Here is a 72,089-nt window from a genome sequence, read left to right on the forward strand (position 1 = left end):
CAAGGCTGACAATGGCAATCAGCGAAGAACTTAGATTTGGGAAATATTTCTTTCATGAACCAGAAAGAGTGGCCCACTGTGTCTCAATTGGCTGTATAAGCAATGTGGTATATGTTGCCAAAACTTATCATTTGGGATTCTAAATTTTAGATAACTGCCAGACAAAGAACACATATATGATTGATTCCAAAGAACTCATGGAATTGAAATGCAGTTGTCTTATGCTATCTCATTTTATGCCTTGCCCTTTGGAATTTTATGAGAAATATCACCTCATTATTCACATTTCAATTAACGGCCATAAAGATGAGAACTGTCAAAAATAATTTTATTTACTAAAGGTCTCTGTTTTTTAATATGTATGTATATAATTTTAGTTTGCATATGACTAAGGTAAAAAGCACTGCCAACTACGAAGCAGGGCACATTGGAATATGCTTTTACTTCTCTCACTCAGCAGGCTAAGGCACAAAGATTGTGCATAATCAGACAAACCTTGGCTACAAATCAGAAACAGCTAATTGGTAAAGTTGAAAAACAAAATAGAAATACAATGATGAAGGAGATAAAAAAAATTAAAAAGAAAATGAACAAGTGACATGACCAGTATGATGAAATATGTGATCTATGACTACATCCTCCCAAAACATCTATCTGTGGGTTGAAAGAATCTGGGAGACATTAGGAATGAAGAATCTGTAGCTGCCTCCTACAGCATTTCTCCACCATGCCATCCCTTTGTCCTGGCCTCCAATTCTAGGAGGCACATACTGACAACAAAGGCCAGGAAATCAAGTATTCAATCTCCCCTTTCCCTCCAGTTCTCCAATTCTAATACTTCAGTCTTATCCTAAACTCTGTAAAGACTACCTACTGCCACTCCGTCCCTATCTTCAGGCTTTGGCACAGATCCTTGTAGCACACCAGCTTGCCTCCTTCTTGTGGAGCCTCTCAAAACTCACCCTCTCTAAACCATCATGATTCCTTAGTGTCAGCTGCCAATAACTAGGAACACTTTTACTCGAGAGACCCAGTGACCACTCCTGGCAGGATCTCAAAAGTCAGTCCCTACCAGACAACCCAGCCACCATGTTTTCTGACTACCTAGAGAAGGCAGCAGAAACCAAGGCACAGACCATCTATGCAATGAAAATGAGATAAGATATTAACATCTAAAATTACAATCATCCCAAATCTACATGTCTGGATGCCATTATCAAAACATAATCAATAATAGCTAGGACAATATGTCTTTACTAGAGGCCAGCAACCCTGTTACAGTGAGGCCTAAGAAATTCAGTGTAGGTTAAGCATAAGATGAAGACTTTAAAATAACTATTATTAATATGCTGAAAGACTTTAAAGAGGATATGAATAATCAATTAAAGAACTCTATGATAACCTAAACAAACAGTAGAATTAAACAACAACAAAAAGGTTTCAGATATAAAAGTGGAAATGAAATTACCAAAAAATCCCAAAGTGAGGTAAATGTGAAAATGAAAATTTCAGAAACTCAAACAGGAACACAGAAAACATATTCAACAGAATCATAGAATAAATATTCTTAACCTAAAGAAGGAGTTACCTATCAAGATAAAAGAGTACCTAACACTAAATAAACTTGCCTAGAAAAGAAATTTCCACAACACACAATATATCAAAATCCTAAATTTCCAAAATGAAGAAATAATATTAAAATCTCCAAAGGAGAAAGGAAAACAAACAAACAAACAAACAAAAAAACGAACAAAAGAACCCAGAAAAACAGAGCTATTAGAATGATATCTGACTTTTCAGTGGCATCTCTGAAAGCCAGAAAAGTCCCAATGGATATTCTTCAAAATCTAAAAGATCACATATAATATTCCAGAAAACTGTATCCAGAAAATTTATCAATCATAATAAATGGAGAAAGAATGACAATCCATGATTAAACATAATTTAACCACTATCTATCAATAAATCTAGCTCTTCAGATGGTTTTAGAAGAAAAACTTCAATCTCAAGAAAACACAGGAGCAAATAATTCAGAACAGAAAATCAAAAGAGAAGTACATTTAAAATGAACAAAGATAAAGCAATTAAACAAACAGCAACAACAACAACAACAAAATACCACCACCACAACAATAAAATAATGGGAATGGATGAACATTGCTCTTGACAGCTGTTAACCTCAAGGTTCTGAATTCTCTAATAAAAAGTTGCAGATTAACACACTGGATTTGAAAACAGGATCCATTCTTCTATTTTATCCAAGAAATATACCTGAACATCAAGGATAGATATTACCTCAGGATAAAATGTTGGAAAAGTTATTCTGAGAAAATGGACACAAAGAACATGCCAGTGTGGCCTTTTTACTATTTGACAAAACTAATTTCAAGAGATAGGAAAGATCACTTCAGACTCATCAAAGGAGAAATCCAACAATATTGCATTTCAATTTTTCATATATATGCCACAAACAAAAGGGATCACAACTTTATTTTTAAAAACACCACTACTACTTCTATCACATATTGGTGTTCACACAGTTATAGGTAATCCCAAGCTCTCAGAAATAGGCAGGTCATCTAGAAAAACTCAACAGAGAAATGCTGCAGTTAACTAACCTTATAAGTCAAATGAAGTTAATAGATAGCTACAGAACATTTCAAACAGACTCACACAAAGACAAAAGAATACATCTTTTTAGCAACTCACAGGACTTTCTCCAAAATTAATGGCATACTTTGTAAATAAAGGACATTTTAACAGATACAAGAAAATTGAAATAACTCTCTAGCTGGCCACCATGGATTAAAGTTGGATATCAGCAACAAGAGAAACTCAGAAACTTTGCATCTTACAAATTAATGCAAACTGAACAATTCACTACTGAATAAGAAAAACATCAAGACAGACGTTTAAAAGGAAATTAAAAGACTTTAGAATTGAATGAAAATAAAAAACAGCATACACGGATATATAAACATGAAAAAAGCTGTTCGAAGTGGTAAGTTCAGAGCACTAATTCCTCAAACACATAAAAACAATTAAAGAGATCCCATACTCCTAACTAAAGAGAACTCCAGAAAACTCCAAATTAAAAAGAAGAAATAAAGCCCAAAAGAGTAGACAGCAAAAATAATTCCTCAGGGCTGAAATCAATAAAGTAGAAAAAAGATGAACAAAAACAAAATCAAGAGAAAGAATACATGAAACCAAGTATTGGGAATTTGATAATTAGCCAAATTATTTAAAATGTTGAGAGATAGATCCAGCCTAATAAAATGCAGACAGAAGGAAATGGGGCATACCAACTCAGACACTGAGGAAATCAAGAGAATAAAAAAACATACTTTAAAACCTGTATTCTACCAATTTGGAAGGTCTAAATCATATGATATATAATTTTTTGATATTTACACAATCTATTAAAGTTATATCAAGATTAAATAGCAATTCAAAAAGCCAATTCTCACTCCTCAAATGATTCTACAAAACAGAAATAGAGGGAATATTTCCAACTGTTTTTTTTAGAGGCTACAGTTACTGGATATATAAACCACAAAAGATTCAACAAATACAGAGATTGAAGACCAATTTCTCTCATGGACATAGATGAACAAATTCTTTATAAAACTTTTGCAAACTGAAAACAATAATACATCAAAGAGATCACCCATCACGACCAAATAGACTTCATCGTAGAGAGGCAGGGATGGTTCAACATATGTAATTTGATAATTATAATTGTTTTTGTCAGACTTCTATTGCTCCGAAGAGTGTGACAAAGGCATCTCTATTAAGAAAAGTATTTAACTGGGCTCACTTACGAGCCCAGAGAGTAGCACTGAAGCCTGAAGACAGAAATAGTACTAGAGAAGGAGTTGAAAGTTCTACATCCTCATTGGCAGGTGTCAGGATGAAAGAGAGACACTGGGCCTGGATTGAACTTTTGAGACCCCAGAACCCTCTCCCAGTGACATACTTTCTCCATCAGAGCCACACCTATTCTAACAGGGCTGCACCTCCTAATTCTTTCCAAGTAGTACTACTCCCTAATGATCATTTATTTAAATTATGAGCCTATAGGATCCATTTCTATTCAAATGACCACATTCTGTTTCCTAGTCTCCAACAATATATAGACATATCATGAGGCAAAAATGCATTTAAGCCAATTTAAAAGTCCCCATAGTCTATAAGAGTCTCAACACTATTTTTTAAATTCAAAATTCAGTCTCTTCTGACACACAAAGCAATCTCTTAACTGTAACCCACTGTAAAAACAGAAATTAAAAGGCAGATCATGTACCTCCAATATACAATGGCACAGGACATACATTACTATTCCAAAAGGGAGGAAAGAAAACAGTGAGGAAATACTAGACAAAAGCAACACGTAAAACCAGCATGATTAACTCCAATCTTTGCATCTTTATGTCCGATATCAAGGGGCTCTTCAACTTTCCAACTCCTTTCAGCTTCGTTCACTGCAACACACTTCTCTCTCTAGACTGGCTCTGGTTGAGTTCAGCAATCACCCTACAAACCACTTAAACACCAATCTCAGTCTATCAGGGATAGTTTACTGAACACATATCCTCCGTGACTGATCATTCAGGGATGCCGGTCAGATTGGAGAGCTGAGACTGCAACCCTGATGGTTTCCTAGCAGCAGCTTCTGAAGGCAAAACCTACTAATGCTTATAGCAACCATAAAAGCTCACACACAGGGGCAGGACATGCTGCCAGGCAGATGTGGTGGTTGATTTGGGTCAAAGTTTACTGTAGCTAACTATACGAAGGAGTTCTAACTGACCTTTATTGTGATTGGATGTAAAGGAGTGTAAGGGTCTGTGAAAATTCCAAGAACACCAAAGCATAGAACTTAACAGGATGTGGTTAATAGTTAACTTGGACATGAGAGTGGTTTCCTGTAACAGTGTAAGATGGCTGGCTACAGGCATAAAAAAAATGACTACAGTAATATCAGAAAAGCAGGGCTATCTAGGTCTTAACAGTTCCACACCTGGTGGCAAAAATGAGAGGAAGCCTGAGACAAACCCAGTCTGGTTCCACACTAGCCCAATTGGCAGACAATACCCTAGATGACCCATGTTCAATACAACACAGCAAAAGCCAGGCCATAGCACTCTGGAGAAGACCCCAGATAACCAGTGGCCCTGGGCACCACTATGATGACCAAATATGTGGTAGAGAAATGGAAGAGAAAAAAGAAGCAGAAGGATGTGTGCACAATGAAGAGGAATAACTGGAGAGTCAAGGAAAGTGAAGAACCAGCGATGTCCCTTAAGGCCATGGTGAGGTCTATGGTGCCACTGAGGGCCACATCTGGGTCTGTGGCCCTGCAGCAGCTGGGGTCTGTTACCACCAAAGGCCAGGCATCTTTGCTCTGGGCTGCTCTGGGGCTCTGTTATCTGAGGGCTGTTAATCTGGCTGCACTCTTCACCTCAGGATTGTGGAAGAGCTGGCCAGGAAGTCCTGAGAGCAGGTTGGAGGCCCTGCACCTCCTCCTAGAAGCACAGTACGGCTTGCCCTGGTTATAGGGGTTGGCTCCAAGGGCATGAGCTTCGTAGAGCTGGCCTTGTCACTTGCCTGCCTCTTAGTGGCAAGGACAGGGGAAAGATGTATATAATCTGCAGCCACTACATGAGACGTAGAGGAAAACATGAGAGTAGCTACACAGAAGTATAAGAACATAACTTTATTTTGTCTACAACATGTTAGTGAACAGGCTGGCAACAGCAAATGACCTCTGGGACTCTCAGAGCTCCTAGGTGAGGATGAGTAGCCTAAGTTGTCATCTTTCCTTGCCTAAAGAACCTAAATCAACATATCTCTTATCTACCTACGGCTGAGAGGGTCATAGAAGTTACATACAAATGCATTTGTAAGCAGAGAAATAGAAGTGTCATAATGGGGTTTCATGAAAATTGATGTCATGCTATTGCTCTTCAGTGTACGTTCTCAGGACATTTTAGTCATTTTTTGTCTACTAAATAAAATAATGCTTATTTCTAATACAAGAGTTGGTGTAAACTACAGTTAATATGAACACCCAATAGGATAGTATGCAAAGGGATAAATATTTTTAAAAATTTGTGAATACTTTGGATAAGTGTAGTAAGGCTTTGGATAATTCTATGCTTAACTGCTACCATAAATATCAGCAGACATTACATATAAATCCCTACTGACTATAAATTCCTAAATAGAGCCTCAGCATCTCCTAACAAGGTATACATCAAAAGCTTTGAAGTTTATTGAATCTGGGCAAAGTATATTCCAGACTTGTTGGCACAGTGTACAACTTATATTCACATTATACTTTTTGGGATCTGTAATTTAAGCCTGATTGATTTTTTAAGCTGGTCTAGATCATACATTGCTCAATGAGTAGTCGTATTTGTAGATGAGTCTGCATTAGATAGATTATTTTCTTGGCCTTTGAACAAACACAGATCAATATTAAGACATAAACCTATTGAAAGTGTGTTCACTGTTGTTCAGTCATCATGGGGAATGGTAATTTCATGCCTGCTTATCTCTACATTTTTGCTCAGAAGAGACAGATGTTTGAAGCAATTGTTGGAATTATTATTTTTTGACAATATGATATAACATTATCACATTCCATTTCCACTTTTCAAACCTTTCCACACACTTCCTCCTGCTCTTTTTCATAATACCTTTTAAAAATTTTTCTCTTACACACAGATACACACATACACACACACACACACACACACACACACACTCCAAAATATGTAAGTATAATCTGTTCAGTTTGTATAATGTCATTGCATACATGTTTTCTATTTCTGTGTAACCCAGACTGACCTTGAACTCAATAACATAGCCCAGGCTGTTCTCAAAATTGTACTATATTAGACTACTAAGAACTCTAATTTCAAGCAAGGACTCCAATGCCCAGTGCAACTTCTTTTTTTTTTCCCTGTATTCTAAACTGAGAAAATTTTTTTATGAAGATGGGGATATATGACAGAGTCACTTCATATGCATGCCTATTTAAAATTGATAGACCATAGAAATATCCATTTAAAAGAATTTATTCTTTAAGTATTTGAAATTCATAATGAGATGATAACTTATAGTTTAACTACTGAATTCTAGATAACTCTACAGTTCATTTAGCTCTGGAAACTCAGATACACTAGGAATAACTTTCAAGAGAAAAGCACTTCAGTAGAGAAACAATTGCATAAACTAACTGAATGCCAAGAAATAATCTCAGGTTATTTACAAAGAAGCCAAATCAACTTTAGTTGCTTCAGTTTTTTTCTGCTTTATTGAGTCTTAGATTAATTTTGGTTTAAATATTGCTAATATCTTTTGGTGATTGAAAAAAACCAATTATTTTGTTAGATTTCTACAGTAATATTTTTGAGAATATAGGTAAAATTTATCATGGATGAATTTCTCAAAGAAAGATGTCAATAAAGAAATTTATATATAGGATGTTTATTGTGATATGCCTTTTGGAACATAATGGAAGCTGGATTGAAGAAATGAAAGGGTTGAAATTCAGCTGTGTTATAAGAAATACTCCAGCTGATTCTATATAGTATGTGAAGACATATTTCTCCATGATGTGTAACTCTCTAGATGCATTTTAATTCAGAGAAGCTTAGTTTCCAAAACACAAAACCAGTTGAAATATTTCCAGGAGGTATATGGTTGACAAAACCCAGGATCCATTATATTATGAAAATTATGTATAAGTTGCCTAACTACACTGCACAGATTTTTAATCCAGATCACCATCTCAATATATTGCCTATGTAGTACCAGGCATAGTGGGCATTTCTTACATATATCCATTTTCACTCTTTCTTGCTTTCCTGTTTTTTCAATCTGTTCCTTTGATTTTACAGTTGTCACTAGATAATCTTTTCCCCAATGAATCAAATCCTTCAGAAATGTCATACTGTTTGCTGTCTTGACATCTTACCCTGACAATCCTATTTGCTTCTTGTCCTGATTAATATGCCCTAAAAGAATATTATAATATTAGATTCTCACTGTTCAAATATATTGTGTGAACAACTATCCTATTGCTGAACTTATTATGAGGAGGTCTATATAAATAACTACCTTTACATCTGTGATAAGGCTAAGTTAATAAGATCACAGATCATACAACATGGTGCTTTTGCATATAAGGATTGGCCTCAAAGAATGACTCTAGGCAAGGTAAACAATATTTTGCTTGGCAGGGGTCAACTTAAACAAGAAATTTTGTTTAGTCTATTAATACCTTTTCAAACAGGGACTCTTTTGAAATTCTTTTGATTTCCATAAATATTTGACACTTCAGGAGTTCTCAATTTCATTATGCATCAAAATATCCTATAAACATAACTTCAAACATGGATTTCTTGCCAGCAATAACAACAAAACCATTCTAGTTAGTTTCATGTGTGTGTTTGTGTGTGTGTGTGTGTTTACATATGTTTGTCTATGTCTGTGTGTTTATTTGAGTGGGGGTATCTCTGTGTTTGCTTGTATTTAAAAAAGACAATTGGATGTTTTTAAAATGTTAGAGTTTGCAGAGTTGATTCCAAGTATAACTTTTAAGAACAGTTCCTGAATGATGCCATGAAAATGGATCATTGAAGGGGATCGTTGCCTTTTATTACTGAGAGTTAGAGACATTGTCTTTGATAAAGCATAAGACAATTATTAAAAGGCACACAAAATTTACATCTAATATTATAAATCTTGAGTCTCTGTTCTATCTAGATAAATTAATTAGAAAATCATTAAAATTGTTCAATCATCAGGTTATTTTTCTTCTGGTGTTAAACTATTATCTTAAAAGCCAAACTAATTAAAAAATTTCAAACTGAAATTTTCATTACATTAATTTCTATATTTATTTAAGTTTTCAGTTAATTATTTCTTCAAGGAAACAAACCTTAAAGTTTATTTCAACATTTTGCACATAAGAATATTAGGTTATGTGAAATCTCTATATTTATGTATTCCTTTCAGGCTTTTTTTGATAAGTTGGCTTCCAGCATTGAGAATCAATTTTTCTACCAGTACCATAGCTCGCTTACACACCAAACTACATAAAACATTGTGCTTATCTCTCTGGAACGTGTGTAGTAACTAATTTGTTCTACTGAATTCTGAGTAGCATGCATCATTTAAAAAAACAAGGCGAGATTCTACTGTGTCCAGCAGGGAAAGTAACTTGGTGACACACTGATTGTTCCATTGTTAATTTTTACTTGAAATATCTACCAGTACTTTTATAGTTTCGCTGTACAAACAACCACACACATAACAGTAATATTGCTAATTGCCCAAGCATCTTAAATTCTGTACATAATAGAAATAAATATTTTCAGATGTCCTGAATTACATTGGTTTTATCTCTCCATAGCACAGATGCTACTGATCACAGTCAAAATGTTAGAAAAAGAAATCTGTAGAGTTAGATCCTATGGGACGATTAGCATAAGGGAAATCTACCGTTGTGAACACACACAAAACCTAGCTTTACAGAGGACAATGAGTGTGATTGGCATAACTATTTGACCCCTGGTTTGGCAGGGGCTATTCTAGTGGTTTCATTCTTCCTCTGGAATCATAGTGTGAAATGAATGCAAAAATGCTCCCTTTCTAACTTCTTCCCTCCTTTATTTCTCAGCTTAAGGCGCTTTCACAGTTAGTTCTATGACCAGGGTGCTGAGATAAAGGAGCAAATGTTGTCATTGGAAACTTCAGCTGGCCTCTTTTACTTTCTACAAAGTCCCCTGAAAAAAACAAAAGAGAAACATACATTGTAAGTGCTTTTAAAAGATTAACAGAATGTTGAAAACTAATTTCATGAACAGAATTTGTAGATTAAACATCCAATCTTTTCATACTTGGTATAAAAGGTATCTAAAATGCAAGTAGTGTGTTTCCTACTTGCAGAATGTAAAATCAACTGAGAGTAAATTTACTTGTACATAGGCTATGCTGTATTTTGTCTTAGGTAGAGTAATAACTCTGACTCAGTATCAAATGACAATCATCACAACTTATACTTTGCAACAAATAATTTACAAAAATGACTGCAATAAATATTCAGAATCTATTCAATAGTTACTATACACCAGTTCTTGCTCTAAATGCTTATAATTATTTCCTTTAGTCTATTCTATTTCATATAGGTGTACATTCATTGTAAGTAGTCTCAACTTTCACGAAGACAAATCCTTCCAAATGTGTCATGTTCATTGACCATAATTTCTTCCTCCATACTTTATGCTCTCCTCCTCTCTCTCTACTCACTGGTTTGCTTCTATTCTCCATTCTTGCTTCGCTTTCATATGCATATGTGTTTGTCCATCAGATGAATAGTTGGATGAATGGATGGATAGATGAGCAGACTGATATGGTTTATATGTGTTCATCAATTCTAGAATCTACAAATAAGAGGGGGAAACACACAACAATCTGCTTTTGTACTCCCCACTGGAAGAAAGGGAGGAGAAGTTTCTGAGATCTCACAAGCAATCTAAGTTGGGTTTAAAGCCAAGCAGTCTGACTTCAAAGTCCATTATTATAGCTACTGCCTTTGTAAGATATGTCAATGCAAGCTATCTCATTTAAAGGATAATTGAATACTTCAAAATTGGATTTGAACTCAGTTTACACAGTCAAGTGTGTATTCTTAAACAAACTGAGATCTTTCTACTAGGTCTCATTTCTCTATGGTTAGGTTAAAGGCATCATTTTGAATATTTATAACTTAAATGATTGTTTTTCAGATTTTTTTTCCTAAAATCATTTTTACTCTTTCCATTTATCTACACTGTAGATAAATGTAGACCAACTTGCAATATAAAAAGCACTATAACTAATACCCTCTGAACAAAACAATTCCCTATTTTTCTACTTCTATTTTTAAAGGGAAAAATGAAGTTTTCTTTCCATTCTGAATTAACTTTATTTCTCTTACATGTTATTTTATAAAGTCTTCATTTACAGATTTAGTATTTATAGATATTGGTGATTTTTTGAAATCAGTGTTTCAAGTAGAAAACCATCATGCAAGACACACTAAACATTCCCCAAACTCCCAAAGACTATTTTCCAAATCATAAATAAAAAATAAATTTGACTACTTCATTCAAAAAAAAAACAGATGATGAAAATGATTAGAAAGGTAATAGTAATATCCAAAGAAAATTACCTTAGAAAATAAAATTACCCAGAAATAAAAAGTAAATCGTGATTATTTTGTTAAAGCATTAGCATTTCAGGTTATAGTAAATTTTATGGATATGCACTGTCAAAAATAAGAGGACAAAGATAATGTAATTTTAAAGCCCTTTGCTCTTCACTCATTTGAGGATAAGAACTATATGTGGGTACTTTTAACTCCACGTGACTAGTATCAATTCTCTGTCCCCATAGGATAAACACATAATTTAAAATAAACAGAATAAAATATATTTTGTGTTTTGATAGAGTCTGACTTTTTTCAAAACAATTTACTTCATTGAAGTATATATCGAATGGGCGGTAGTATGCATTTGCCACTGCACACATTTGATTTTCAGAAGGCAATGTGTAGAAATTGGTCTCTCCTCCTACCATGTCATCCATGGTATCTAGTTTCTATAGGGCTGGATGTTTCCATGAAGGCCAACAAGAAGTAAATGTTTCAATGATTATGCTTAGCCATAAACTCTATAAAGAGTAATACCAACCTGCCGGACAAAATGTACCCAGTAGGGCAATAACAGTGTAACTGATGGTGTAGTAACAAACTTCTCACTGATTTAGATATGAAACCCACTGCACAAGAGCAAATCTATGCCAAGCAATATAAATCCAGTAAAATGAATGAACAAACGAAACAAACATAACTGTGACTAAGGATGTGTTAGACTCCAAGTGGTAACTTAGAAGTGCTGCTTAACTAAATTGACATAATATGAAAACCCTAATATATTTATACCCACAGACAAAGGATACTATTCACTTTAAACAGGAGAACCTCTCTTTGCAATTAGCAGAGGCAAATGTACTGATTTATAATTGTATAGATATGGAAAATGGGTGGTGGTTGAGGGACTTGTCCTCAATATACCATCCTCATAAGTTCAGGGGTTAAAGAGGATACAAGAAGAATATGAGATGCTGAAGATAAGGAAATGGGCTGGGAAATGTCATCTTCTAGGCACAAGGTAGGCAATGCTATCATATTCTCACAGCAACTCTACTTACTAGCTCTGAGTCTACACAAGATTAGCTGACCAACATTCAGCTACTGATAGGACAGGGGCTCATGGATCCCTTCTATTTCCTGCTGAAACTGACAACTAGCAGACTTAGGACACTGGATAGGCATAGTAGCTAGTTGTGGACCCACTGGTAACCCCACCAGGTCACAATGTACATTTTTCAAACTATGCTCACACAAATGATTCTAATTAAACTGAACATATAAACAACAAAGATCATAAATATGGAAAAGAGATTTGTTGGGAAGGAGATTGGCAGAGGTGAGATAAAAACAAGATGGGAGGAGACTAATCAGGATGCATTATACACATGTATGAAATTGTCAATGAAAGTTCATTAATATACAGAGAATTTAAAAACCATAAGAAACTAGTGTAATTTTAATAATTCCTCAATAGTGAGGTAACAGGACAAGGTCAAATGACTCTGAACTTCTTACCTCCCTTCCTCTAAAATAGAAGTACTGGATTACATGCATGTAATCACTTCCTGTTTTCTGTGTTACAAGGGATACAATCCCCAGGTGTTCTACATGCTAGATAAACAAGCACTCTAAAACCCGATTCATATTCTCAGATTACATCGTTGATATTTTGATTATTATAATTTATGTTTGAAAAGACTTGCAGCCATGCAATTTACAAGATAGAGAAAACTTTTGTTGTAAAAAAATTGAAATCCAAGTAAATGACAAAACAGTGTAAAAATTATTGTTCAGGTAGCATAAAGAGCAAAGTCTCTAACATTATAGTCTATATCTTCAAAGATATAAGAGAAAAACATTCAACCATAGAAATGTGACACTACAAAATATAAATACTCCAAAGTCAGAAAAAATTTAGAAATTAAAATGAAAAAGTTAAAAAGATTTAAAATTTATAAATTAAAAGCAAAAGCAGGTGTTAATATTTTAGGGAAGAAAATTAATAGATCTATGGGAAATTAAGACCAAAAAAAAAAAAAAGAAATAGAAAAATTGAAGGGAAATGCAAATAGAATTATTTTCTACATCAGAAGCTAAGATATAAAAACAATTTAAGAAATATAATAGAAAAATTCAGAGCAGGAAATTACAATTAAAAATTATGCAAATTTAGAAAAATAGTTATGTTGAGCATTTGGAACAACAGGAAGCAGGGCAAAATTAAATAATTCATAGTAAGATATATAGTCTTCAGTTCTCATAAGATCAGTGTACAGAATGTTTCAAAGAAGTCAGGAGGTTAGGCATGCATAAATAGAGATATGTGCATAGAGATAAAGTGTTCATCATTATTATTCATGAATTTCAAATTTACAAATCTGTTCAGCCTCTAAAATTCACCTACAATACTAATGAAATACTTGGCTGCATTTTAGTTTTATTTATTTAAAAAAAAATAGAGGAGAGATTTGTAAAATGTGAGTTGCTTAATCTATATTCACAACTACACTTAGCAAGGTAATCGTTACTGCCTGCTGCAGCTCTCTCTATCCTTTACTGTCTTGATTTGCTTCCATGGATAAGAAAAAAAGTCAGAGGAAAAAACATTATTCTTGGATTTAAGAATGCTCATACTCTGTAGTCATTTTCTCTCAGAGCTGGAACAGAATGGTTCCCTGTTAGCCAATACAGGGATACTATTCTCAATGGGGGGCCTAAGGAAGCATCCCCCAAACCTCTATTTTTGGAATGGCCATTTTTCCCACATAGTCCTAGTTACATACATCGCCCATTGACATCTAAGACACTACTAGATTAAGCTATGAGTTGGTCTTTTTTATTAGAATTATGTACCGCACTTGGCATTCAAGGCTTGGCTTATAGATACATCTGATATCTTACATCTGCAAGCATCCTAAAAATGACCCAGCACTGAAGAGTGCTCAGGCTTGAGTAAGTTACCCACTTGGGGATCAAGCTTACCTCCTCTTTAGGAAACCTTTCATAGCCAACTTTGGTCATCTCCAATTCTTTGAAATGTAGTATCATAATAGACCTTTGAAAGTAGTCGCTTGCTAACAGCTTTCTGGCCATTTCCTGACAACCACAAATGCTTTATTTCGTATACTGCATTTCATCAGATGAAGTTTACCATGTAGAATACAATTTTTATGTTTTTCTGTAAACTAGGGACAGCAAACAAGCACAAGTGAAACAACAGAAAACTGTATGCTTGCCCTGACTGACTTTACATCAGTTCAAAGTAACTTTCTTTCTAATCCTTTTCTTAAAATCCTTTTGTAAATGACTGAAGAGATAGATTTACAGAAATCAGAAGACATGTGGCCTCCTCGAGCTGCCTTCAGGCAAATAGGAGCATTGGTGCCAAGGGACATTTTAAAAAGACCTTTCTTCTTGAATGTGTGCTTCCAAGGGAAGTTTTCCTACTTAAAATTTGTGTTTTGCACTCACTTTTATGAGATTGTCTATCTCCTTTGAATTTTTCTTTTATTTCCAATGATTGTGTTCTGTGATCTCTATGAATGGTTATTAGAAAGTCCCTTCTGGAGGCCTTCCACTTAAATTTCTATTTTGACTTCTAAACTGTACCAAGTGGATGCTAAGGCAGCTGTGGTAGCATGTCTGTAACCTCAGCACTCTGAAGCTGGGCCAAGGAGAAGTGTGAGTTCCAAACACACATGAGCTGTAGAATAAGTAAAATTTCTGTTACTCATGTCTAATGTGTTGACGTGCTCTGGGTTAGGACAATGCTACTTTTATTTAAACTTTAATATTTACACTCCAAAGTGTCTGAGTGAACTAAAGTACATAATTCATCGTCCTGTAGAACAAACAAAACGCCCTTCAAGTTTTGGGGTTTTTTTGTTTTGTTTTGTTTTTGGAACAACATGGCAAATATACCCCATCTTTATATATTCGAACCAGGCCAAGGTATCACCGTGGACCTTTCTACCTTTTAATTCCTTGTATTTATTTTTCTGAGATGGAACAAATAATTTGTGTATACTTAAAGATATTGTACAAAGAATAATAACAGTAAATGCTACTTAGTAGAAAGAGCTATGAAAGCAATATAATTTTTAATTTCATGTTTATTTTTTATTAAATGTATTAAATAACTGTAAAGACATTTCTGGTTTTCTGGAATGTATAAGCCAACATAGACTATTCCAGTTAAACTAGTAAATTAATGCTACACATGTCATAGACAAATAATAGCAACAGCAATAAATGCCAAATGATGGAAATATAGACTACAATGCAAACTCAAGTGTGTGGATTTCATATTTTGCCCCAACATTGGAATGCTGGGATCAAAAGCACTAGACTGCACTTACCCTGTGCCACGGCTGTCAGGGTGCTGGGCGCTCTCTGGTGAAGCACCAATGCATTGCTCAGGGTTTGAGAAAATGCAGCCTAGGATCTTGGAAATTGAAACTGCAGCTCCCAAGATTCCTGGCATCCAGTCACCTTTGGAAACGACATGGAGTCAGGAACAAAGAGTCGGGAGTCCACAAGCCTGTGATGAAGAGCCGGGTACTGGGGGCTCCAAAACTCCTGGACAACCCAGGGCCACATGGGAAGTTGGGAATGTATTTGGGGGCCCAAAGGCTGAGGAAGACTTCCAGCTTGGGTCCAGGGGAATGAGGAACTCCGTCTTAGCTTTGCAGTTGTTGTCTGGGACTGCAGAGGGGCCTTCTTAGAGAGACTTAGGCTGTGGCTCTGTAAGCAAAGGCCTTTTCCATGCTCCCAATGGCAGTTATCGATGGAAGAGACAGCCCTTGCTTCCAAACTGTTTATTGTTCATCATGAAAAATGGGAGCATATCACCTTCTCAGGGTAGACCAGAGATTAAATACCTTCTGCAGGGAAGAAAATCTAGGAAGCTAAGTTTATTGGCTAAACCCTCAGGACCTCTAGATGCCTCATTATTATGGAGAACTCTATTTTGAGCTACATGACCATAGGCCATGTTTCCTATACAGGAAGCGTAGTATGTGCTCCAGGCCAGGAATCTGGTAGGGAACAGGAAGTAGCCCAATGTTTCAGGTGCTGGAGAATCTGAACCCACTCAACCTTTCCAAGTTTCCTGGAATGGTTCATTCATTGTCCCACAAAAGTAGGCGTCGAGAACTATTATTACCATTACGCAGCTGAAGGTCTTTGAAAAAGGACATGCAATGAATTATCATAGATAGAAAGCATGAGGTCAATGTTAAATAAGTCTGTACTGTCTTGAAATATGGTTATGGACATGTTGCGGGACCTTACCTTTCCTTTGATGATGGAGAAACTCATATTTGGTCAATCCTGAGAATAAGTGATTGGTGAATACCCAGTCTGAGGTTAGATATTCCAAGAAATGTAATGGACCAAAGCAACTAGATTGTAAGTGTTAGAAAAAAGGAGTGGTGTAAAATTTTATTTTCTGGGCATGACATCATCACTGGAACCATGAGCACAAGACTAGGCTCTTCCCACATTCCATCATGCATGAGAGAGGTACCCATGAGGCCCTTGTTCTTCACTCATTAACTTTCACTAGTTATGGTATACCAAGGAGTCATTTCCTTCTCTAGCACAGCAACTTGGAGGTGGTATTGATTTAGTGAATAATCTTGTATTAATGCTAGTACAAACAATCCTCATTAAATACAGTGAGTCACACACACAAATAGAAGGAGAGATGGAGACTAGTTGAAAGAAAAAAGTCAGCATTGGAGATATTACAGGCAATGGGGATTAAGTACCATAATGCATTTTATACATTTATGAAATTACAAAAAAATGAAATTACACTTTCCTTCATGACTTTATAGTAACACATATTTTTTTAAATATACCCCAATGAATAAAATGTGCTTTTCTAAATCGATGCCTCTGTAAGTTTCTCTGTCATCACTTCAAAACCTCACTCATTGACTCTTCTTATCAAACACTTTCTAATAATATTCTTTTTTACCTTTATAGTTGATTTTACATTCTTCTTGTATTTTAACTCTGGATAATTTTCTGGCCTAGACTGGTAAGAAATTCCACCCATGATGCTTAGTGATGACTTCCTCAAATGAATAGGTGATGATATGCTTTGAAAATGCAAAATGATCTGTGGTGAGGCAAGGAGCCTAAGTGGATCAGCATTTTGTACATAATCCACGATTTTCAATTATCCATGCCACTGGTTTGGCACTTTAGCATGACTAATAAAAAGTTATTATTATTGTTGTTTCTTATTTTTTTCTCTATTGAATTACAACTATGAACAATTCACAAGGAAAAATGAACGATCCACACCATCTCTAATTACAACTGTCATTGATTTATTTGAAGCTGGTAACACACAATTGCCACACTTTGGTTAATGATTTAGCCGTGCAATTAAATATGCACAGGGCTTGAAAAAAACCTTTTATACACTTGAGCTTTTTTTCACTCTAGTGAAAGTATTTTCTTTGGATAATTACCTAAGGTGTGTCATTATTACATGTGGAAGATCTATCCATTGGCTACCAAGTAGCCCTTTCTCTCATCCTATGCTTACAGTGACTATATTTAAGTGAGCAGCAGACAGAGATCCTCGAATCCCACTGAAGACTCTTACTTAGCTCTATTATTATACTCAGAGAATCGTCACATGTTTAAATCTACTATGGAACTTTCTAACCCTATATACCTCAGTAAATCTATAATCACCACAGGACACTTTGATTCATTTTACATGAATTCTATACTTGGTTAAAATTCATAAAAATACATTTACTCATAATCTCTGTTACTTTTGTGGGATACTAGAACAGTTTTAAAAAATGACAAGATGAAAGTAAAGAATCACCGAGTAAAAAAATAAGAACCTAGGATTCTAGAACCAAAGCAAAATCTGAATTCTCAAATGGCATCACTAAGTTGTAAACCTAAGCTGTCCTCAGCTGTCCTGCTTGTTTTTTGATTTTTGTTTTTTTTTGATATTTTATTTATTTATATTTCAAATATCATCCCCTCTCCCCATTTCCTTTTCCTAGAAACACCCTATCCCATCCCCCCTCCTCCTTTTTGCCATTTTAATTACATCCAAGTATTAAGGTCAGTTCTAGGTTGAGGAACTAGCAATACAATAGATGCAAATAGTCAAGGAACAAGCAAGACAATAAACACAAATAGTCAAAGAACAAGCAAGGCAATAAACAAAGTTCTGTGATCAGTGTTTCTAAAGGCTTATAAGGATGAACAATATATCTGAGCCTATTTCCCTTTCCTGGCCCAAAGTCATTTTCATGTCTGAAGCCTACTTCCTTATTCTAGTCTAAGACTTAGATTCCTGTCAGAAATTACTTCTTTGTTCTAGCCTAAGATTTAGATTCCTGCCTGAAGTCTACTTCCTTGTCCTTGGCCAATGTCCTATTCTTGCCAAGCAGCCCATTTCCTTGTGTTTGGCCCATGTCAGATTCTTGCCAAGCAGCCCCCAAAGCTCTCCACCTTTCCCTGTTTTTTATTTCATAAACAAGACTGAGCCTGTCTTAGGTCATTCTGCCAAGAATGCCTTCCTTACCCATTGTGGAATATGCATTATCAAAAGCAAAGTACTTATATCTTAGGTTATTAAGGCTCTGTGCAGAATCTTACCCATCCTAGGCTTGCCAGCCTGTTAATTTAATAACTTTGTCTGGGGGTATATTATCAGTTTCAAATCATGTACTTTGGCTGCCAAAATGTTGATGCTGTTAAGACAAGCTTTAACATGATGGGCAGGAATAAAAGTATTCCCAGGACAAAAAGGGCTAGCACAATCAAGCTTATATATGCCACTCTTGAAGCTTGACCAAAATAGAAATTCTGACCTCAGGCCATGGGTAGTTTTATCAGCAGTATCTACTGCATCAACACTCAGCAGAGCAACATTCTTTAAATTCATAATCTCACTATGAAAAGTTAAAACATCCAGAGAGGTGTTAGAATTATGCCAAACACACTATGTTCTTAAACTTTTTCCTAAAAAAAAGTTTTAGAACTAACATGAAACCAATGGTATTTGGCATGACACTTGAGATATCTCTTATTCTTTGTCTCTGAATCTCCTTCCAATAACTTGAATAGGATAAAGAACATCAATCAATTGTTCCAAATGCCTATCTAAATCCTCTTGTATATTCAACACATTAGTAACAAGTTTTACTAAATGATTAACAAAAGTAGTTGTCTTAATTTCTTGTGTCAAAGCAATTGTAGAAGCAGTGGTACTAGCAATCAATGTAATTAAAGCTGTTATACCTGCAATGATCAAGCCCACTACTCTCTTGCTTCTGCTTAATGTCTAACTCACTTCTTCCAGTACTTGCAAGCTTTTTTCAGAATACCAAGGTCTGTGATACTCAGGACAATAAAACAAAAGCTGGTTGATAGACCTCCATAACAGACATGCTGGGTTTCAACACACTAACACAATTAGAAAGTGTACAATCAATACAACTTACATTAAATACTGTAGAAGAAACAAAAGTAATTTTAACTTGACAATTAAAATAATCTTAATACATGTACCAACACTTTTTTGAAATCCAGATCCTGTCCCAACTTTACCTCTGGCTAACGTGGTGGGATTGTAAGCTGCTACAACCACTCTGGAAATCAGTCTGGCAGTTCCTCAGAAAATTGAACATCTGAGGATCCAGCAATATCACTTCTGGGCATATACCCAAAAGATCCTCTAACATACAACAAGGACAATGTTATACCATGTTCATAACAGCCTTTTTATAAAAGCCAGAAGCTGGAAAGAACCCAGATTCTTTCAACAGAAGAATGGATACAAAAAAAGTGGTACATTTACACAGTGGAATACTACTCAACTGTTAAAAAATGAATTTATGAAATTCTTATCATCCTGAGTGAGTTAACCCAATCACAAAAGAACATACAAGGTATGCATTCACTGATAAGTGGATATTAGCCCCAAAGCTCACAATACCCAAGTTATAGCTCACAGACCACTTGAAGTCCAAGAAGAAGACCAAAAGACCAAAGTATGGCAATCATGCTCATACCTAAACCTCACAAAGACCCAACAAAGAAAGAGAACTTCAGACCAATCTCCCTTATGAATATAGATGCAAAAATACTCAATAAAATTCTAGCAAACCGAATCCAAGAACACATCAAAACAATCATCCATCATGATCAAATAGGCTTTATCCCCGGAATGCAGGGATGATTCAATATTGAGAAATCCATCAATGTAATCCACTATATAAGCAAACTCAAAGAAAAAAGCAACATGATCATCTCACTAGATGTTGAGAAAGCATTTGACAAAATTCAACATCCCTTCATGATAAAACTCTTGGAAAGATCAGGAAATTCAAGGCCCATACCTAAACATATTAAAAGTAATAGACAGCAAACCAGTAGCCAACATCAAACTAAATGGAGAAAAACTTGAAGCAATCCCACTAAGATTCAGGACTAGACAAGGCTGACCACTCTCACCCTACCTATTCAGTATAGTACAGGAAGTCCTAGCCAGAAAAATTAGACAAGAAAAGGAAGTCAAATGGATACAAATAGGAAAGGAAGAAGTCAAAATTTCACTATTTGCAGATGATATGATAGTATACTTAAGTGACCGTAAAATTTCCATCAGAGGAATCCTAAACCTGATAAACAGCTTCAGCAAAGTGGCTGGATATAAAATCAACTCAAACTAATCAGTACCCTTCCTCTACTCTAAGGATAAACAGGCTGAGAAAGAAATTAGGGAAATGACACCCTTTACAGTAGTCACAAATCATATAAAATACCTTGGTGTGAATCTAACCAAGCAAGTGAAAGATCTATACGACAAGAACTTCAAGTCTTTGAAGAAAGAAATCGAAGAAGATCTCAGAAGATGGAAAGATCTCCCATGCTCATGGATTGGCAGGATAAATATAGTAAAAATGGCCATCTTGCCAAAAGCAATCTCCAGATTCAATGCAATCCCCATCAAAATTCCAACTCAATTCTTCATAGAAATAGAAAGAGCAATTTGCAAATTATTTCGGAATAACAGAAAACCCAGGATATGGAGAACTATTTTCAACAATAAAAGAATTCCTTGGGGAATCACTATCCGGGAACTCAAACTGTAATATGGTATTGTCAGGCAAGTATATCAGTGGAATAGAATTGAAGATCCAGAAATGAACCCACATACCTGTGATCACTTGATCTTTGACAAAGGAGCTAAAACTGTCTAGTGGAAGAAGGACAGCATTTTCAACACATGGTACTGGTTCAACTGGAGGTCAGCATGTAGAAGAATGCAAATTGATCCATACTTATCTCCTTGTACAAAGCTCAAGTCCAAGTGGATAAAGGACCTTCACATAAAACCAGATACACTGAAACTAAGAGAAGAGAAGGTGGGGAAGAATCTCGAATACCTAGACACAGGGAAAAAGTTCCTGAACAGAACATCAATGGCTTATGCTCTAAGAGCAAGAATTGACAAATGGGACCTCATAAAATTGCAAAACTTCTATAAGGCAAAGGACTCTCTCTCTGTCAATAGGACTAAACAGCAACCACCAGATTGGGAAAAGATTTTTACCAATCCTACATCCAATAAAGGGCTAATATCCAATATATACAAAGAACTCAAGAAATTAGACTCCAGACAACTAAATAACCCTATTAAAAATGGAGTACAGGGCTAAACAAAGAATTCTCAACTGAGGAAACTAGAATGGCCAAGAAGCACCTAAAGAAATGTTCAACAACATTAGTCATCAGGATGCAAATCAAAACAACCCTGAGATTCCACCTCACACCAGTCAGAATAGCTAAGATCAAAAACTCAGGTGATAGCAGATGTTGGCAAGGATGTGGAGAAAGAGGAACACTCCTCCATTGTTGGTGGGATTTCAAGATGGTGCGACCACTCTAAAAATCAGTATGTATCCATTCCTCTGTTGAAGGACATCTGGGTTCTTTCCAGCTTCTGGCTATTATAAATAAGGCTGCTATGAACATAGTGAAGCATATGTCCTTGTTATATGTTGGAGTATATGCCCAGGAGTGGTATAGCTGGGTCCTCAGGTAATGCTATGTCCAATTTTCTGAGGAAATGCCAGACTTTTTGTCACCAATTTACTATTACCCATATTATCTGTGGAAGGGGCCCATGTAAATTTAAAACACTATTTTTATAAAATAAAAAAATGTAGAGTTATATCGCTGTATACCAGAAATTTATTTAAATCATAGTCTTTTTATTTCAAATGTTTTACAAAAACATTTGGATGCTAAGGAGCTTTTTGCTGAGTGTCCATGACACTCTACAACTAGGCATACTTATGCATAGGTGAAAGGGAAGGATACTGGCATATAGCACGATCCTGATCAGGTATTTAATACGGGGAAGAAGGCATGTTTGTGTTTCTTTCTGCAGGATGCTGAAGGAGCATGATGCCTGCCAGAGTAGCTGGTGAGGCATGATGATTCTGGGACAAAGAATGGGACAAAGCTGTGAGCTTGCTGAGTGCCCTGACAATGATGACTCGGAAGCTGTATTGGACATATATGTTCTCGACCCCACCTTTGCTTACCTATACTCCAGATGGGACAAGCTGCCTTGCCTCAAATCTTTAGACTTTGTGGAACAGAATCAAAAAGATAAATTATAATGACTCTTGTATTTTTCTTAAATGTGACCAGTCATTTGGACTCAATCATGGACTGATCTAGAAATCAATCCAATATTGGAAATAACAGTCTTCATTTGGAAGGCTGGTTCTGGACATTGTCAGAGACATATTTGGATATTAGCTGCAATCCTCTATGATGTTATGTTAGCTGTCCTACTTCTTAGGTGCACAGCAATTACCCTCTTGGTTTTAGCCAGTTTCAGTCTTTTAAGAATTTTCTGTATACTTTGTGTTTTCATTGATAACTTTATAAAATTCAATATATCATCAATTTCTCCAAAATTCTATTTTAAAATGGTCCTCTGAGCTCCATTCTTAGGTCAACTGCATTTTTTTCTTTGATATTGGGATGTATAACTCTCACCTATGAGTTTAGATTCCCTCTCAGTTTGGAACCTATCTTCCCTGTAGGAAAAATGCAAGAATAAAAAGATGGATTCCAAGTTTTCAAATTTAATTAAATGTTGGTTGCCGATTCTGTACCATCATACTGTCATTGCACTGTCCAGGGGTTTTGAGTTTTTGCCCCTGGTTTCACTGGTGCAGTATTGGAGTTAAGTTTGAGACAGTTTCTAGCCTCTATGCTGTCAGTGATGGGTTTTGTAAGTTCTATATGTTTCCTTTCTTTAGGGATTTTCTTTCCTTCACTGTCAAGTAGAGAAAATACTAAGAGAGATAACTGTGAATGTAAAGTAAAAAGTCTTCCCACCAGTGTTAGTCAGTGTTTGGTTATTGTAACAAATGCTTGTGTTCTCCACATGTTCCCACTGGAGACTGATCATCTTTCCTTATGGATATTTAGCAGTGACCAGACCAGGTCTATTCTGAAACGCATTGAGAGTATGACAGGTATGGTAACATTCAGTTGTTTAAAAGTTTTTTTCACAATAAGTGTATTCAATCACTAAAACATTCTGATAATAAAAATAAGATATAAGGAGAAAAACAAACCATGCTTTCCTACAGCATCTAATAATATACCTGAAAACATTTCATAATAGGAATAGGTCTTTTAATGTCAGCCCTTTGATGCTCAGGGAGATTTAATGAATTATCCAATGTCACAGAGAAGTTATGAGTCAAGAAATAGTACTTACGTCAAACTGAATGGTTTGTATTCTGGCATGATGTCCCATTTCTAACTTTGTCAACACTATGAACACTCATTTTCTCCTTTGCTTTCAGAGACAGTTCTGTTAGTGTAAGGCTCCTGGCCATTTTCACTCATTCCCAACTCTCACTTTTTACCAAAGACATTAGAAGAACATCCACTGTTCCACTTCTGAATAATCTTAAGATGTCTCATAAATGTCTCTGGAGATATTTTTAGTGTTCTGTTGTTAGAGTAATTGTTTTTAGACAACTAGAACAAAATGGGTTTTGCTGTTCTGAAACCCAGAGAGCCTATGGTTTGGAGTTAATTGGATTCTCTCCTTGTTTCTCTTAATGTCTCTAAAGAAATATAGTATAAACTAGTGAAAAGAGTGGAGGATAATGACCACAATAATAAGGATTTCTTCAGAAGGATGAGGAAGAATTGAGAGCACAGAGTCCTTTTCCCCCTTTGCACCCAAATTTTATGATTTTACGTCTGGTGTCTAGTGTACTAGTAGGAGGTCCACAATGAATCACTGTTGCACAGTCATTAACATAATGCCCTTATGCAGATTTATCAGCCGACTTTCCCTTTGATAAACTGTTGGCATGTAAATATTTCCTTGAAGAAATTCCAGTCCAGCTGCTCTTGTTTACAAATCTATCAATGGCTAAAACCATTGAATGCATTTTGCTGGTTTCTGAATTATAATTATATGTCTAATTTTGAATTAATTATAAAAGAGGAAGATAAAAACCACATAATAAACACATCTCTACTGCTGGGTTTGTGCCAGATTTTTCTGTATTTGTGAAACGTGAAATCTCATTCTCATATGCTATAATCTTACAATATTTGTATGTTAAAATAATAAATAAAATTTATTTTAAAATATTACGTGATTCTTAGGAAGAGTGCTAATTCCCATGTTTTACATCTTCTTCTACAGCACTTAATTACTCCAAGGCTTTAATTAAGATCCGATTTTGATATGCCAGTCACACTAACATCTAAACCAGCCTGAGTACTGAACATTTGCAGCTCTTCCAGGTTTTTCTTCCTGGCAATCAAAATGATTCTGTGTCTCCCTTTCCCCTTTTTTCTGTTATAAACCACCAGGAAGAAATTAATGTTTAAAACAATTTAACAGGATTCTGTTACTGACTCTTTGTGAATCCACCACTAATACAATTCCATTCATGTGGAAATATAATCTATATGCCTTTAATCAGTTCAAAGACATCTCATTATCATCGTATCTCCCGAATAGAGTATATATACTCACAATGGAAGAGTTTGTGTGCGCTAAGGGGCAGCTAGAAAGAAGGGATACTGAACAAGTACCATATCCAAGTAATGCTTGTACTTTTGTCCCTAGTAGAGGAAAGGAGAGTGAGAAACAACAGAAGATGGTGTAGAAATCAGGAGGACTGTGCTCATTTCAAAGAAGTTTTTCGTTTCCAAAGCTGCTGCTCTGCCTTGCTGGAGGTTTTTCATAGGTGTTCAGATCAACTGCAGAAGCTAAGTCCCAAAGACTCTTAACTCATTTTAAACTCCAAGATAAGAAGTCCCAGCACAGACTCTGGTGTGAAGCTAAAGAAGGCTGTAGATCTCAGACAGAGGTGGAGAGATCTGAAGTTTGCTGGACTCTTGGGAGGCAGGAAACACTTTGCATGCTATTTCTCTTTTGGTTTAAGTTGCTTAACACCAAAGTGTTAATTCAGTCATCTTCTCAGCATGCTCAAAGAATTCCTCAGCTACTACAATAATAACAGAGTAGACTAACACAGCACAGGACTGTAGGACTCCTCATGAAGAACTTTTACAACATTATATTATTTAACCCTCAAGCCACTCTTTGAGGTAGGTGCTACTATCAGTCTACTTTGAAGAAACAAGAACTGTGCCATTTGATGCTATTGCCTGGAGAACTGAAGCATCTGTGTGGTAGGCTTAAAACTCAAGTGGGTTCATTTCAAGTTTCAAACTCCACTCTTAAATATCTGCTTTATCAGATACTCTCTCAGTTGATTTTATGATAAAGTTACCTTACATTTTTATAGCACATGTTCTTGCTCTGACTTGGAAAGAGTCCTAGGGAGTAGGCTAAGCAAAAAAAACTATAAATGAACATGGAAATTAATTGAATTTGAATGGTTTTTATTAACTCACCCGCCCTCATCAAGAAGAGTAAATGGTGGATATGTGAGAGGCATTATATATGTGTATGAAACTTTTTTAAAATAATAAAAGGAGTATTAGCATTAGAATTAAGGGTATATTCTTTAGGGTGATTATAGGAAAGAACATTGTGGCTTCTCTTCTGCCTTTTGAGATGTCGGACTTAGATTTGAGAGAGAAATACATTCCTGAAATTATCATGTCCCTAAGAAACATGTTTGAAATGCACTATGATTACATCATCTTTGCAAAAGGAATATGGCATGTTTGGCCTTTTTGTTTTTTAAGGGACTTTCTTATTATGTAGCCATTTCTGGCCTAGAATTCTCTACATAAGTCATGATCACTTCAAATTCACAGAAATCTGACTTCCTCTACCTCTCCAGTGTGGACATTAAAGGCATTTGTGGCTTATTAGGTATAGTTTAAAGTCTTAACATTGTGCTAATAAATTCTAAGAAGGCTTTCATTGAATGTTGTTTTTATAATCAAGGGGTTTATTTATTTCTTAAATTTATTTAAGTAACATGAGTTGATTTTAAAGGAAAAATAGGAAAGAGTTAAGTCAGCATAAAAGATTGAAACAGAAACACTCCAAAGATTATGTCATGTATGTATTCACCATCATCTAGCTAAGAAATGCAAAAGCTTTCCTATGGTTAACTGTGCTCCCATTTTAAGATGACATTTGTTCTTTCAGGCAGATCTGCTAGAGCCTACCCAAGTCTTAGAAATTTACATGTTAAGTTACCATAAAGTCCCTACTGTGAAGAGAAATCAAGAACACAACAGCCAAGGACCCAGAATATCACACCATTTCACAAAGACAGACTTTTGCATAAATCATTTTTGACATGATTTCCAGCTGTTTATCCTACTCATAGCTCATTTGGCCACACTGTGTTTAATGAACTTATGCCATAAGCAACTTTCCAAGTGATGGTAACCAAGAAAAATTGTGACAACTGCAAACATGTAAACTTGACAAATGACTGAATAAAAATTCTACAGGTTGTGTAAATGCAATCCCTCCATCATGAAAACTGAATGGCTAATGGCTATTCCACTCTGCATTAGCCCACACTAAAAGGCCTACTTACTCAGGATACAAGAATAACTACCTCCAATATTATTGAGAGTTATACAACAGCACATCGAGGATAATACTTTCCTGGGTAAAAAATTTAGAAGTTATAGACCCACTATTCATTTGAGTTTGAATTACAGTTAGATTTAGCAGTCCTCTATAGGAGCCTCATGAATATGTATACAGGTGGAAAATATGAAGCAAAAATTCATAAAGTACTCTAGTCATCTCAAAATGCTGTTCAACTAATTTTATAAATTTTATTTTTCTTAAATAATGAAATATAAAAATATACTTTAATATTAAAAATGCAAGTCAAGTTGCCTATGGTAGTTGTGTATTAGAATCATAGTTAATATACCTTGGATTTTCTTTTCCAAACAAACTTTAGCAATTGCCCATTCTCCAGAAACAAGAGGGAACAGATCGATACCAATCAATAATATGAAGGTAAAGCTATTCATGCTTTATCTTGAGTTTTCTTTATCAATGCAATTGATAACAAAAAACATAGAATTTTATGTTTTTATTTATTTTAGTTTGTTTTTGAAGCAGGAGCTGACTATGTAGCCTTGGTCTGGACATTATAGAGAATAGAGCTCATGTCATTAATTTGCTTAGAAGTCAGTCATTTTAGAAGTAACAATGTTGCTTTGAGAAAATATATGCAGCAATAAACTTCAACTAGAAAAAAAAAAGAACAGTTCAACACTCCCAGTAAGTATCATAACTACATGTGTAAATATTTTATATTACATATGTAGTTTTGATTTTAAATAATAAATACTGATCCAACAATAAGTAAAAATTATCAAAGTTATCCATCTGGAAAATCTCGTAGTTCAGATGTGTTTCTGGGTCCATCTAAACACAAAGCCAATAGCTTTTCTCCTACATAGGTTCTGAATCAAATGATATATACTTGAACTAAAATTTACAAAGGGAGAATAAAATTTCAGTGGAAACAGTTAGGTGGAGAAAAAAGATGGAAGAAGAAAAAGTAAGACATGCAGTAGGCTGCCAGGGAAGACAGGCAATATGTGGGATGCTTTCTTAATGGGTGTCTTAAAGCAGGCAACATCATATCAGTAATGAGAGAAGACAACATCTGTTAGAAGTTTTATTCTGCCAGGAACAGACTGTCTGACAAATTCTTGACTTGCCTTATTAAATATTTCATCATGGAAAATGTAGAGGAATCAATATGGGGAACTGCATCTCAGAACTCCATTATGATGACTAAAGAAAATTGGGAGCAGAAACAAAATGATCTTTGGGAATAAGTGACCATGTCATTTTTTGAGTATATTAAAAGAAAGAAGGGGAGGCTGGGATTTGCTAAACATGCACCCAGAACATTATAAAAAATATTCTTCAAAATGTTGAATGGAAGATAGTTATATCTGTTCCATTGATTCTATACATGAGAATGGCTTAGAAAAAGTGCATAACATAAAATAAACGTCTGATGTTTCTGTAACATAAGAGTTAGTACTTGTAATCTGTATCAGTACATTGAAAATTATATCACATGTATAAGGGTGTTTTAAATTCGAATTCCTATATGGATTGGGGATATGCATAGTGCAATCTGATATACTATATACACATATGATGTACATTAAATTTATCCATATTAGTTTAGAAAGATACATTACACATCAATGAAGTATATTAAATATATCTATGTCAGTTCAGTGTTAGTTCTCTATCCTACATGAATAGATAAACAGACCTTTAAATGCATAGACCGTTTCTGTATATTTAGCCTATTTTAGAGCCATTTATTCTTTGATACATTTCACTGTATTTTTCAGGGCTCATTTTTCTAACCATTATGTGAAGGAATGATCAGGATAAATCTGCTTTGTATGTTGTTGTGAAAACTCACAATTACTTGTCATTTATTTGATCATTTCTCACCTTATTTATTTAACAACTTGTAAAAATAATGTTTTATCCAGCATAACGTTCCTACAACATGAGTACTAAGACATATGCATGCTGAACCAAATAGATTATATGCCAATGCATGCAAAACCATGTACATGCTAATCCACATGCATTTTAAAGTTCATAGAACATTCTCTAACATAATTCTAACATGCATTAAGAGTAATAATCTTCTATGGTTGATAAAATCTTGTCTGTTTTCTACTTCTATATTCTCTTTCAATTTCCCTAATTTAACTGCAAACTGAAGCCATCAGCTATACTCCAAAATAGAAAGTCTCTTAATTAATCCTTGTAATTTTCTTTCTGTTTGTTTTTTCATGCTCCCTTTTCTCCCTATCAGAACAACCCTTTTTCTTAAGTCTTTTTGAATAAAATGAAACTTGTAATATATTGATCTTATGTCACACTTTCATAATGAAGCAGATTTTATGTGCCCAAACAAGTTTTAAATTTCTGAAACATATATTCATTAAATTTAGCTGTTTTTGCAACCATGCCCTCTGTAGCAACTATGGCCACTGTTATCCACCATAAGATAAACTATTATCATAAGTTCCGGAGATAAACTAGGCATGTTCTTCTGGGACCCTTGTTAATATTCCTGTAGCTCCTAATGTCTCCTTGTCCCTTTTCTTTAGGTTTTCTAGTCCTTTAGGTTTAGGTTTTTTAGTTTCTTCTTAGAAATACGAATCCTCTAGTAAACAGTTGTGATAAGAGATCTCTAATTTCCAAACTCTTGGTCACATGCAAGCATTTACATTTAACATGTAATTAATCTTACACTTCTACATAACATGACTATTCCACATACAGAGATATTTCATCTGAATTAGTGATAGATTCTATTATAATTGAAAACATTTAGAAAGCAAAAATTTCCAATTATCTTAGAAAATAACTCAAAAAAATCTATATAAGATTGAGCAGACAGTATTGGCACAAGTTCCTCAATCATGAAACTTTAATATGTTAATATGTTTCCATGTAATGATTAAAATAAAGAAGATTATTGTTGAACAGTGTTAATTATGTAGAGGTGTTTTGTTCTGTTTTGTTTCTTCTGAGGAAGAACACAGTCATAATTATTGCTATCATGGATGATGTTAAACAGCCAAAACTAGGCTAAAGATCTGCAGTGAGTGTTGAAGTCAAAGTTAATATATAGCTCACATCCTCTCAGAGAAAATCCATGCAACAATTTAAATGGGGGCTTGTCAGAGCCACAGCCTGATTGGAAACGCCTGTTATTCTTAAAGGCAAACTGAACCAACAGGAGAAGCAGTACAGTTGTTTTATACTTGGAAAAAGTCAACAAAAACTCATAAATGATGTGTATGTCTGAAAAGTTAAATGTACGAAGTGGAATATTTTTATTTAAATTTTTTATTATTTTTTTTCAGATTTTAGTATAATTATTTCGTGTCTTCCTTCCATTTTCTTCTTCCAAACCCTTACTTTCTTGAATTCATCACCGCTTTTTTCATTAATTGTTAAATACATATTTGTGTGTCTGTATATATGTGTACAGATAAGTATATCTTTATAAATACATAAAAACCTCATAATTCTGTATGATCTCGTTTGTATTCATAGGATATCTTTTCTGACTTAACTTACGTTTGCAAAGACTTTGGAAAAGCAATTTTATTTTCTTGACAGGTAAATTTTTGTTTGCTTGTTTGCTTATTATTATTTTGCTTCCTTTCTTGACACCTGGTTTCATTTTGTAGCCCAGGTGAACTCAGGGTGACCCTTTAGTACAGGCTTCTGAGTGCTGGCATCACGAGAATGAACTACCAACCACACACAGGTTTTGAATAAGACAGTTCTTAAAAATCGAAGAAGATATGCAGTTGTTTATTTACTGTGCTTATTTTAACTTGCTTTCTGTTCTATTTATTTAACTTTAACATGTACATGATGTTCTACTCTGGAAAAATAGAAACTGGCCACATGCCAATGAATAAATTGATATGTGTTGTTGAAGAAAATACTTTGGAGATTTTTCTCTCTTTAAAAGCTTAGCAGAACTAGCTGAGTATGTCTCCTGCAGCCATTTATGACTATTTATTTAAAAGAAGTGGCCTGGCAGTTGTTTTTTTTTTTTTCATTAGGCAGAACAAAATAGTTTTAGCATCAGAATACTTGATTTAAATTATAATCTAAGCAATTTATATAAAAAGGTGTAAATGAAAACTGTTATATGCTATTAATCCTATAATTGTATGGAAAAGCCAGTATTGGTAATAGCTTTCCCATGAACATTTAAGTCATCATTTTTTCTTTAACTATTTCTAGTAGGATTACTTCATAAAGAAATTTCAGTAAAATAAAAAAATGAGTCTTTATAAAGCTATTTACTGATATTTTGATAAAAAGAGTAGATAAGCTATATATTTCTCAAAAATTTTACTATCTGCCATTAGTCTTTAAAAGTTAAATCATAAGCAGATCAGTTAAATGTATCATCAGATAAAAATGTTTGCCACCAAGTCTGACAATATGAGTTTGATCTGTTGAGTCCACATGGAATGAGTTAACTTGATTTCCTCTTACACCACATCCATGTACACACATACAAACACACACACAAGCTCCACGCACATGAAATTAATTTTAAAACAATTTTTAAAAAACTAATAGAAATTAAGGTATTAACTTGTAAAAATTAGAGGGAGTTTGAATAAATCTAGAAATGTTGGAGATTCATAAAGAAAAATTAAACCTTCATGATTTTGCCTAGTTTCTGTCTTACACCTTTAATTCTGAATGATTTCCATATATATTTTAATACCATTTTGCCAAATGAACAATAATATGCAATAATAAATGTAGATATATTATTGGTTAACCCTAGCATTCACATAGTGGCTTTAAATTGTTTAGTTTCATGACTCATCCACGTTACATTTAATCACTGCTTGAGTTATATTACTGTCTATGATAAGCTTACCATGCAAATCATAAATTTAATAGAGGGTTTTTTATATAAATTTTATCTTACTAAGTACATTAACAAAAATGAATCGTGGCCTTTAATCCTGAGGAAATGTGCAACTCTTGGCAGTCTACTACTAAAATGTATTTTTATTCATGAAGGGCAAGAGGATGCTTGCTTTTTACAAAGTAATATGCCTCCTTCAGTCTGTGAAGAAAATTTGTTATATCTATAATGGAAAGCAAATAACATGTCCTTCTGTGTTTACATTCTTCATAGCCATTACCATAATTGAGGGTATTGAAATGATAGAAAATATCAGTGTGTGGAAGAATGGCAGAAAAGGATGGAGCATGAAGGGGAAACTGGGCTTATTGGTGCCCCAATATTTTCTGGTTCATGTGTCTAAGAATAGGGAGATTTTTCACTAGTTCGTTTTTATTTCCTCTTGTATATAGCATAACATTTGTACATGTATTGCAAAATAAAGAAAACAAAATGAACAAAATAAACCCTAGGTCAAGATAGCTAGTCAATTTCGCCAAAGAAACAAGAAAAAACAAAAACAAAAAAAAAAGTCACTTGATTATCAAAATTGACCAGTGACTTAAACAGTACCAATGACAGGGTTATGATTAACCTAAGCCTGTAGTAACATGATCAAGAGACTGGTATTAGGACTCTGCATACACAGATAAAGAGTGGCCAGTTTTCAATGTTACTTCATTACATTATTGTTCTAGAAAATGACTACATTAAATACGCCATCCAGAAGGATAATACTCTACAGCTTATATAGAGAAACAATACACTCTGAATTCCATTGTGATTAAGTAGCCAGTTTATATTAGACATAGATCTTACATATGCCTATGTGATATAATAGTTTCTAATTAAGTCATTCTTGGCACCAACTCCGTTCTGTAACCAAACTAATCATTCTGTTTTATCTTAAAATATAAAAGGCAATGCATAGCAAGTAGAATGTTTTAGGTCTTGTTATCTTAATGATCAAGTTTAGACATCACAAAGTAGACTACAAGAAATCTGGCTCTGCTTTGGTGCACAATATCACAACTAGTTCCTTCTCTAAGATTTTCCTTGTAACAGTCCACATTTGTAAGTGAGTTGGATTTTCTTTCACATAAAGATCTTGGAGCATTCAGCTTTCTATCACTACTAAACCATCCAGCCTTGTGAATTTTTGAGATCTACGTTTTCGTACAATGAGTTCATTAGAAATTATACTTGATTAAACAAAACTAGAATATATCAGATTTGTATATTCACCTGTGTTCTCCATTCCTCCACAAAAACAACTAAGTAACATTTTTAATGACTTGCTCAATCTTTCCAGTTCACTTTTAGTTTCACCATGACAGGGCAACCATCATTTTTGTAACTACTTATAACCAATTAGAGAATAGGTTTTGGTTAGATTTCATGTTTTCATGGAAGTCATACTTTTATGTCAATAATTAATTAATATAGTCATCCATGGTCATTAAAATACCATGTGTGAAGTATATATTATCATAGCTAATATATCTATTTGATTTCACCTGAGAATTACTTAGTTTAATTCTCAGAAAGCAATGACACACTTTTCTCAGTCCCATGCAAATGAAAATTAATTTTTCATCACAATTAAACCTATTTCTTTATTATTGAAGGTAATGATTATTGACTGACAAGCCTCAAATGATGGAGGCTTACCCCTAGACCACTTAATATTGAAGCTTTTTGTGCATAGTTCACTATGAAGTGGAAGAAATAAACCAGTGCAAAGCAATTGCTACATATTATAAATTCTCTCATAAAAGCAACCATGAGAACCTTGGGAGGTATTTAGCTGCTGATCAGTTGTTTTAAAATTACATAGACACAGTCTTAGAGTTTATCTTTTACTCATATTTCAGAAGTAAGATGAGTATACAATCATAAAGAATTGATAAAAGAAATCCAAGATATAGAATCTGCTATATTTACTTGCCTCCTACCTTACAGTAAAATTACAGCACATATTTTCTGATTATTTGGAGTACTACTCTCTACTTCACTAACTACCCAAATTCACTTACATTAATTTTTTAAAGAGACTGGAAGATCAGGAGGTAACTGTGCATAACACACACACACTCACATATATACATACAAACACACTAAACATATGAGTGTGTATTGTTGGGGTCTAGGACATGCCACATAAAGGATATATATATATATATATATATATATATATATACCATTCTCAGTTAAGCAACAATAATTTATTGAATGTACATTATAGTACTGGACATCCAGGACCACAAGAAGGAAAAACCAATTTATAGCACCCATCTGTCTTCAGGATAGGCTTTTTATAAGAAGTACTAGGTTCAAAAGTTCAAAGACAAGCAGTGAAGTAGTATAATATTTTTGATTAACTAGATAAAGTATTATCAACTAACCTTTAAGATGAATGGTATTGAGTGTAGTAAGAAGGGTGGTGGACAGGTGGTAATGAAGAGAATTTCAGAACATTGAGATAACTGGATGCAAATGATTTAACCATAACTTTATGACTTACTAGTAGTACTTTTAGTGTCAGCTATGGATAATTACTTCTGGAAAGTAGAATAAGAGAAACTGAACTTAATTTTACCTTATAAGTAAAATGAAGACAGAATACAAAATGGCTACAGTTATGTTAAAAAATCATACCTCACAATATATTTTACATTATATACTTAATTTGCATTATTTTCTATAATTTACACTGCATAAAATTTCATTTTCTGCTAAGTACAGATTAATTTTGCCAATATTATGAAAAAAAACTAACTAAAATATACTCAAATATTAACATTATTTTCAGTGAACATTTCATATGATTGTCCATGATTGGATATTTTAGGGGAATTTGAATCAAGCAACATGGCTACTCTGGCAAGGGATAACATCTAAAGACTTTCTAGGTCGATGTGATCTGATTGGAAGACAGACACACCTTTAATCCCTAGCTGGAATATAGACACTCCCTTAGTACATACTTTTAATCTCTAAAAGGAAGGTAAGATAGGTTTGTAGAAGGAAGCAGCCATGTTTGAAAGTAACAACTAATTGAGGGGCAGAAAAAGTGATGAATCAGGAAAAGACATGACAGAATCCTATCTAGAGATAGGCTATGCCCAACTCACAGAACAGAATACAACAAAGAAACTACTCAAAAGCATCATTGAGTAAGTCAAGAGTTCAAGGTAGTTCAGTGAGTGATGTGGCAGCTGAGTTCAGTTCAGCTTGGTGCAGTTCAGTTCAGTAAAGGTCAGTTCATTTGACTTTGTGAAGTTCCATTCAGCTCCTGCAGTCAGTGAAGTTCTGTTCACAGAATTCAGAAGCAGTTTTTCCAAGCAGAGCAATTTAATGAAAAATCAAGAGAAGCCAGTATGAATCAGTCTGTGTAGAGAGAAGTTTTGAGCCAGAATAGTTGAATTGAACCAGCCAGCCAGAGTGGAACAAGAACTATAAAGAGTGATCTTATTCAGCAGTAAGTCTCTGAGACAACAATTACAACTGCTAAATAAAGGTTATTTTATATACCTTTACAAAAGTAATTCAAAATATTTGTTTATTTAGTGAATGGATGTTTCCTATAATGAGCTTCTGTGATTGTAACTCAATCTAACATTCACTTGCCATTTTCTCTAAGGCCAATATATACAAGAACAGCCATCACAGAGTTAAAGAGTCCTCTCCCTCCCAATGTCCCTGGAACCAAATCTTTATATATGTTTTCTCACAGCAAACTCAAAGTATGCAAAAATCATAGCTATATCATATAAAATACACACTTGTGTCAATACCTACGTGCCATACCTTACCCTTTTCTGAAAATTTGCATTGATGATCTTCCTGTATATTAGTCAAATGAAATATAAAGTCAATATAAATTAGTTAAATGAAATGAAACCTGGAGGATAAAGCTGATGCAGAGACTATGGACGAAGACTGAACACTGACTTCTACTGGATGGTTTGCTCATTCTGCTTTCTTTCTTTCTTTTTTTTTTTTTTTTTTTTTGGTTTTTCAAGACAGGGTTTCTCTGTGTAGCCCTGGCTGTCCTGGAACTCACTCTGTAGACCAGGCTGGCCTCGAACTCAGAAATCTGCCTGCCTTTGCCTCCCAAGTGCTGGGATTAAAGGCGTGCGCCACCACTACCCAGCTCATTCTGCTTTCTTATAGAACCAAGGATAAACAGCTCAGGGATGTGACCACCGACAATGGGCTGGGCCCTCTCCTATCAATCACTAATGAAGAAAATGCCCTACAAACTTGTCTATAGCCTAATATGATACAGGATTTTTTAAATTGAGTGTCATTCCACTCTAATGACTTTAGTTTTTTTCAAGTTGACATAAAGCTACCTAGATCATTCAATTCTGAAATTGTAAGTGCATAGGGAATCATCTTACATATAGTACCAGTTACCAAACTTTATTCTTCATAGGCAAAATCTGCCTTGCTTTGCTTTATTCTAGTGACTATATGTCGACAAGAATGTGCCGATGTCAGTTTTATATTATTTAGCTCTCTTCTAGTTTTTATGAGAAAACAACCCTATAACCTTACATTTCATTTGACTAATATACAGGAAAATCATCAATGAAAATATTCAGGAAAGGATAAGGTATGGTATGTGGGTATTCATATAAGTATAAATTTTATATGGTATAGCTATGAGAGAACATGTGTAAAGATTACATTGGGCAGGAGTGGATTCTTTAAGAGCTGGGGCTTTTGGTGATGGACTTAAGTCATTGATTCTTGAGCAGGTTAAAATAGTTCTTATGTGACTTGTGTAAGTTCTTATAAGATGGGATGGTCTTTGTGTGTCTCTTTTCCCCAGTGTTCCTGTCTGACAAAGTGAACCTTATTCTTCCATAATTCCTACCATGATGTGATATGATTACCATTAGGCAATTCCCAGAGGCTCAACCTGATCATAGACTTTGATTTTCCATGTTTGTAACCCAAGAAAATATTTTTTTTCTTCATACTTTTTACCTCAGATACTCCCTTATATTGAAAAAAATATTTGCTACATTTTCTATTACTGTGACTAAGTATCTATCAAGAGACAAATCCAAAAAACAAATACAAAAACAAAAACAAAAACAAAGAAATTCTGTCACTGTCATCAAAGGCTGGTAGCTAGAAATCATTAAAAATAGATCCTTCTTTGTGTTTTAATGGAAAAATCAGACTGCCAACCAGTGATTGTAAGCTAATTTGGATATTGGAAGTAATGTGAGTTTAAATTCCTTCAAAAGTTTTATCAATCATATCATTTGTAGTGAGTGTAATGAGAATACTTAAAATGAAATAAAAATGGAATGGCAACCAGCCACAGTAGTAATATAGATAGAAGTGGGCCTCCATGTAGAAAGTACATTTTCAAGGGTTTCAAGATGGACATTTTATATATTAAATAAATTGAAATGAAGGTAGTTCCCCTAGATATCAAAGGTGATAAATATTTGAGGTAAGAATGGAAACACTGAGGTCAGTTCAATCATACAGCACTTTGAGTCTTTAAAAAAATACATTTATCTTCAGACTGGAAGTTTATTTTGCTAAGGAAATGAAACCTAGAAACTAAAAAATTTATCCTATTTGTGAATTTGATTTTAACACTTTATACTTGAAATTTTTCTGTAGAACCCAGACACTCAAATTAAATGGGTAGATATGCACAATAAAATCAGAATCAATGACTTAGTAGTTACTAACATAGAGTTCTTATGATTCTAGAGGCAGAAAACCAAAACAGAAAGGAAGCAATAATAAAGATTAGTTAAAGAATAATTAAGAAATCAAAATATAAATGACATAAAAATCAAAGTTATTAAGAAAAGGTGAATATGACAAAATACTTAACAGAATTTAGACGCTGTGGATTTTTTAAAAGAGCATTTCAATGGGGCAAGAAGTAAGAAATGAGAATCAGGCTTTGGGCTGGGGTAGACACAGAATTGATCTGCTCCTGTGGAGATACTGACTCCTGAATCATCCTAGAGGAGCCACTGCACTCAGAGCAGCTGGTAAGAACTCCATCTCACTCCCTAAGCCCGAGAGATACATCTGGGAGCCAGGGACATTCAGGACACAGCAGCTACCCAAACCCCGTCCCTCCAGAATTCCACTTCCCTTCCTCCTCTGCCTGGTCCTTTGGGCTGGGGCAGACACAGAGTTGGGTCTGCTCCTGTCCTGTGGAGATACTGACTCCTGAGTCATCCTAGAGGAGCCACTGCACTTAGACCAGCCGAGGAGCCACTGCACTCAGAACAGCCAAGGAGCCACTGCACTCAGAGCAGCTGAGGAGCCACTGCACTCAGAGAAGCAGACACCAAGGAGATTAGGATCATAAGACTACAGAGACATCTGGACTCTGAGGAGCTCTGCAACAAGCAAGATAACTGGAAATACGGACTCCAGTCTTACACAGTGAGGGCAGGTAACACTACAGTTAACCAGATGGCGAAAGGAAGCACAAGAACATAACCAACAGAAAGCAAAGTTTCTTGGCATCATCAGTACCCAGTTCTCCCAATATAGCAAGTCCTGAACACCCCATCACACCTGAAAAGCAGGATTCAGAATTAAAATCACTTCTCATGATGATGATAGAAGATTATAAGAAGGAATTAAGTAACTCCCTTAAAGAAATACAGGAGAGTACAAGTAAACAGATAGAACCCCTTAAAGAGGAATCACAGAAATCCCTTAAAGAAATGGAAGAAAACACAAAGAAGGAATTAAACAAAAACATTCAGGATCTGAAAATGGAAATAGAAACAATAAAGAAAGCTCAAAGGGAGACAACCATGGAAATAGAAAACCTAAGAAAGAGATCAGGAATCATAGATGCAAGCATCACCAACCGAATACAAGAGATAGAAGAGAGAATCTCAAATGCCGAAGATACAGTGGAAAACATTGACACAGTTGTCAAAGAAAATGAAAAATGCAAAAAACTCCTAACTCAAAACATCCAGGAAATCCAGGACACAATGAGAAGACCAAACCTAAGGATAATAGGTATAGATGAGAATGAAGATTCCCAACTTAAAGGGACAGTAAATATCTTCAACAAAATTATTGAGGAGAACTTCCCTAACCTAAAGAACAAGATGCCCATAAACATACAAGAAGCCTATAGAACACCAAATAGACTAGACCAGAAAAGAAATACCTCCCGTCACATAATAATCAAAACATCAGATGCACAAAACAAAGAAAAAATACTAAAAGCAGTAAGGGAAAAAGGTCAAGTAACATATAAAGGCAGACCTATAAGAATTACACCAGACTTCTCACCAGAGACTATAAAAGCCAGAAGAGCCTGGACTGACATCATACAGACCCTAAGAGAACACAATTGCCAGCCCAGATTACTATACCCAGCAAAACTCTCAATCACTATAGATGGTGAAACAAAGATATTCCATGACAAAACCAAATTTGCACAATATCTTCCCACAAACCCAGCACTTCAAAGGATAATTGATGGAAAACGCCAACACAAGGAAGGAAACTAAAACCTAGAAAAATCAAGGAAGTAATCTTCCAACAACCCCAAAAGAAGATAACTATACAAACATAACTTTACCTCTAATAACAAAAATAACAGGAAGCCACAATCATTTTTCCTTAATATCTCTTAACATCAATGGTCTCAATTCTCCAATAAAAAGACGCAGACTATCAGACTGGATACACAAACAAGACCCAGAATTTTGCTGCATACAAGAAACGCACCTCAGTGACAAAGACAGACACTACCTCAGAATAAAAGGGTGGAAAACAATTTTCCAAGCCAATGGTCCCAAGAAACAAGCTGGAGTAGCCATTCTAATATCAAATAAAATCGACTTTCATCCAAAATAAATCAAAAAAGATAAGGAAGGGCACTTCATACTCATCAAAGGAAAAATCTACCAAGGTGAACTCTCAATTCTGACCATCTATGGTCCAAATGCAAGGGCACCTACATACATAAAAGAAACTTTACTAAAGCTCAAAACAAACATTACACCTCATAAAATAATAGTGAGGGATTTCAACACCCCACTCTCAGCAATGGACAGATCATGGAAACAGAAACTAAACCGAGACACTTTGACATTAACAGAAGTTATGAACCAAATGGACTTAACAGACATCTATTAGAACATTTCATCCTAAAACAAAAGAATATACCTTTTTCTCAGCACCTCATGGTACCTTCTCCAAAATAGACCATATAATTGGTCACAAAACAGGCCTCTACAGATAAAAAAACATTGAAATAATCCCTTGCATCTTATCAGATCACCAAGGAATAAAACTGGTCTTTAATAATGACAAAACCAATGGAAAACCCACATGCACATGGAAACTGAACAACTCGTTACTCAATGATGACTTGGTCAAGGAAGAAATAAAGAAAGAAATTAAAGACTTTTTAGAATTCAATGAAAACCAGGACACATCATACCAAAACTTGTGGGACTCCATGAAGGCAGTGCTAAGAGGAAAACTCATAGCTGTAAGTGCTTACAAAAAGAAACTGGAAAGAGCACACACTAACAAGTTGACTGCACAACTAAAAGCTCTAGAACAAAAAGAGGCAAATACACCCAGGAGGAGTAGAAGGCAGGAAATAATCAAACTCAGGGCTGAAATCAACCAAATACAAACAGAAAGAACAATACAAAATATCAATAAAACCAGGAGCTCGTTCTTTGAGAAAATCAACAAGCTAGATAAACCGTTAGCCAGATTAACCAGAGGGCACAAAGACAGTATCCAAATTAATAAAATCAGAACTGAAAAGGAAGACATAACAACAGAAACTGAAGGAATTAAAAAAATCATCAGATCCTACTACAAAGGCCTATACTCAACAAAACTGGAAAACCTGGATGAAACGGACAATTTCCTAGACAGATACCAGGTCACAAAGTTAAACCAGGAGCAAATAAACCATCTAAATAGTCCCATAACCCCTAGGGAAATAGCAGCAGTCATTAAAAGTCTCCCCACTAAAAAAAGCCCAGGACCAGATGGTTTTAGTGCTGAATTTTATCAGACCTTCAAGGAAGACCTAATACCAATTCTCTTCAAACTATTCCACAAAATAGAAACAGAAGGAACACTACCCAATTCGTTCTATGAAGCGACAATTACACTCATACCCAAACCCCACAAAGACCCGACAAAGAAAGAGAACTTCAGACCAATCTCCCTTATGAACATCGATGCAAAAATACTCAATAAAATTCTAGCAAACCGAAATCAAGAACACATCAAAACAATCATCCATCATGATCAAGTAGGTTTTATCCAAGGAATGCAGGGATGGTTCAATATTCAGAAATCCATCAATGTAATCCACTATATAAACAAACTCAAAGAAAAAAACCACATGATCATCTCAATAGATGCTGAGAAAGCATTTGACAAAATTCAATATCCCTTCATGATAAAAGTCTTGGAAAGATCAGGAATTCAAGGCCCCTATCTAAACATAGTAAAAGCAATTTACAGCAAACCAGTAGCCAACATCAAACTAAATGGAGAGAAACTTGAAGCAATTTCACTAAGATCAGGGACTAGACAAGGCTGCCCACTCTCCCCCTACCTATTCATTATAGTACTGGAAGTCCTAGCCAGAGCAATTAGACAACAAAAAGAAGTCAAAGGGATACAAATAGGAAAGGAAGAAGTCAAAATCTCACTATTTGCAGATGATATGATAGTATACTTAAGTGACCCCCAAACTTCCACCAGAGAACTCCTAAACCTGATAAACAACTTCAGCAAAGTGGCTGGTTATAAAATCAACTCAAAGAAATCAGTAGCCTTCCTCTACATGAAAGATAAACAGACTGAAAAAGAAATTAGGGAAATGACACCATTCACAATAGTTGCAAATAATATGAAATACCTTGGTGTGAATCTAACCAAACAAGTGAAAGACCTGTACGACAAGAACTTCAAGTCCCTGAAGAAAGAAATCGAAGAAGATCTCAGAAGATGGAAAGATCTCCCATGCTCATGGATTGGCAGGATTAATATAATAAAAATGGCCATCTTGCCAAAAGCAATCTCCAGATTCAATGCAATCCCCATTAAAATCCCAACTCAATTCTTCACAGAGTCAGAAAAGGAAATTCTCAAATTCATATGGAATAATAAATAACCCAGGATAGCGAAAACTATTCTCAACAATAAAAGAACTTCTGGAGGAATCACCATCCATGACCTCAAGCTGTACTACAGAGCAATAGTGATAAAAACTACCTGGTATTGGTACAGAGACAGACAGGAAGATCAATGGAATAGAATTGAAGACCCAGAAATGAACCCACACTCCTATGGTCACTTGATCTTTGACAAAGGAGCTAAAGCTGTCCAGTGGAAAAAGGACAGCATTTTCAACAAATGGTGCTGGTTCAACTGGAGGACAACATGTAGAAGAATGAAAATTGATCCATTCTTATCTCCTTGTACAAAGCTCAAGTCTAAGTGGATAAAGGACCTCCACATAAAACCAGATACACTGAAACTAATAGAAGAGAAGGTGGGGAAGATCCTTGAATACTTGGGCACAGGGGAAAAGTTCCTGAACAGAACACCAATGACATGTGCTCTAAGATCAAGAATTGACAAATGGGACTTCATAAAATTGCCAAGTTTCTGTAAGGCAAAGGACACTGTCAATAGGACAAAACGACAACCAACAAATTAGGAAAAGATCTTTACCAATCCTACATCTGATAGAGGGCTAATATCCAATATATACAAAGAACTCAAGAAATTAGACTCCAGACAACCAAATAACCCTATTAAAAAATGGGGTATAGAGCTTAACAAAGAATTTTCAACGGAAGAAACTCGAATTGCCAAGAAGCACCTAAAGAAATGTTCAGTGTCCTTAATCATCAGGGAAATGAAAATCAAAACAACCCTGAGATTCCATCTCACACCAGTCAGAATGGCTAAGATTAAAAACTCAGGCGATAGTAGATGCTGGCGAGGGTGTGGAGAAAGAGGAACACTCCTCCATTGTTGGTGGGACTGCAAGATGGTACAACCACTTTGGAAATCAGTCTGGCAGTTCCTCAGAAAATTGGACATAGCATTACCTGAGGATCCAGTTATACCACTCCTAGGCATATACCCAGAAGATGCTCGAACATATAACAAGGACATATGCTCAACTATGTTCATAGCAGCCTTATTTATAATAGCCAGGAGCTGGAAAGAACACAGATGTCCTTCAACTGAGGAATGGATTCAAAAACTGTGGTATATTTACACAATGGAGTATTACTCAGCTATTAAAAACAATGAATTCGAGAGTTTCCTAGGTAATTGAATGCAACTAGAAATTATCATCCTGAGTGAAGTAAGCCAATCACAAAAGAACACACATGGTATTCACTCACTGATTAACGGATATTAGCCCAGAACCTTGAAATGCCCAAGATGCAACTCACAGGCCACATGAAGCTCATAAAAAAGGAAGACCAAGTGGGGTTGATTCAGTTCTTCTTAGAAGGAGCAACAAAATACTCAAGGGAGCAAATATGGAGACAAAGTGAGGGACAGAAACTGAAGGAGGGGCCATTTGAAGACCTCTCCACATGAGTGTCCATCCCATGTGCAGTCACCAAAGGTAGATGCTGATGTGGAAGTCAGGAAGTGCATGCTGATAAGAGCCTGATATGGATTTCTCCACAGAGGCCTTCAAGAGTCTGACATTCAGAGGCAGATGCTCACAACTAGCCATTGAACTGATCATGGGGTTCTCAATGGAGGAGTTAGAGTGAGGACTGAAGGAGCTGAAAGGGTTTGTGGCACCATGAGGAGAGCAACAATACCAACCAATCACAGCTCCCAGGGTCCTAACCACCAGCCTGGGAGCATTTAGGGAGGGATCCAGGGCTTCAGCTGAATATGTAAGAGTGGAGGGCCCTGCTTGGCATAGGTGGAAGATGAGATCCTTGACCTCATGAAGGCTGGACACCCCAGGGGGTGGGAATTTTGAGGGTGGGGAAGTGGGAGTGGGGGGGTAGGTGGGGGTTACATCCACGGAGAAGAAGGAGGAGGGGTAAGGGGATGGGGGGTTTCTGGGTGGGTGGGGGATGGGGTAAGGGGACAACATATGAAATGTAAATAAAATATCCAATAAAAAAAAGAAAAAAAAAAAGAAATGAGAATCAGTTGGTTAAAGTACGGATGCAGCTCAGCAGGAAGAAGGGTGTGCACAATGTTTTCTAGAAGTTTGTTGATGGAGAGTAATTAAAAAGTAAGGTAAAACTGATGGACAGTAAGGATCTTATGAGATTTTATTTTTAAATGGTAGAGATACTTTATATTGTTTTCTAAAATGATGGACAGGATTCATTAAACATAAGAAAGTTTATAATGGCAGAGATTTGAGTGAAGAAAATAGATTAGTCTATGGACAAGCAAGAGGAAAAGATATCCACAGCCCAATAAGTGATCTTTGAAAGAAAAGCTTCGTCAGAAATCATGCACTTCAAAATCTGTATATCCTTAGCTTATATGTTTTTAGTCCATTCTATTTATCACAGATAGATAGATAGATAGATAGATAGATAGATAGATAGATAGATAGATTGATAGATAGAGATAGAGATATTTAGTTTAATTTTTTTTACACTCCAGGATTTATCCCCCTCCTGGTCTGCCCTCTGACTTTTCCACACCGTATACCTCCTCCCTCCTGTCTCCAGGAAGATGTCCCCATCCATTTTGCCCCCACCCCACCAGACCTCTGCACTCCCTGGGGCCTTCAGTCTCCTGAGGGTTAGATGCATCTTCTCTGAACCCAGACCTGACAGTTCTCTGGTGTATAGGTGTGGGGGGCCTCATATCAGCTGGTGTATGCTGGCTGGTTGGTGTTCCAATAATTGAGAGTTCTCAGGGGTCTAGGTTAATTGAGACTGCTAGTCCTCCTACATGACAAAAAGGCTAGCATATTTACACAATGAAATGCAACTCAGTAAAATAATGAAATCCAGCCAATTATACCAACAGAGATGGAGCCAGCACTGTGTTGGATAAAAAAAGGCAGAGCTAGAAAACCAAGCTGCACACGCTCATTTCTGAAAACTAATACTTCAATCTTGGAGGACTATGGAGGAGAATGGTAGTTGTTAGAGACAGGAAAGTTTAGAAAGGACAGAAATGAATGGAAATTTGTAGGATGTGGAAAATTAACATGCGGGAACAAAGTTGAGGGTAGGAAAAGGGTGAAGGGAATTTTATTTATATATTCAAGAAATATTCTTATATGGGAATATCACAGTTGAGCCTATTGGTGAATAAAATCTGGTGATGAAACTGAAAAGAATAAACCTTTTTTTGAGACTCCCTATCATATAGAGGCTGAAGCCAGGCCATCTGTGTTCCAGGAACTTAGCTGACCACAAATGGGCGGAACCAAGAATGCAGGTCAGTTAGTTCTTAGGTTCTGGGCTCTGGGTTCCAAGGACTGGCTGGCTACATGACAGATGATTAAACAAGATTTAATTCTTGAAAAAAATAGGTACACAGGGTGTGTTTCCCACATGATCAAATGAGCTGGGGACCTTCCACTGTTTTTTGGATACTGACTGCTGATGTTTTTATGATTCCCCCTCACCCCCTGGTTTGTAACCTCCTGGTTTGTGGTTTTCTCCTTTAAATACCCTTCTCCCTCTGGCCTCGAGGTCGACACTCCTCTTGTGAGTCTTGGCCTCAGCTGGCTGATCCTGAAATAAAGCCTTTTTGCGGTTTGCAGCAAGTTAGGTCTCTTGAGAGTTATGGATGGCTGTGACCTCCCACGACTTGAGCAAGGGTCTCCCCTCACGGGGAGTCTTTCAAAATGAGTAAATTAAATAGTTCATATGAGGAATTTACATTTTAAACTTTGGTACTTAGATCAGTGGAATACATTTTCAGATGTATTTGGTTATATACTTACTATTCCTCTTATTTCCTCTTCAGTTACAAGTATTTAAAATTATTGGTGTTAAAGATTATATTAGCTGAAAACTACAGCATATTATCACAATTAGAAGTTCTCTTAGTAGTTTATCATTTTTCAGGCAATTGTGGGACCTTAGAACAATTAAATGCATACATATCTATTTGGTACACAATTGTTTTGTTTTGCATATATAAATGTTAATTGGTATAAATATTTCACACTTATTTTGTAAGTTATATAATCAGATGTACATGTTCATAAGATGATTGTTTCTATTTCTAATATTTTACTATTGCATATATTATCTGATAATATTTTCTTATCTTTGACAACTAATAATATAACTTGCCATGTGGTTGGTGACCACATGGTAACTGTTGAATTACCCAAAGATCTGTATTCAAAACAGCCCCACAGGAGGAGACTGTGCATTCCTTGCTACCCACACCCAATGTTCTGCATTCCCGAATGAAAGCCACACACACACACACACACACACACACACACACAGAGCTTTATATTTTAGTATGCTAAATGAATGGGCTACTTCCAAACCTCCATGTGGCTAAACCATTCCCCTCTGATATTCCCAAGTTATTACTTACTAAAATCTATATTCCATTTCTGTTGCCCTAGATCCATTTGGAGGCAGGTAGGAGCCCACTGGGGCCACTCATGTTCTCTCTCTCTCTCTCTCTCTCTCTCTCTCTCTCTCTCTCTCTCTCTCTCTTTCTTCTCCAGGGTGATGTTTTCTCTCCTTCTCTGAGTTGGCAGCGATTCCCTTCCTCTTCTTCTTCAGTCCCTCACAGGGGAATCCTTTTTTCTCCCAATAATTGAGTTTAATGTGTTTAAGCTTGTATGATACATGATTGAATATTTTATGTTTGGTTTTTTCACAGTGGTTTTTTTTTGATATTTCATTTATTTACATTTCAAATGTCATTTCCTTTCCTGGTTTCCCCTACGGAAATCCCCTATCCCTTTCCCACTCTCCTTGCTTCTATGAGGGTGTTCCCTCACACACTGACCCACTCCAGTCTCCCCACCCTGGCATTTCCCTACACTGGGGCATGAAGACTTCATAGGACCCAGGGCCTGTTCTCCCATTGATGACCTACAAGGCCATCCTCTGGTACATATGCTGGAGCCATGGGTTGCTCCATGTGTACTCTTTGGTTGGTGGTTTAGTCCCTGGGAGCTCTGGGTGGGTGGGATCTGGTTGGTTGATATTGTTGTTCTTATGGGGTTGCAAACTCCTTCAGCTCCTTCAGTTGTTTGTCTAACTCCTCCACTGGGGACCCCATACCCAGGCCAATGGTTGGCTGCGAGCATCCACCTCTGTATTTGTCAGGCTCTGGTAGAGCCTCTCAGGAGACAGTTATATCAGGCTCTTGACAGTAAGCATTTCTTGGCATCTACAATTGTGTCCAGCTTTAGTGTTTGTATGTGGGATGGATCCCCAGGTGGGGCAGTCTCTGAATGGCCTTTCCTTCAGTCTCTAGCAGGGGAATCCTAAAGTCCTGTTTCTGTTTCACTGCCCAGCTACTGGCTGCTAGCAACTTTGTTTACCAATCAAAACCAACTGGGTGCTGGGTCCCTTAGCAGCATCTTATGTGTAGATTCTCATGAAATTTTGGGGATCAAATTAACATAATATAAGCTGCATTAAATCAAATTCTCAACAGGTAACAAACTTTTAGGTACTCTCTCTCTCTCTCTCTCTCTCTCTCTCTCTCTCTCTCTCTCTTTCATTTTCAGGTGTACTTCAGAATAGATAAAGATTTCAAGCGTGGGATCTCTGCTATTCTCTCATTATCTATTAAAACTGCTTGAAAACTTTTAAAGAAATTCAGTACTATTATTGTTGTATAATACTTAATATTTTAGTTATAACTTTTCTTTTTATCATACTTGACTCACTTCTGCAATCACAGCAATCCATTCTTAGAGATGTAATATCATTATATTTCATCAATCAATAAGACTCTGTCTATAAACCTATGATTATATTATTTTAATGTTTCTACTACTCTATAAAGGTTCATTAATTTTTTTCTTTCATGATTCTGAACAAATGCAGTCAAATCAAATGTGTCTAAAATTATGATCAGCTTAATTTACTAGAATCAATAGACAACCTGGAAATTGCCAGAACATGAAATCTCATACTTTGAGGAGTGTTGATATATCCATTTGGCTCAAAACTTCAAAAATACAATATTCTGAGGTACATAAAAGTAGTAGATGATAAAGACTGGAAAGATGGATTAATTTTTTTTAAAAAATATCTTCCTGTTTTTTGTTTGTTTGATGGCTTGGTTTAGTTTTGGTTTTGGCTTTTCAGAAATCTGGAGTTCAATTTCTACAATCCTTTTTGGTCAACTCAGAGTTCTATGTAATTCCAGCTGCAGGAAATTTTTATTCATCTTGTGACCTCCCAAAATACCTTTCCACATGCATGACCCTCCCCACACAAAACTGCAAATATAATATAATTTATTATTTTTGACATTTCACTATTAGTTAATTTTTACATAATATATTTTGAGTATATCCATTCACCCAACTCCTCCCAGTTCCTCTCACTTCCCCATATACTTTTAAACACACACACACCTACACACACACACACACGTAAAAATCAAAAATGGAAACAAACAAACAAAACATAAACCATTAAGACAAACCATACCCAATAAAAAACATAAAACCAACACACAAAATCATGGTTATCTAATACCAAACTGTCATCCCTGAAAATAAACATACAAGTAACATTATAAACACTAAGTGGGAGTATATGTATACATATATTCATATATACAAACACACAACACACATATACATACATACATACACACATACATACATACATACATACATGCATACATACATACATATATACATACATACATACTTATATACATTTAGCAGCAAAGAATGAAGAAAGAGAACAAGGAGAAGCAGACGGGAGCAGTCAGTGAAGAAATCAAAGGGGAAATGATCTAATTAAGTTATAATATCAAAAATTTAAAAAAATGAAGTCCATTTTTTTTTGTTGGCCAACAACTCTTGGGCTTAAGATCTGCCCTTGAGTGTGGTTGTTATGCCTAGTAACCTTTCATTAGAGAAATCTGATTTTCTCTCTCCCAGCATATATAAATTACAAGTAGCTTCTTGCTCAGGGGTGAAATTTTGTGCTCAGTTCTCTTTTTCTCTATGATGGAATTTTGTTTGATTTTAACTTGCGTAGGTCTTATTTTTGCTCTCACTGTCTCTGTGATATGCATATCAATCTTGTTGAGTCTGGATGATACTGTTTTCTTGGAATCATTCGTAAACTCGGACTTTTACGATCTTTCTGTCTACTTTTTCTCACAGTTTCCCAAGTTTTGAAGGGAGGTCAATGAGACTCTTTAGTCAGTAACTCAACAATATGCAACACATTCGTGGCAGGAGATATTTTACTTGGTGATACAGAATATATAATTGGAGCGTAACTCTTCAGAGGAAATAAAAAGAAGCTAATGATAATGTAAATAGTTACATTTCTCCATTATTCATTTTATTATAAAACTTTCATATATTTTTAAGTCTAAACTTAATGAATGAAAAAAAATCCACAAACACTTGGGTCTTTTTATTTCTCATGTAAATTATTTATATAAAATTTCAAAAATCATAAACTTTATGGCAGGATACTGTGACAATTTCAAATATTAAATCTAATAACTCAAGATAAAATTTCCTAAAACAACAACAACAAAAAATTTAATTTAGTTCAAAAGAAATTTTGAAGACAGTTCTCGGAGTAGTTTGGAAATTGTTTTTTGAGAAGATGACAAGTAGTGACTGTCTCAGTTTTCTACTAGTGAACAGAGACAGACTACATGCCCAACTCATCAAACAAGGCATTTAATTTGGAGTGCAGAGTTCCAAAGGGTCCATGACATTTATGGCAGAGAGCATGGTACAAGGCAAGCAGGTATGGTGCTGGAACAGTAGCTGAGAGCTCACATGGAAACAACCACAAAGCAGAAAGAGAAAGGGAGAGGTAACCAAGAAAGATACACATATTTGAAATGTCAAAGTCCATGCCAGGAAACAATTCTTTCAGCAAAGCACATCTACTACTTACCAATCAGTTTCAATAATTGGGGATCAGATAGTTAATTAATCATATGAACCTGTGGGGGCCATTCTTATTCAAACCACTACAGTTTCAAAGTTCTTTATCAAAATAACACTTAAGGGATATACTGCTGATAATATAAAGCTCTTATCATTACATGACAAACATAACTTCAAATATACTGTCAAATTCACCACATTTTTAGGAACTTAAAGAAAAAGTCTACTCAACTAATAATAAGATTGCAAAATATTTGAGTATAATTCGAATGTCAGTAAAATGTAGATTTAATTTTGACCTGTTTCTTACTGAGATTATTTGTAACATTTGTAGGAATTTACTTTAGAACATGGGAATACTATAATAAACATAGGGTCAATATAAATAAATAAATAAATAAATAAATAAATAGAATTCTATTAGAAAAATTTAAAATCTATTAAAATTTTTTTCTTCTTTTTACAGTACTTTGATCATTTGGCTGTTTGTTTAGTGGTTCTTTGGGTCATCTTCTCAATGTATCACTTTCATATGTACATCACAATCATTTTTTTGAAAGAAGATATACACTGCTTCATTTTTCATATACAATTTTCACCAAATATTTTGAAAATGATTATGATGCATACATTGATTTGTCCCCTTCTTCCTTTCTTCTATCCTTCATTTCTTCTTTCCTCCCCATCTCTCTCCCTTTCTCCTTCACTGAAGCTTCTTCTCCCTCCTTTTCTTCCCACTAATTTGCCTTATTTCTGACTTAGTAGTATATATTAAGTTTCACTTGCATAATTGGACACAATCTGTTTGGGTCATTGATTTCCACTTGTCATGTAACTTTAATGACCACTCTTAACTATGTAGCTGAACATGGAAACAATTTTGATTGATACGGTATTAAAGGATTAACTAACAGCTGCAAAGAGAATTTTTTAAAAATATAGGTTCTTTAAACGGGTTGTTTTAGTTTTACAATTATATAAAAATATTCAAAGATAGCAAAAGACAACACCTATCCAACTTACATGATTTTCTGTATTTTATCTTCCTTGATAAATGTAGCACCTTTTTAATTACAGTAATCTATACTTCCTTAGACACTCTTTATTCAGATGATGTTTACACATTAATCTAGCTCTTTCTTCCTGTTAGGGTAAGAATTGCATACTGACTTCTTAGGTGCCTTTAGATTGTAACAGTATCATAGGCTCATAACAGTATCATAGGCTCATTTAAAGTTTCTGTAAGGCAAAGGACACTGTCAATAGGACAAAACGGCAACCAACAGATTGGGGAAAGATCTTTACCAATCCCACATCTGATAGAGGACTAATATTCAATATATACAAAGAACTCAAGAAATTAGACTCCAGACAACCAAATAACCCTATTAAAAATGGGGTACAGAGCTAAACAAAGAATTCTCAACTGAGGAAACTCGAACGGCCAGAAGCACCTAAAGAAATTTTCCACATTCTTAGTCATCAGGGAAATGCAAATCAAAACAACCCTGAGATTCCACCTCATACCAGTCAGGATGGCCAAGATCAAAAACTCATGTGATGCTGGTGAGGATGTGAAGATTAAATTTCTAATGTCTTATCTATGAAAGAGAGCACAAAGTACTATCTGTGATATTTAAATTTATAACACACTCATCATATTTTATATGTTTCTTAGTTTGTGTTCTATTGCTCTGAAAAGAAACCAGCACCACAACTTTTATAAAGAAAACTGTTTAGTTGTGGCTGGCTTACAGATTCAGAGATTTAGTTCATTATCATCATGGAGGAAAATATGGCAGAGTGCAGGCAGATATTGTATTGCAGAAGGAGTTGAGAGTTCTACATCTTGATCCAAAGGCAGAAAAAAGAAACTATGTGTCACATTGGGCATAGTCTGAGTAAAGGAGACCTCAAAGCCCACACCCATAGTGAAATATCTCCTCCAACAAGGCCACATCTCCTAATAGTGTCATTTGTTTATGGCCAAGCATTGAAACACATGAGTCTATGGGGGCCATTCCTATTCAAACCAATACATTATGTACAAAACAGTATGTAGTTTCTACTAACATGCCTGAAGAGATAATATTATACCATTGAGCTAACAATCACTGAACACAGAGTCCAGAATCTGTCAAACTTACAATAATAAGTGAATATTGATTTCGTGCTAGTTCTAAAGTAAGTATGAAAGACTACACCCTAACTACCAAGCTCTAGAAGGAATGGAGGAGTATTCATGGAAATGATGAAGGTTCTTCCTTGTGATGAAGAGATAAAGAAAGAGGGAGTATTGGACACAGTCTCTGAAACTCATTCTATTGGTATGAAGTTCTGAGAAGAAGGAGTGACTTTTGGGTATAATTTATTTTACCCACCCAGTAACACTGAGAGATTACCTGAGATTTTAGACTTTGCTTCCCATGCCCTCTGTCTGAAGTTATTGAAGAAAGTCATAGGTAGTATACAGAAGAGTACAATTTATGGAGGATTTAGTAAACTCCTTTTTGAAACTCAAATAGTTGTTTTGAAAAGAATAGATAAGAAGAGGGGACTACAGTGTGGGAATAGGCACAGCATTAGTGGTGTCACTGGTAATATGGTATTGCTGTGCTTACCCTGGGGGCACAATTCTAGCAAGGCTGGAAGGAAATGCTGGCCAAAAAATATGAATTTGTTTGTGATTGAGATTTGAGGACACAGCCATTGTAGACTAGAAGGCTTCTTTGTTAATTCAATTATTTGAGGACTTTCTGTCATTGTGTAGTACAATCACAGAATAAAGAATGTGATTGTTTTAGGACACTAAAATCCAAAAATTTCCAATGAGCTTTTCTGGAAATCATTGGCTATTTCATGTATTATAACTGCAATGACACTGAGTACTATATGCATTTTACATTTATACATTAGATAGTACCAGTGTATTCTTGCTCCTAAGATGTATATCTTAAATTCCCCAAAGAGATTCTTTTTTTTTTTTAACCAGAGAGAAGGAAATAAACCAAAATCAGTGAAAGAACAAACCTCTTCTTTGCCTATTTTGATATTTTGAGTATTTTTTTAATTTAAGGAATCTTTATTTTATGTACACATAGTACCCACAGAGGCCAAAAGGTGTTTTGGATCCTGGGAACTAGAGTTACAGATGGTTGTGAGACCACATGTAATGTTAAGAATTGAATCCAGGTCCTCTACAAGAACAATTGGTACTCTTATCTGTTATACCATCTTCCCAGTTTGTGATTTGTACATTTTTAAAACTTCTTTCTCTCAAGCATGTATTCTAATTGTAGGAAGGTATAAAGTTCCCTTAGAGCCAATTACATAGCTACAGATGTAAGCCAGTAAAGAACAACTTGAAGTATTTCCCTTTAAACTATTATTTTCCTATCTGGTATTAGTAATATTTTTTTCTACTTATTTTATTTAAATGTTATTATTCGAAGTTCAAACTTAGTATGTTTTTTTTGGAAAATATACCAAGCTATACCAGAAAGTTTTTCTGCCATTTCAGTAGTCTATAGTATGACTATCAGACTGTTCAGTAATGCCTCCAAAATGTACATTATTGGTCTTCAATACAGGACTCAGTGAAATGAAGAGGCATCATAGCACCCAGGAGAGCTGTAGAGAAATGGAATTTTTTTTTATTTGGCAATTTACTTTGGGTTATGTTTAGCACACTTATTTAGGTAGGAGAATGTACACATAAATGTCATGGACTGAAAAAATTTAGCACTTTCCATGGTCAATAAACTGTATTCAATTTAACAAGATGTTTTTGGGGGTAAAGTCCACATTCTCCAGGTAGAACTAAATAACTTGACAGTAGTCTTATTGCACACCTAATATAAATTTTAAAGTGTAAAAATTGTAACAGTTTAAAAATAATTTTTAAATAGGTGATCCTTCAAATTTTGTTTATGTTTCTGAATTAAAAGGGATCTATCACAGAGCTGGTTTCTTATTTCTTATTTATTTCTTATACATAGGCAAAACCACTGCCAATAAATACACTTAGTTATTTTTATCCTATTTAAATAATCATTAAACTATTAAAGACACATAAAAACAGTACCATACTTTGTAGCAAAGAGGTGGGTAGGTCACATAAATTTTCAAGCCCTTGAATCATTGAGTAATCTACCTTGCTTAAAGCTCTATTCTCAGCTTTCTATAAAATCAAAACCTTGTTTCAGTTTTTATTCATTCAATTGGTCTTTTTAAATAGTTATTCTCTTATATATATATTTTTATCACTAGAACCAGGAAACATCTATAAAAGAACATCATTTTTTAGCATAAAATACAGTCTACAAAGTTGGCAGGAATTATGTGACCATCTCTAAAGGTTATATCATATTACTCTGCATACGATTCAGTTTAGTTCCCCAAAGGCATAAATTATACTTAATTGGAGCAGTTACTGACACATGGAAAAGGTGTTAATGTTTTGGCTTTCATACTGCTTGCAGGTTTTGGAACTGTGTGGACATAATGCTTTTGATATGATACATACGATCACACACAGTGACTCCGTCTCTTGTAGCTTCTTCTGGTTTTCCTTATATTTTTTAAAATATGTTCTCTTCAGACTAGATGATCTCAGAGGATTTATTTTCAGGTTCACTGATTCTTTTACCTCTCAGCTCCAGAACATTTTTTAGCTCCTCTAGTGAATTTTTATTTCAAGTTCTGTACTTTTCCTTTCCAGACTCTATGTTTGGTCTTTCAGACACCACTCCTTATCATTATTCTCTAGTTTGAGAGTTATTCTCACTAGTGCAAAGACCTGCTCTCCCTTAGCTTTCATTGCATCTGTAGTGTTTTAGTCTTTTAGTGAATCTGGTTTCTAGGATTCTTCAACATTAGATTTTGTTTTCTGAATATGAGCCATAATTCTTTGTTACTGAAAATGAATGTTTTCACACAACATATTCTGACTATGGTTTCCCTTCCTCCAGCTCCTCCCATATCCTTCATACCTCTCCCACCCAACCAAAGCCTATCTCCCTCTCCCTCTCCCTTTCCCTCTCTCCCTCTCCCCCTCTCCCCTTCTCTCCCCCTCCCCCTCTCCTCCTCTCCACCCTCTACCCCTTTCCCTCTCCCCCTCTACTCCTCTTCTCCCTCTACCCCTTTCCCTCTCTCCCTCTCCTCCCTCCCCTCCCCTCTCCCTCTCTCCCACCCCCTCCCCCCCTCTCTCCCCCTCTCCCTCTCCCTCTCCCCCTCTTCCTCTCCCTCTCTCTCTCCCTCCCTTCTTCTTCTCCCTCTTTTCTCCATTGCCTCCTTCCAGAAAGCTGCATAGATTTAGAATTTATCTCCTTTGGAGATTATCTTTTTTTAATCTTTTTTTAAACTCTAATTCACATTCTTCTTGAGGTCCCTTTTAAGTCAATTCTTAATTTTTTTTCTAGTAACAAGACTAGAAACCCCAGGAGAGAACCTCATTTTCCCATGGAAACTCTACTGATACTCGCCCAAATTACTAGTAGTATATGGTGACCGTAAATGGATACCAAAGAAGTTTTCCTGAAGATGGAAGAGGAGACAATGATAAAGTTCACTGATGCCATTGGACGCACAGGCAATCACAGTACCCCTAGAATATTCCTAGCCACAGGTATTCAGTCATGAGAAAGCAATTCTCTTCTCCCATGTTTTGTTTTTGTTCTCTTTAAAAAATTTAATCTTATTGATGAGATAATAATTCATGATGATTTCATGGAAATGGAGGACTCAGAATTCTAATGTAGGCTCCATTAATATATGATAAAGTTGACTTATTTACTTTACCACACTAAGGGGACAATACCAGACTCGATACTGTAGAATTGTTATTGTAGTATTGTGTTATTGATATTGTTGGTTCTCTGAATTTTGATACATTCTTTTTATGAAATGTATGTTCACTGAGTTCTAAAGGGTGACTTAGATGACTAAACCTGTGAAGCATATGTGAATTTGCTGGAACCCAGGAACAAGCCATGGGAAAACACATACCCCAGTCAATAAATGCCCAGGTACTTTTTAATTGACAAGTTGATGCAACCTAAGCTGGGGTACTTGTTTACATATTAGGATGGTGATGAAGGCTTTGTTTGTGTATTACTGCTTTCTTTTGATGCTTATGTCTAGAGAAATTTTTCTCTAGCTGAGATAGAATGTTCTTTTCCCAATTTAGACTCCTTTAAATATACCTGTCTGCTTCCTACCCACTTGCACCCTGTGTGCTTTTACCCTTTAATTGCTGTGACTGAGGATAAGAATACGCTGATAACATCTCCGTTCATACATATTTGTTTTCTGCATTTATTATTTTCTTGGCTACCAGAACATAAACCTAAGTTAGGTATGTTGCATTACAAAGGGCCTTTCCTAATCCAGAAAACATTATGGTTATTGTCTAAAGATATGTGTAGTGACTTGAATGAGATGGCTCCCGTTATATCTCTCATTTGAATATTTAGTCTATTTGAGAGTGCTATCTGGGGAGGCTTAAGAGTTTTCATCTTTTTGAAAGATGTATGTCACCAAGGCTTCAAATATGTTTTGAGGTTTCTAAAGCCATGTGACATTGCCACTGTACTCCTGTTTCTTGTTTACAGTTCTAGGTATGAGCTCTGAACTTTTCTAGTTATCATCCCTGCCTACTATTGCCATACTTCCCTGGTGTGATGCTGGTGGGCTTTTATCCTTCAGGAATTGTAAGCGCAAATAAATCCTTCATTTTAAAATTTGCGTTGGTCTTGATACATTATCAAAGCAAAAAATAATAATAAAATAAATAAATAAAATAAAGTACGAGCTGAGTATAGTGGCCTTGAATCCCGGCACTTGAGAGGCATAGGTTGGTAGATCTCTCTAGTTCTCAGCTAATCAGGTTTACACAGCTACATAGTGAAACCTTGTCTCAAACAAGTAAATATAATTAAATAACAGCCAAAACCATAAAATAGAGATTGGTACCAGAGAGTAAGCTCTCTTGCTGTGGAGAACCTGAATATGTTGTAGTTTGGAAGAATGTAGAAGATTTAAGAATTTTGGACTAGAAATGCAGATGAATGTAGCAGATGGGATTTTCTAGTAAAAGGATGATAGGCAATAGTATTAAAATCCAGACTAAATGTAAGAGCTTGGTTCAAGAGTTTTTAGCGGAATAATAATAGCAATTGAGTTACAGGCTTGTTCCAGTGATATTTTGGAAAAGAATGTGGTTGATTCTGCCCTTCTCCTAAGAACTTGCCTAAGGCTAAATTTAAAAGTAATGAAAAACATTCTTTGGTGAAAGAGATTTCAAGCCAGCCTACTATTGACTCTGTTTTGTAGTTATTAGCAATTATTCCTATTAAAGTATACATAGCAAAAGAGCTACATGGCAAAGAAAAATACCAAATGAATAGTTTGAAGAGAAAAGGAACACCAGAAAACTTAAAGATGCAGCTAAGGCTTGTGCTGAAATGTATCAGGTGATTAGGGAGAGACCTGATTTGAAGTAGAATAAAAAGAGCAGAACATCCTCTCTCCTGTGTCTGCTTCAGAAAAAGGTTCCTTCAGGAGTCTGTCTTAGCCTTTTACCTGTGTCCACTTCAGGAAAACACTCATTCATCTGTTTGCCCCCGCAAAACACTGTCAAACACAACTAACACTCCAAAGAACCCTAAAAGTTTCCACTTCAAAAGAATAGTATTGGGGCCATGTTATAAATACCCAAAATCATTCCTCAGCCCCAATTGTGTCCTTTTTTAGAGAAAGACTACACTTTCTAATATTTCACTAACCTTCCCAAACATTGCCACCCGTTGAATAGACCAAGTGTGTCTACAAGTAGAAGGTAGGCATTCCTTGTGGACAGTGGCCAAAAGAGTTCTCCACATAACCTAAGTCATGTTTCTGTTTTTGGATCTGAGGTGTTATAAAGCCCTGGTGCCAAGTTTCCGTGGAAAATACCAATGTTAAGAATAACAGATATCTCCAAGAACAGCTCAGAAGTTCATCAAAGGACCTTCAGCTGCTTCCAAAAAAGACAGTGGGATAGAAGGCAACTAGTTTACCTAGCTCTGTCTTGGTGGTAGCTGTGGCCCCATAGTAATGTCAGAATGCCCTTTTGTGATGAAATGCCCTGGACATGGCAAACAATAGTTCCTGCTGTGTCAAAACTAAATGGTCACCCCATTTGCCACTCATTTGCACTAATAAGGAGGATAAATCCTTTCAAAGGACCAGCCTCTGCTAGGTCCAGGTTCCTGAAACAAAGCCTGATTAGGGAATAGCAAAAACAAATGAGTCTATGCTGGTGGCCTATGTTCTGCTGCAGAGAGCTCCCAGACAGCTCTCTGTAGGTAGCTCTTGTCTCTGTAGTCAGCTCAAGCCAGCTTTTCAGACTTCTGTCTCTCTGTGCTCTGCTCTGCTCTAAACAGCTTTGTCTTGCTATTCTAAAAATCTCTAAGGTTGAGCCAGCTAGTGTTTTGCTCGAGACAGCTCTCTTCTAGTAAAGAGTCTAAACACTCTCTGGGTAACTCATCGGTTTTCTGACCAAAGTATAAATAACCACTATTAAAAATTCTTGGATCTACTGACCATGTCAGAAATCTTGTTAGGAAAAAAAATCTGAAAGAACTATCTGATCTTCAGACAGCCTTCTCTGGATAGCTGTTAGAAAATATTTATAAAAGAGCTATGTCTGCTCTCTAAGTAATTCTTGAGAGGTCAGAAATCCTGTTAGGAAGAATTCTAAAAGAGATACAATCACTCTCCATGGATTTTGAGGTTAAAAATCTGAAATCTGTTAGAAAAAAATTCTTGAAGCATTGTGTTTTCTCTCCAGAGATCTGGAGACGGCTCACCTCTTGCTAGAGGAAAATTCTAAAAATAAATAAATAAATAAATAAATAAATAAATAAATAAATAAAAATAAAAAATAAAAAAATAAAAAAAAGAATAAAAAACACAACAACAACAACAAATACCCAAAAAACCTGATAGTACCCACAGACTATAAAATGTTAAACAAGAAGGAAAGCTCAAGGGAGGATGCTTCAATCCCACTTAGAAGGGAGAACAAAATAATCAATCACAGAAGGCAGAGAGAGGGGAGGGAAAGAAGAAATTGTGGGGGGGGGCAGGATCAGGTACGGGGGGAGGAGAGACAGGAGAGAAGCCCAGAGGGCCAGGAGAAGGAATAGAAATATGAAGCTTTGTTGGGTCGGGGATAGTGGGAACATCTAGAAAGTCCCAGAGACCATGAATATAATAGGCTCCCAGAACTCAACATGGATGACCTTAGCTGAGATGCCAACACTGGGAAGATGGAACCTGAAGTGACCACCTCCAGTAGATAGACAGGGCCCCCAGTAGAGGGATGGGGTCACCAATACATCTTCAAAATTTTTGGCCCAGAATTGTTCCTGCCTTAAAGAAATACTAGGACAAACAGGGAGCAGAGACTATAGGAAAGGCCATCCAGTGACTGGCTGACCTTGAGATCCATTCTGTGGGCAGGGAGCAACCCCTACACTATTATTGATGTTATGCAGTACTTGCAGACAGAAGTCTAGCCTGGCTGTCCTCAGAGAGGCTCTACAAAGTAGCTGACTAAGACAGACACAGATACTAAGAGCCAACCATTGGACTGAGGTTGGGGACCCTGTATTTCGATACAGAGTTAGGGGAAGGATTGAAGGAGCTCAAGGGGTGAGGGGTGGGGTCAACTCCATTGGAAAAGCAACAATGTCAACTAAGCAGACCCCTAGGAGCTCCCAAACACTAAATAACCAACCAAAGAGCTTAGAAGGACTGGTCTGACAGGCGAAGCACAGATGCAGCAGTGTGCTTCTTTATCTCACCTCATTGGGAGAGGATGTGCCTAATTCTCTAGAGATTTGATGCCCCAGGGATGGAGGATGGAGGACAGCAAGCACTCTCTCAGAGGCAAGGGGTAGGAGGAATGGGGTGAATATCTCTCGAAGCTGACAGCTTGGGGAGGGGTGAGTAACATTTGGAATGTAAATAAATAAAATAATTAACTAACTAAAGAAAGAAAGGACTGCTATCACTTAGATCATCTCATGCAGACCAGAAGCCCAGGTTTTTATTTACCTATCAATTCCAGGTTCCCTGTTGACCAATCCAGGAATCAGCATTCCATGACCTTGGCCTCTTGACTCTTAGGAAAAGGATAACGAGTACATTTTTTTTTTCATTTTTAACATTGCAAAAGATTCACCCTAAAAACATGCCTCGTACCCCACAGATATTTAAAAGAACTTGAAGTTTCACAGTGCACACTTGGCCCTACTGCTACTCTGCTTGTGGAATGGTCAGCTCCAGTTCATCTCTGCTCTGCCTGGGAGACTCTACTGAGGGAAGATACTGAGATAAGAGCCCTAAAAACCCAGGTAATACTCTTACACAAAGTTAGATTGTTATAGTTTTCATATAGTAATAAGAATACATGTTAAAGCCAATGTTTAAAAATAATGCTTTATAATAACTTGCTGTGGCTTTAACATAATAACCACTTTCTTCCTATGCTGTAGCCTCGTCTTTGGCTTTTATTTATTTGCCTTCCTAGTCCTTGTCTCTTGGCCTTATTTCTATTATAGGACATTGACTTTTTTGGGATCATTTGTTTTGTCAATCTTCTAAAGTGCTTTCTATTTCCTTTTCACATACACACAAATACACACACACACACACACACACACACTATATATATATATGGAATTATCCTTGACACTTGTGCAGCTACCCAAATATCAGGGACCTGATTCGACAGAAAAAGACCTGGCATCCTAACTATAAGCTGAATTTCCATCCTGTTTTTTTTTTTCTAGCAGTTTCATGGAGATTTAGCAATTGTGTGATCATCTATTTAAAGTCTGCCTCCTTACCATTATATAATTTTTGTAGACAGTTATTGGACCTGTCTCATTTGCCATCCCATTGTTTCAAGCAAGTGAAAATAAGTAGGAACTATCTGAATTAAAGCAAGGGTAATAAAAATTTTCACTACATTTGTTGCATATCAAATTTGGCAACTCAAATGACAGTTTCTAAAGTTATGACGACATTTATCAAAGTTAGTAAATCTGATTATAACACGTAATGGCCTGGTCATTGAAACTTTTTCCCATTATCAAACAAAAGACCTCATGAAGAAACTTATACTACATTGTAGTAGAGTCAAAAAATGTGGTCCATTTTTTCTTTCTCGGGGCACCGAAATCCTGCTTTATCCTCTCCTTTGCCCAGTTATTAGCTGTTCAGCTCTTTATTAACTAGTAAGAGGTGATAGAAAACAATGTTTGCACAACATTGGGACAGGAGATGCTCCAAGGATAGTGACAATGCTAATGTGTAGACTGCAACTAGGATCTCTGGTCACAGAGATCAGCATCGAAATACACAGTGCACAAAATCATCCCCTAAACACCAAGGGGCATTCTTTTATTTTCTTATATGAATTTTGTGAGTCTATGTAAACATCTTTATTTTCTTAAGCAGAAGAATTAATTTGGTTGTACAGATCTTTCTTATGCCATATGACTACACATACATATGCATATGTCATCAGCTGTCAAAATTTACAACATATGGTAATACTGATGATTAAGATTTTGTTGACATAGCATCAACATTCAAATTTATTATATATTAAATACATAGTATATACTTGTGATGTTCTTCAGACACTTGACAAATATGTGACTACATGTATTTTCCATTGCACTGTATGTATTTCCATTATTCTCTAACCCTTCTACATTCTACCTATATACCTCTACTTCTGCTGAATCCCTGACAACCACTGGTCTTTTTACTGTCTCTGTAGTTCTATCTTTTTCATTACCTGTGGCTAGCCTCCTCAGTACACAGTGATAGTTTCCTTTATGTCTTTTCATCGTTCAACAATGGTTCAACAGCTCATTTTTTTTTAATACTAAAGAACTCCGTCTTGTTAAATATAGCCTAGGAAAGTATGTTGGTATACCATTTTCAACACAGCAATGTTCATCTCTTTGTTATCATTTGTCCAGTTGTTGGAAGCCATGTGTGTTATCTTGTAGAGCTCTCAGCATGGCAACCATAGTTATTTAAAACTCTTAGCCTGACAATTCCAACATTCCCAACCTACGTGAACCTACTTTCTGATGCTTGTGTTCTCTCTTCAAATTCTTGCATTGTGGCTTGTAGTATGTCTTCTAGTGGTTTTTTGTTTGTTTGTTTTGTTTTGTTGTTGTTTTTATTTTTTGTTTTGTTTTTGTTTTTTGATAACTGGATGTGATATACTGGGTGAAATGGATTCTGTAACTAGACCAATAGTAAAGTAGTGCCTTTTGCCTATATTTAAATGGTGAGAAAGCAACTTGAGATTTCACTGTCAATCTTCTAGTGAATGTTGGCTGTGGAAAGTGAAATATACACATTTCACGGTCCCATTCCTTTTACAACTTAAAAGAATCAGAATGCTAGAGCAAACTGAGTTTGGACATTGTCATTCAGGATGATTAAGCTTTATATTTTAAAAATTACAAGAAATGGAAAGAAAAAAGAATAAATAGGCAAACAAACATATTGTGTGTGGTTTTTAAAAAAATCATTTCTCTTTCAGGTAACTTGTGCTATGTCTTGTTTTCTTTAAACAATTGAATGTTTTATTGAATTTCAAATAGTTTCTATTTTGGCTATTTTAGTACTTTCTTCTGGGATAACATGAACTTAGTCATTGCAGATAGGGAACTGACAACAGAAAGAAGAAATGATTCTGAATAGTGAAACAGTGATGTATTTGAGTTGGGGAGGGGGGTTTTCATATGGGAATAAGGCAATGAGTTTTATACAGGCTCATGAATAACTGAAGGGAACTACATAACTGAGATATAGTTATATTATTCAGTTGTTCTGTTTCTAAAGCATTCACATTGTCCTGCTTGCTACCCACTCCCATGTCTCACAGCTCTACAACTTGTGGAGAGAACTTTATGTTTTTTGTTTTAACCATTGCTTGTTTAATACAATTTCTTAAATTAAGCAGATTAGGTGAAGAACATTCTCTTATTGTCATAGTTCTTTGTTTGTTTGTTTAATCTATTGTGAAATTATTAAGATCTAATCTGTATATTGAAACATGGACTTTCTCCTCCTCTCTATTAAAAGTTGATCTGATGTACAGAATTTATCACTTTTAGCATGTTATCTTTGTCCACACTATCTGATTTTTTCTACAGGTTACAAGTTTTGTGGTCCTAGGAAAGACTCAACAGCACAGATCTAACTTTCTCTTTTTCTTGACTCATTCCAGCTTAAAGAAGTGGTTAACTGATGAACACAACTGCATTTGCTTAGTTTTTATGACACATTGACACCAGTGAGAATCCTCTGAGAAGATAGTATATTCATCAGGAAAATATACTCACCACACTGTCCTGTAGGCAAGCCTGAGAAGCATTTTCTTAGACAATGATTGACTTGGAAAAATCAATCACATTGAGACTGATAACTCTCCTAGGAGATAGTTCTGTAAAAAGCATGCTAGCAAGCCATGGGAGATAAGCCATGGAGCAGCCTTCTCCATGACTTCTTTCATTTTTGCCTTCAGGTCCCAGTTTTGAGTTCTTGCCCTGCCTTCCCTGGGTGATATAAATGAAATACACTTTTCCCTGACAAGTTGCTATTGATTATGGTGTTTTGTTTCCTCCTCTTCCTCCTCCTCCTCCTCCTCCTCCTCCTCCTCCTCCTCCTTCTCCTCCTCTTCTTCCACTTTTTTCTCCTCCTGCTCCTTCTGCCGCTCTTCCTCCTTCTTCTTCTTTGCTTTTCTCACATTTTATTTGTTTGATTTTGAGACTGCATTTTATCCATTGTGTCCATGATCAGTAAAAAAAATTAGTTATTTATTGGCAAAATAAAACCTATATAAGATAAAAACAACACCTATCACACAGGATGACACAAAGCAAACCAACAGAAAGAAAAGAAGCTCTAGGAGCAGGCCCCAGAATCAGAAACCTGTTCATTCAGGAGTCTCATAAAAATAAGCTGGAAGCTATAATATATACACAGAGGTCCTGGTATGTACCCATATACCCTGTGCTTGCTGCTTTAGTCTTTGTGAATTCATATGAGCCTAGGTAGTTGATTCAGAGGGATTTGCTCTCCTGCTGACCTTCATCCTCTCTGAGCTCTTAGTCTTTCTGCCACATTTTCCTCCAGGTTACAGGAGCTCTGAGGGTAGGGATTTAGTGGAAACATCTAATTTAACGCTGTGTATTCCAAGGCCTTTCTTTCCATATAATGGCTGGCTATGGTTCTGTGCATTGTTTCCCATCTGCTGCCAGAAAAAGCTTCTCTAATGATGACAGAATAAAGCACTGATCTGTTTTCCTGGCCTGCTCAGTAAGTGTCAAGTTTGTATTTTAATTACAATATTTCTTACTTTCCTTCCTCTAATCTCTCTCATATACCCTCTCCTTACTTTCCTTTACATTCCTGGTCTCTTTTTCCATCAGTTGTTTTTGCAAGCATATATTACTACATATGTATATACATATGTTACTAAATATAGCATTTAACTCAATACAATGGTACATATAAATATGTTTTCAGGCAGATTATTTAGCACTGAGGTGCCAATTGATGTGCTCTTACTTGGGGAAGGGTTCCTTCCGTTTCCCATTTTTAATCAGTTGCCTGTAGTACTTTGTGTAGAGATGAGACCTTGTGGACTTTTCCCCCCGTGCAGTTCTGCATATTTGTTGGTATTGCTTTTGTTCCTTTAGTGTTTTATCAGTCATATTGATGAAACTTTGGAGGTTTAGATTCTGATGTTACTAGTAGGCACAATCTCTCAACAAAGTCTCATGCAAACACTCTGCCTCCTTTCTACAATGTTCCATGTGTCTTAGGTGTAGGAGTGCTATGTAGATGTATCCATTGAGCCTTGGCTCCACAATTCAGGTTGACAGGTTGTCATTTTCATTAGTAATTTCTATCTGTTTCACAGAGAAGTTTCTTTGATGCAGGATGAAGACTAAAGTTATCTGCACACAAGAGCAATTCCTATAGATTGTTGTTAAGAATTATACTGGTTTAATAAGTTAATAGTTGTCGATTCTTCTCCAGTAATTACAATTTCACCATCACTGATTAATTAGTTAGGTTTCTGAGACTACGTATGGTACACCTCTTGTTGAGCAAGTCTTAAGTCCAATTAGAGAGCTGTTGGCTACTACCAAAGTATGAGTGCTACTACTGTACTCAGAGGGTCTTTTTGAAATGCTATCTATTGATATGACTCACTTGCAGCATAGCTGGATGGTACTGTTTGTTGCCTCCTTCCATTGGAAACTTTCATGGCATCTTCTGGTATCTAAAACCCAGTCCACATGATGAGTCATTCAAATCACTTCTAGCTCAGGGATCTCAGAAATCTCAGGACCTTGTTTCTGAAGCAAATGGAACCTTTGTCAGTAGGGTCATGATGTTTTGTCACAGCAAAACAAACCCTATCTTAGACAACATCCATTTCAATATCCATTTTTTTTTAACATTCTCTGTCAGTTCAGAACAATATACAACAGATAACACCTCAGTATTTTTTTTTGTAAGAGATTGATATTGGCTTAGGACCCCCTGATCCCAAACTCTCAGTACAAAGAAGATTTATTTGCCCCAGAGGAAAACAGGGAGGGGCTAAGGGACAAAGACAGAAGATAGAGGATAAGAGAGAAGGGGAACAGAATAAAGGAGAGTAGAAAGGGGTATTTGTCCTGCAGTGTGACAAAGAACTACCTCTAGATAGAAAGAAGACAGGTGTGGTCCATCAGAAAGTAGTCACTTCAAGAATCTGACATGGGACAAGAACAAGGAAATGTGCTGCTTGGCAGGAATATGACATTTGCCAAGGTCAAGGAAATAGGCTTCAGGCAGGAATCTGACATTAGGCTAGAACAAAGATGTAATTTCAGGCAGGAATCTAAATCTTAGGCTAAAACAAAGAAGTAATTTAGCAGGAAAGTAAATCTTAGACTAGAACAAGGAAGTAGGCTTCAGACATGAAAATGACTTTGGGCTAGAATAGGGATGTAGGCTCAGATATTTTGATTATCCAGATAAGCTCTTACAAACAGTGATCACAGGAGATTTTTTGAAACTTTGTTTACTGCTTTGCTTGTTCTTTGACTATTTGTGTTTATTGTCTTGCTTGTTCCTTGATTATGTGCATCTATTGTATTGTTAGTTCCTCAACCTAGAACTGACCTTAATATTTGCATGTAATTAAAATGGTATAAAAGCAAAAGAGAGGAGGGGGATTGGATCGGGGGTTTCTAGGGAAGCAAAAGGGGGGAAGAGGATGACATCTGAAATGTAAATAAATAAAATATCCAATTAAAAAAACCAGAGTGGTCACTTATAAAGGTAAAGGAAAGAACCCCATGTTAGCCCCAAAGGGGGCATTTGCTTGTTGAATTTCAATGCTTTGATAACTGGACCTTGGTAGTCAGCTTCATCAGGAAGAAACAACTAAATAAAAGAATAGACTTTGGTGGCTAGCTTTAGGCAAATGGAAGTGTGGATCAGAAAGAAATTCAGATTATGTTTACATAAGAAAAATGTGGATGTTTGTCTTAGGGTTTTACTGCTGTGAACAGATGCCATGTCCAAGGCAACTCTTATGAAGGACAACATTTAATTGTGGCTGGCTTACAGGTTCAGAGATTCAGTCCATTATCATCAAGTGGGAACATGGCACCATCTAGGCAGGCATAACATATGAGGAACTGAGAATTCTATATCTTCATCCAAAGGAAGCCAAGAACAGACTATCTTCCAGGCAGCTAGGAGGAGGGTCTTTAAGCCCACCCCCAAAAATGACACACTTCCTCCAACAAGGTCACACTTCCTAATAGTGCCACTCCCTGGGTCAAGCATATTCAAGCCACCAGAGTGTCTTGTGACAGAGTGAGCCCTGGACAAAGATTTTTGTAGTTGTTTGTTTTGTTGTTGTTGTTGTTGGTTTGTTTGTTTGTTTTTTTAACTCTTAACCTTATCTATATTGAGACTCTAAAAATTTGTAGGTTGTAGAACAGGATTTTATAAACTACATATTTTGACAGATATCTGGGAATGAATTTTGTTCTGAGAAATGAGTCTCTGGATTTGTTTGTCTTTCTCTCCAGTGTTGGGAATAGTGATATTTACCTTGTGAATTCTATTTTCTGACACATCTAAGATAAGTTGAATTTTTCAGATTATTCTAACATTTTCTTATAGTAATAATGGAATGGTAGTATCTAGCCACTTTATAGATTGGACTCTAAACTAGAACTATCTAGAATATATAATTTTTAAAAACCTAAGTGAATAGTTTATAGACCTGGACATTCTCATATGTGCAAGGCACAGTTTTCTGGTACTTAACACCTTTTAACATATTTCAACATCAAAACTTTATTATAAAATATTTATTGTCATGAATTCTATCTTATAGGGCAGGGGACTTGATAGTAAAGAAAACTTGCAAAGTCACATAATATACAAAATGACATGAGAATAGGAATCCACGCCATTTAAAGCATCTGTACTCTGACCACAAGACACTTTTCATCACCTTTTCACCTACATCACCATTGCATCTCCATTTACTCTTTAGTAACGTAATCTGAGTTTCTTTCTGAAAATAACTCATTCCAAAGTGGTTAAGTTTTCTTTAGGAGAGGTGTCTCTTTTCTCCATGACAAGAACAAAGTTTGTTAGGACTGTTCAGGATGGACATAATAACCCCTTAAGACCTGAGATTAAAAGCTTCCTTCGTGGAGAGAAGCTCATTGTGATTAAGGGTATTAGAAGGGAAGTGCTATTCTACAGTTGTTAAAATGGAGATGAAGCATTGTATCCTACAGGGAATCTTTTCAGCACAAGAAGTACACAATTCAACAGCTTCAAGTTGCTGAAACTGACCATACCAAGGAATAGATAGGCTCAAACTAGCCAAGCTGCACAGAAGACTAAGATATTATGGTAGTGGTCTACCATGTCTGGATAGCTCTCCCAGCTCTTCAAAGAATGGAGGATTCCCTTTCTAAGTGGGGCTTCTCTTTCTCCACTGATCTTATCTGGAGAGTGTCTCTAAGGGGGCCTGATCTTATCTGGAGGATGACCCTGCGCAGAGCTTCCTGAAATTGCTGTATGATTCAACATGTAAGTCCCACTTTGCCCTTCTTGTTGTATGATAATTAGGTGCTGTATCATAACCAATCAACCCTTCCTGCCCCCAAAACCTTTATATACCTTACCCTTGGAACAATGAAATAGAGCTGACTTTCTGAAGCTGTCATTCTGAAAGTCCTTTTGTCATACTCACAGCCAACCAAACTTCCTGACTCCTATCCCCTCTGCCCTCATGGGCCAGTGGTCAACTTCCCCTGAGCAAAGAGAGACCCACAGAAGAAGAGACAAGCTGGACTATTTTGAAGAGGCATCAGACAAACTAAACCCTCCTGAAAAGATACAATTTGACTGGTTGTGGTGCCTGCAAGTTGTGTTCCAGTGAAAGCTTTCAGTGTCTATCACTGGTTGTGGGGGTAGGCTTTCAGTAATGACTTTGAGTCATTTATGTTCCTGAAATTCCTGACTCATGCTCCTGTAGGTAATCACAACACATATGGGTTAAGCAAATTGGACTGTGTTGGTATTTGTACTTTAGTCTTCATTGGTTCTCTATCTGAGGTAAGTAGACATTTGTTCATGTCTCCTCAGGTACAGTGTCACACAGACATTACACAGATATATGAGGGATGTTCTAGGAGATCTTCTGAAAGGCTTCTCTTTTCTGGCTATTGCTTATGAAATTTATATATGCCATCATTTTTTTGTATCTTAGTATGAAATTGAAATTGACATGTGGAAATTGGAAAGAAAGAATACTGAAAGAATGTGAGAATCTTAGCTCACCATTGAGCTATTGAATTTAACTAATCCTTGAACCAGAATTGTGAAATTTAGTGAAGAGGTTTTTGGCGGTTGCTGTTGAAACTAACATAGCAATGGATAAAGTGAAATCAATTTTTATAAAATAATGCTCTCAAAAATGTTAGACAAGAAAGGAAATTATCCCTCAAAATAAAAGAAAATCTCTGGACATTCGAAGAGATATTTTGAGGGAAATAAAAATATGAAAATAACATTACATAGTAATCAATAAGAAGAAACAAAAGTCAACTTCTGAATGTTTTAGTCCTAAAATTATAAATGTTATTTTCCTAGACACATCAGATAGTTTTGCACAACATGTCTATTTCATCATGAATAAAATAGCTAGTAAAAACTACCTCAGGACTACTATGAGGAATAATGAGAGAATAAAATCCATGAGATATTCTAAGCAAATGCCTGTGATGTCATAAGAACTAGATGTATGAATTTTCATTTTTTGGCCAAGTGTGTTGGAACATCCCTTTAGTCTCAGAACTCAGTTGACAGAGTTAGGCAACTCTCTGTGAGTTCAAGGCCAGCCTGGTCTATGTATTAAGAAGTTCTCACAAAATTTTATTTTTAAAATTATAATATTGCTCAACAAGTTTTCTTCAAGATAATCAAGTTTATACAAGGGAAATTCTGTGGGAACAAAACTAGTTCCAGTCATTATATCATTTCAGACATGCATAGCATTATTCTGTATATGTGTAATTCCAAAAGAAATAAATTATATTTACATTAAGCAAATCATATACTTTGAAAATAAGTTTCAACTTTTTTTGTTCTACTTACACTAATGATTTTCCATTCTTTTATAGAGAATAAGAGCACAAATATTTATATGTTACTCTTGAGAATAAGGTTTGTGTCAAAACTGTTTTCAATTATGTCAGGTACACATATACTTCATTTAATTGATTCTTGAAAATGAACATAGTATCTAAATCCATCTTAATATATCAGCACACTGTTCTGTTCTTTAGTAATATGTGATGATATGGATGAATATTAAATATTAGTACATATTTATCATCTCAAAATATTAATTGAATCACCCATTTTGTGACAAGGATATAAACTATTTTTTTCTGAGACTTTTGTTTATTCCCTTATCTTTAAGTCATAGATCCAATTATTCCTCATGATAGCCTTTTTTACTTTATTCTCAATAATGACTCTTTGGGGAGCAATGCTATGGGGAATGAGATTGATCACCCATCACTGCTGCTGATGTGCTGTTTAACCAAGCCGGTGAACCATACACTGTCATCACAGAGAGTATCAAATCAACAGAGTGTGCCATGAAGCCTGCACTCCTGTGCACCTAGCAATAACAGTAATAATTTTTAAAAGATCATTAGACAGTCCATGGAACTGCTAAGTAAATTTCAGGACAAAAATGTTTTGGGACGATCCTTGTGTATTAAAAAGTTGTAAACTAGGCTGCTGAGTACTCGGTTCTCTGATTTAGAGTCATACATGTAGAAAGGATTTAAGCTATGATAGACATAGAAGAGTTTTTAGGATCTAACTTCATGGTAATATTTTGAAAAGATTCATGGTTTTCGGTGGTGTTGCCCTTCAAATTGCTTTCTGATGCATGGCAATTTATTGAGCTGTATTTCTTACCTTATTATGAAATTCTTCTTTGATTTGTATCATGCTTTTTAAATTTACTATTTTGAGAAAATATTTAGAGATGATAAATTGTGATATTTACTTTATTCAATTATTGTGTCTCTTCTCACTAGGACTGACAGATTTTTGAAAGAGGATGTCAGTGTTTTGGTTTTTTTCCCTCTCTTCTCTTTGGGTGGTCAAATCTTATATAAGAATCGTATTCTGCTCATGTATTCTAGCTGCTTTATACTATTTTTTTCTCCACTACAATATAAAATTTAACTAATGTTCTCAAACATGTTAATTTTAGTTTTTGTGAAAATTTCATTTTATAAAATCATCTTCTCCTATTCTCAGAGAAATGGTCATTTATCCTATTTAATGCACATATGGATTAGGAGCATGACTTTTAAAAACACTATATGTTTCTTAACAAACATTAGTACAGTTTCATGTGAAAGAAAAATCTCTATTGAATCCAAATTCCTATACAATAAAGGGGTTTTTATCTACATAATTCTCAGAATTGTCCAAAGATTAGTAGTGTCTACACATTCTACTTGTGATTAGAATAAGATTAATTATCAATACATGTTACAAAATAAAATTTTAATATTGAATGTAATGTGAAAAATGTTTTTCTTAATATCTTTAGAAAAATAGAAGCAACTCTTTAGTCTTTATGAAAATAAACTTAAACCACAACTTAAAGTAGTAACAACAAAATTGTTAACATTTCTCACCTTTAATTGAATAAAAGTAGCTCTGTTTATATTCTGTATTCTCTGTCAAAATTGATTACTGTCCCTTTCTCTTTTCATTTTTTTTCTTTTTTAAAAATAAAGTCTATTTTTCTTTTTCTCAGCTTGTGTTCTGGTTATAAAAATAATATTTAGGACATAACAAATAAAAGCAAATAACCAGAAGCAACAGAAGCAAATCCATGTATTTCTGTGAGCTTTTGTCCACAAATTTTAGAATATTATGGATAATAGCATCCAACTATTTAACAAGTAAAAGACATATGATAGGATAGCACATTTATAGGAAGCAATTTATTTTGGTTTCTCTCCTTAATAAGTGAGTTAAGACACAGACAATATTAGTGCTTTTGAAGTCACTACAGAGAGAGCCCCCAAAACCCTCATAGACGGTCTTTCAACTTCATATG

Source organism: Grammomys surdaster, unplaced genomic scaffold (genome assembly GCF_004785775.1).
Source record: "Grammomys surdaster isolate TR1022 unplaced genomic scaffold, NIH_TR_1.0 126124, whole genome shotgun sequence".
NCBI lineage: Eukaryota > Metazoa > Chordata > Mammalia > Rodentia > Muridae > Grammomys > Grammomys surdaster.